Genomic DNA, 68,739 nt, shown 5'->3' on the forward strand with positions numbered 1-68,739 from the left:
GCACTGGATTCCCCCTGGAACTGGAGTTATAGTTGTAAGACTCCGTGTGGGCCCTGGGAACTGAACTCCGGTCCTCTGCAAGAGCAGCAAGTGCGCTTAACCATGGAGACACCTCCCTGTCCCCTCAAATATAACTATATATGTAGTTCTAAATTGAAAAATGGAATCAACAAGATAGCTCAGCGGCTAAGAGTGTTTGCTGTCAAGCCTGAGGAACTGGGTTTGAATCCTGGTGAGGTGGAAGGAGAGAACTAGCTCCTAAAGGTAGTCCTCAGATCTGTATACAGACACACATACAGACAGATACACACACATACATACACACACACATACACACACACACACACTGTGGCATGCATGTGCCCACAGACATATACACAAAATAAGTAATATAAAAGAATTGAGTGGAAAAAATACATATCAAAAGAAAATTAGAGAGCCAGGTATAGTAGCAGATGCCTAGAGTCACTAAATTTGGAAAGTGGAAGTAGACGGATTAGGAGTCCAAGGCCAGCCTTGGCTATGCAGGTTTGAGACTAGGTTTGGCTAAATGACACCCCTTCCCCAACCTCTGAAACATAGAATAAGATTTTGATTTTTTTCTTTAGATTTATTTTATTGTATGAACATGAGTGTTTTGCCTGCATGCATGTCTGAGCACCACATGTGTGCCTGGTGCCTGTGGAGGTCAGGAGTGGGAGTCAGATCCCCTGGAACTGGAGTTATGGATGGCTGTGAGTCATCACTTGTTGCTGGGGACCAAACTCTGGTCCACTCTGCAAGAGCAGCAAGTGCTTTCTTTCAGCCACTAAGCAATCCCTTCATCCCCCTAGAAAAAGATTTTTTTAAAAACTGTGGACTCCAGTAAAATACTTTCTTACAGGGCTGGAGAGATGGCTCAGCAGGAAAAGCACTCATTGCTCTTCCAGAGGTCCTGAGTTCAATTCCCAGCAAACACATGGTGGCTCACAACCATCTGTAATAGGATCTGACACCCTTTTCTGGTGTGTCTGAAGACAGCTATAGTGTACTCATATATATGAAATAAATAAGTAAACCTTAAAAAAATACTTTCTTACTTTAAGAAGGAAATAAAGGCACAGTCACAATCAAAGCAAAGCAAAGCAAATTCCAGCCATGTAATATCTAGGACACACGCACAGTCTTTTGGGCTCCTCCATTGGGTCACTTCTCCGGCTCTGCCCTCCACAGCACACATAGCTTGTCCTCTAGGCTCTGGCTGGCTCCACTCCACAGCTGATACTATTCTTGGTGGCCATCCCATGGTACTGGCATCCCCGAAACTGCTGGGGTCTTCTGCTGCACCTGGGCTGCACTTTCACCAATAGCCTCTCCTAAGCTCTCTTCCTGATGCCAGGCCTCAACATCTTTGCATGTTGAGTTTTGGCATCTTCAGTCCTGGCCATCAACTGCCACGGAGGCTACACCTGTGCCAGTGGACTCTTCTGGCCTCTCCCAGTGCCAAGCCTCAGCCGTTCTTCATGATCCCTTCAGGCCTTCAAAACCAGCACCACCTCGGTGACTCTTAGACATTACCAAGTCCGGCTGACATCACAAGGTACAATTGTGGCTGCCACTGGAACACAGATCCTCTGTGCTCTCAGGAAACACTTCCCAGAAAATTTCACTTCAGTGATTCTGGTCTCTTCTGAATCATCACTAATTTCTTAGCTCCAGCTAACCAGCATCAATTGTCCCAGTAACACAAAGCTTTCACTTCAGTCGTTCTGGTCTCTTGTTAGTCATAGCTGACTCTTCAGCCCCAACTAACCAGAACCTCAGAATCTTAAATCAAAACAGCAAACAACCCTGACAGAGCCTTTAATCTTCCCTCTGAAACGTCACGAGCCAGGCCTCCATCCTCCACATTGCCCTCAACACTCTTATCTTCCAAGCTCCCACAGAACATCTCCCCTGAGTGAGCTCTCAACACTCAAAGCCACCAGCCCAAGGATGACACTACCTACAGGCTAGGCCCTCCAACATTGATCACTAATTAAGAAAATGCCTTACAGCTGGAATTCATGGATGCATTTCCTCTATTAAGGCACCTTCCTCTCTCGTGATTCTAGCTTGTGTCAAGTTGACAAACAAAGCCATCCAGTACAGTGGCTTTTCTAGCCCAAAGCTCCAAAGTCTTTCCACAATCCTCCCCAAAACACTGTCAGGTTATAGCAATCCCCAACTCCCAGTACCAACTTCCTAAGTTAGGGTTTCTACTGAAGTGATGAAAACATCATGCCCAAAAAACAAACTGGGGTGGAAATGGTTTATTCAGCTTACACTTCCACATTGCTCTTCATCATCGAAGCAAGACAGAACAGCAACTCACACAGGGCAGGATCCTGGAGGGAGGAGCTGATGCAGAGGCCATGGAGGGGTGCTGCTTACTGGCTTGCTTCCCCTGGCTTGCTCAGCTTGTTTTCTTATAGAACCCTGGACCCCCAGCCCAGGGATGGCACCATCCACGATGGGCCCTCCAACATTGATCACTAATTGAGAAAATGCCTTACAGTTGGATCTCATGGAAGCATTTCCTGAACTGAGGCACCTTCCTCTCTGATGACTCCAGCTCATGTCAGGTTGACAAACAAACCTAGCCAGTACAGTGGCAAATGACTATGGATCAGGTGTTCAAGGCCAACCTCAACTTTATAATGAGTTTGAGGGTAGCCTGGACTACATCAAACTCTTGCCTCAAAAAACCAAACAAAAAACCAAACCACCAGCTTTCCCCCAACCCTGGCCAACCCCCACAACAAGGATCATCATTTGCTTTGCATTTTTTTGTTTCTTTGAGACAGAGTCTATGTAGCCTAAGGTGTCCTGGGACGTCCTGTCTAGTCCAGGCTGGTGTCTAAATCACAGTAATCCATCTCTGTCGGCCTACTCCATGCTGAAATCCTAGGCACGTGCTGCCATGCTTCCCTTAGGATCAGAGATCTAAATGTAAAATCGAAAATTATGAAATTTGTGAAATAAAAAGAAGAAAATGCATTTTCTAGACTGGCTTCAAAAGGAAAAATGAATATGCCCCTAATAAAAATTTAAATGGCTTTGTTTTATAAGAGTATCTGCTGAACTGGGAGGTGGCTCAGTGGTACCGCATTCCCTGAGTTTGGTTCCTTGCACAGAAATGATAGAAAGGAGGGAGGGAGGGAGGGAGGGAGGGAGGGAGGGAGAAAGGAAGGAAAGGGAAGGGTAGGGAAGGATGAGGCTGAGAGACCTCAGTGGTTAAGAGCTCTTGCTGCTGCTCCTCCAGAGGACCTGAATTTGGTTCCCATGCTCAATGAGTGACTCACTACCACCTATAACTCCAACTCCAAGGGATCCAACACCTTCTTCTGGCCTCCTTAGGCATCTACCCACATGTGCCATTCACGTACAATCACACACACACACACACACACACACACACACACACACACACACACACGAAAAACCGAAATCCTTTAAAAAACCAAAACCAAAACAGAGGGCTGTAGAGATGGCTCAGCAGTTAAGGGCACTGACTGCTCTTCCAGAGGCCATGAGTTCAATCCCCAAACAATCACCTGATGGCTCACAACCATCTGTATGGGATCTGATGCCCCCTTTGGGTGCGTGTGAAGATAGGTCACTCATATACATAAACACACACACACATACACAGAAAAAAGTAGGGAAGAGAATACATTAAATATATGGTAAGAGGTAAAGAACAGAGAAAATATTTGCAGACCACAGATTCAGATGAGGCGCAGTGCTTCCAACATGTTAAGAACTCTCAAAAGGCAACAACAAACCGCGATGAGATATAACTTTTCATGGTCACAAAGCCCCCCAAACTGAAAAGGCAGTGATGAAATCAAATGCTGGAGAGCATGGGATAAATTACTCCTTTGTTGCAGGCTAGGAAGGTTAAAGGATAATAACTATTATATTGACAATTAAAAAGTAGTCTAAAAGAGAGAGTTCCAGGACAGCCAGGATTCCCAATGAAACCCTGCCTCAGAAAGCCAAACAAACAAACAAACAAACAAATAAATAAATAGTGACAACCTGTAATTACACAGCTCAGAATTATGTCTGTAGCATTTACCCAAGAAGGATGACGTGAGTTTACACAGAAACCTATTCACAACCTCCATAGCAGAAAACCTGGAGACAACCCAGATGTCCTTGGATGGTGCATAAATAAACAGATGGTGGTCCGCCCATACAGCAGAATGCTGGAATACAATACAATACAACCACCAAAGCAGCTATGGATTCCTGCTGTGGCTTGACTAAACTGAGCAAGATGGTCTCTCTGGACACATAACTGATAAATCCAGCTATTCCAGAGGCTGAGGCAGGATTACACATTTAAGGCTGGCCTGGGCCACACAGTAAGTTCAAGGCCAGTCTGGGTAACTTATTGAGAGCCTATCTTGAAATAGAAAGTAAAAAACTAAGGCTGGGATGTAGCTCAGTGGTAGAACACTTGCCTACCATCTGAGAGCCCCTGGGTTCAGTCACCACTAACAAAAGTTACCAAGTGAAAAACCACCAGGGATTACACTTTTTATGATTCCAGCTGTGAAACCTTCTACCAGCTGTAGAAATGGGGAACACCAAGATGTCCCCTAGGGTCACTGAGGAGGGAAGGGAAGGGGGCAGAGGGACACCTTTGCGGATATAGAAACTCCCTATGGTGACTTCAAGTTGCTAACGTCCTGTGCTGTAGCTTTTCAGGGTAGGAAAACATCAGGGACTCAGACTGACTCTGTGTTAGACCATCCACCTGCATGTTGATCTATAAACAGCCTTATAAGTGTAAAGCCAAAAATTAGATACAAATTTGGGTATGGTGGCACTTGGGAGGTAGAAGAAGGCAGGTCAAGGCCAACCTGGTCTATACATCCAGTTCCAGGACTGCTAGAGAAATCCTGTGTCAAAAAAAAGGAGGAAAAAGAAGAAGAGGAGGAGGAGAAGAAAGAAAGAAAGAAAGAAAGAAAGAAAGAAAGAAAGAAAGAAAGAAAGAAAGAAAGAGGAATTAGCACCGTGGGTAGAAGTAGATATTGAGTAAAAATTTTGAAAGAGAATGAAGTTTAGGAATCCCACTTAGAGATGATACTTCTTAATTTCATTATATTATTACAATTAATTTTGCAGCTCAGGGGATTGAACCTAGAGAAGGTTCCTTCCTTCCTTCCTTCCTTCCTTCCTTCCTTCCTTCCTTCCTTCCTCCCTCCCTCCCCCTCCCCCCTCTTTCTCTTTCTGTCTGTCTGTCTGTCTTTCTTTTATTCTTTCTTTCTTTCCTTCCTTCCCTCTCTTTCTCTCTTTCCCTCTTTCTTTCTTTCTTTCTTTCTTTCTTTCTTCCTTCCCCCTCCCCCTTCCTTCCTCCCTCCCTCCCTCCCTCTTTTCTTTCTTTCTTTCTTTCTCCCCCTTTCTTTCTCCCTTTCTTTCTTTCTTTCTTTCTTTCTTTCTTTCTTTCTTTCTCTCTTTCTCTTCCTTCCCCCTCCCCCTTCCTTCCTCCCTCCCTCCCTCCCTCTTTTCTTTCTTTCTTTCTCCCCCTTTCTTTCTCCCTTTCTTTCTTTCTTTCTTTCTTTCTTTCTTTCTTTCTTTCTTTCTTTCTTTCTCTCTTTCTCTTCCTTCCTTCCTTCCCCCTCACTCTTCCTTCCTCCCTCCCTCCCTCTTTCTTTTCTTTTCTTTCTTTCTTTCTTTCTTTCTTTCTTTCTTTCTTTCTTTCTCCCCCCCTCTCTCTCTCTCTTTCTTTCTTTCTTTCTTTCTTTCTTTCTTTCTTTCTTTCTTTCTTTCTTTCTTTCTTTCTTTCTTAAGTAGGATCTCACTAAGGCTGGCCTTGAACTCATCAGCTTCCTGCCTCAGCGTGGGATTATAGACAAGTACTACTGGGCCAGGCTAAGAAGTCTCTTTTTGTTGAAACTCACTTTTTTTCTCTGTGGTCATACAGCTTCTCTAGCAGTGTCCCAGGATGAAAGCAGTTCACTCCGAGGGCTTGAGAGCTAAGGACTTTATGAGCTGCTGTTTGAAGTAAAGCAGAGGGTCAAGTTTGGAAGCTGCATGGGAAGGTCAGGAGGTCATGGGAAGGTCAGGAGGTTCAGTTTAGCATCCAGGAAGGAGAAAGCCATTTCCTGTCCTGTAGCCCCGTGGCTTCCACTTAACACACACTTTAGTGACAATCCTGGGACATTTTTTTTCTTCCCCCCCCCATCCTGGGACATTTTAAGGGGACAGAAAATGGCTCCTTTACTTTGCTGGACAAGGCTGAGTCTCTAGTGTTCCGGCAGAGGGGGTGGGGAGGTAGTGTTGGGAGGATAAGGGGCAGGGGATATACATGCGTGGGTACTGGGTTCTTGATTCCTTCATGCACTAGGCTAATCTCTCACAGAGTGCAGATGAGCGTGCGATTGGGGAAGTGGGGCAGGTACTGAGCAGGACTGGATGGTAGCAAAGTGTATGTCTAACAGGGTACTGACTCTTGATGTTGGGAGGTAAGGTTCAAAGACTGGGAGTTGATATAGGGTTCAGCCTCCAGCAGATGCGAGACAACGTGGGTTTGAGTTTTAGAGCTCAGGGAGGAGCTGGTGCGACTGAGGTGGGTACTAGAAGTGAGCAGAGGGCTAGACTGCCAGGCGGAAATTTCTGTCCTAGTAATAAGACATTGGCAGGACTCCTGGACGAGGCGTGGCTCCGAGAAGGGGCGTGGCACGATGCCAGGGATGGGCGGGGGCGTGGCGGTGGGGCGTGGCGCGGCGCCAGGGCGGCGCGGGGCGTGGCCTCAAGGGGCGTGGCGTCGCGGATCAGCAGAACCGGCTACCTCCCGAGTCTCCGCTGGATCCGGAGCTGGCGGCTGCGCTTCACTCTAGCTTACAACCAGAGCCGCGCGCCGCCACCCTACCTTCCCCTCCGGGCCGCGCCGAGACGCGGGCATGAGCCCGCCCCGCGTCCCGCGGAGCCAGCGCCCCGGCCCGGGCCTCGGCGCCTAGGTAAATAGGGGAATACGAAGCGGGGAAAGGGGGGGGGGATCCCTAGGCCTCACCGAGGCGTGAGACTCCCGCAACTCTCATCCTGGGGCGCCTTTGGTCACCTCCGGAGCCTGCGGGCTCTCCCAGCTATGGGAGCGTCCTACTTTAAGGAAGGAGGACTCAGACGCGCCTCTCGAAGCCAGCGAGACCCTGAAACTCCCTGAGCAGTCCTCAACCAGCTCCCATCTCTAGGAAGTGCAGGTCTGAGTCTTACCTCACCTGTATTCCCCACGTAACCCATCAGAGAAACCCAGATCCCCGGCTTCCTGAGCCTCTTCCCGGAAGCAGCCTTCCTCGCCTTCCTGCTCCCCAAATTCCAAGAGACACTTTCCTTTTACTGTCTATCCGACCTGCAAGTGGCTTTCCTATTCATTGCAGTCCTCCGGGCTAGCAGCCTCCTGCCCTAAAACCTTTCTCCTCTGGCTCTGGGAGTCTGTACATATTCTTTTGGAGACAGCTATCTGTCACAGCATAAGGACCGGAGCAGAGCCTTGGGCAGTCAGGAGTTCTGTGCAGTCTGCCTGCGTGGAGCGGTGGGAGCAAAACAATTGCCAGACACTTGGATGGAGGGCTTTGATAAGACAGGGCAGCCAGGGGCCAGGTGTCAGCTCCAGCACATTCCAGCAGCCGCCAGGGGCTGCACTTCCTGCACATTCTTTGAGGGCCCTTTTTAGAGAAATGCAGGCTGCTGTGTAGGCATCCCAGGTGAGGTCCCAGGAGTAGTGTCCCTCTCGCTCTGCTGCTAGTCTCTGTGCCTGGGTGCTGGGTATTCCTGGGCAGGGCACCAGGCTGGATGTGACCTAATCCAACAACCCCAGCCAAGGTGGGGCCCCTAGCCAGGCTCAGACAGTGTCAGCAGCAGCACAAGTCCCCTGAGGCAGCTTTGAACAAACTGTGGATCATGGACCCGACTGGTTCTCCTGGACTTTGCTGGTCTTGCCAGTTGGCACCGAGATGTGGAGAAGTGGGAGCCCGCTGCCGCTCACACTCTCTGGAAGCAGAGCTGATAATGGTGTCGAAAGGATGGGGACAATGCTAGATATAATTAGTGTCCCTCCCTAGATTGGGCATCCACTCTGTCCTTTATCAGTGTCCTGGTCACTGTGATGGAGCTATAGCTAGATAGAAGGGGCTTGGGAACTGTCATTGTAGGTGTCCCTACATGGCCAAGTGACAGATGAAGGAACTGGGAACATCAAATCTCATAGTGACATGTGACAGACTGAAACACATGTGAGAGACAGATAATTAGCAAGGCCAGGGTGTCAGGAGGGCCTGAAGGAGAAGGCAGATTTTCAGCGGAGCTCCAAATGAGGCAGTTGGAATATACTTGGGACCATGGGAGGGAGTTTAGTTAGAGGCAGGAAAAAGCAAGCGCAGTGAACTTTCCTGAGAAGGCTTTTATGTACTGAGAGGTGGCAGGGTACCAGGGGAGAACAGACAGCAGTGGTATGAGGCATTGGACCACATTCCTGGGGACCATGAGTGTTCAGATGTCCTGACCCCTCATGTTCGCTCTGCCTGGTTCAGTACTTGTGGCTGGCTCTCCTTGGACCAAACCTTCTGGGGCTTAGGGATCTATGGAAGCGCCCCCTGCTGGTCTCAGACAGCAACCACACAGGGATGGGGCAGCTGATAGTTAAGGAGGAGAGTCCTCCAGGCAGGAGACAACTCACCTGCAATCAAATCTCTGCTGTGAAGTGAAAACAGACCCAGGACGGTGAGATAGTGTCCAGGTAGGACTGATTTGCAGCCCTGATAAGATCAGATCTGTCAAGGGTAGGGCAGCCTGGCCAGGCAGGCAGGCAGGCAGGACTCAGGCTCTATGGTGTTTGTTCTCCAGCCAAGGCCTCCAGGCAGGGTTCTGGGAGGGAGCTTTTAGTGCAGCCTATGGGGCAGGTGGGTAGGGAGGGCACTAGAACGCCTCCTGTGTCCTCCCTACAGGATGCTGCCCTTGCTGGGAAGGGCAGCAGTGTGAGTTGTCCAGTTTGGCTGTTTGTGGTAGCTTGGGCTAAGGCAGCTACTATCCCTCCAGGAATAGCCATCCACATTGATACTAGGGTAGAGGAGAGGTGGGTGGGAGGCTTAACCCTAAAACCATGAGAATGGCTACTGGAAACCCATCTCGCCCATTTAGTATACAGTACTCAAAGACTTCATGTCCAAAGCTGAGGGTGCCACACATTTGGAGGGATCTGTCCCTCTGTGAGAGGCTAGTAGTGGCCATGGATAGGTAGGATTTTTTTGTTTTTTGTTTTTTGTTTTTTTGTTTTTGTTTTTTTGTTTTTTTTTGTTTTTTTACTGCCCTTACTTATTGGCTATTGAGCCTTCGAGGGAGGCCTTGGGTCAGATTGGGGATTGCTGTTTAAAATCTTGAACTAAGTCTTGGTAGGGGGCGAGGGTAGGCATGTTGCCCATTAAATCCATGGATCCTTCTCTCTCTCTCTTTCTCTCTTTTATTTATTTATTTTATTATTTTATTTTATTAAGATTTATTTATTTATTTTATGTAAGTGAGTACACTGTAACTGACAGATAGTTGTGAGCCTTCATGTGGCTGTTGGGAATTGAAGTTAGGACCTCTGCTCACTCCTGTTGGCCCCACTCACGCTCACTCTGGTCAATTCCACTCGCTCAGTCCCTGTTTGCTCCGACCCAAACATTTATTTATTATTATACGTAAGTACATGGTAGCGGACTTCAGACACACCAGAAGAGGGCTTCAGATCTCATTACGGGTGGTTGTGAGCCACCATGTGGTTGCTGGGACTTGAACTCAGGACCTTCGGAAGAACAGTCAGTGCTCTTACCCACTGAGCCATCTTACCAGCCCTGGATCCCTCTCTTGATGCTCCCTCTTTCCAACCCTCTTTGCACTCCATTTTGGGACTGGGTCAGTATTTGCATCTACAACCTAACTGGGGACTGAATGAGACCAGAGACCAGAGAAGGCAGGTCTCGGGCTCTCCCATAAACGTTACTTTTCAGTGATTCTAGTGTTGGGTGTTCTTGGGAACACCATGGGTTGTACAGAGGAGATGGCTGATGGAGCCAGTAAGAAGTAGCCTCATCGGGTTTATGGGGACTGGTTTGTAATGGGGGCCTGGGCTGGGCAGGAGGCTCTGGAGAATGGAGCTACCTCCTGGCTTCACTCTTCATTTAAAGGAGAAAGACTGGCCTTGAACTTCTACCCCTACTGCCAGTGTTGGGATTACATGTATGTATCATCAGGATTCTACCTGGATCCTTTAGAGAAAAAAAACAAAAAACATCCCCACCCCAACCTCCCCCACTCCCCCCCAAAATTAATGTCCCCCAAAAAACTGAAAGACTGCACAGCCTGCGAGAGCTGTATTCCTTGTTGTCTGGGCTATCTTAGAAGATCCCAGGGCCTGACGACTTCTTGGGGACAGGTTGGGAAACTGGTCTTCAGTGCTGGCGACCAGCCGCCAGTGGCCAGTTTGCTAGTCATCTTAGGAGGGAGCTTGTCCTGGGGTCAAGACAACTCCAGAGGCAGGTGGTGGAGACAGAGCTGGGAAAAACTGACCCCTCTCTGACTGCCAGAGCCCAGGTGTGACAGGGCTGGTGACAATTAGACCTGGGAGAGGCAGAACACTTGCTGTGGGAACATCCTGGATGTGGGAGCTGGGATAGAGGACGTGAAGGGCTGAGGGGACTGTCACTACATAGAAGAGAGAGGTAACCCCTCTGCCCCACCTCTTGTTTGCCTGTGCCCAATGGAGTCCCATCTGTTCCTTGTTAGGGACTCAATAGACAGGCCCTCTAGGAGATTAATTAATACCAAGCTGCTGGCAGACTGAGATGCGTGCCTGCCCTAGGGCCCCATTCTGGCAGCACAGATGTCCAGCTGACCCCAGAAATGCTACTGCATTGCCACCCAAGGATCCTGGAGATGTGGGGAGTCTTGTGGGGAGCACAACCCTGACTATTGCGCCTTCATGGCAGAGAAAGCTTAGGTGGTGGCAGGAAGCCAAAGGGGGCTACAAGATAAGTGTTCCACACGGGGAACTTCTCATTCATCTTTGGTTGTGTCCTGGGCTTGCTGTGTGACCTAAGCCTGGTGGCTTACTCTCTCTGGGGTATTTTCTTTACCAGTGTATAGAATGAAGGTGTTAGATTGAGCCATGGCTGAGATTGCCTGGGTCAGTGTTAACTGAGCCCAGTTCTCCCCTGCTATTCCCAAGTTTCCTGAATTGTTTAGGCTACATCCCATTCCCTGGGTCATCCTTTATATAATTAATGCCTGCCCGTGCTCAGAACATACCTCTTCTTGGCTCGGCCAGATCAAGTGTCCTGTTGGAACCCTGTCCCCACCCTCAGACTGGCCTGCTCCTTCCAGCTCCAAGGCCAGGGTAAATGTCTACTTCCTCAGAGGCCACAGCCCACAGTCCCACACACTCCTCAGATTTATCCAGGGCCCCACCCCTTGGACTCTGCCCTCCTGCCCAGGAAACACCAGTCCCCAGAAGAGCTGCCCAAGAGTCCAGGGGCCAGGAGCAGGGTCTGAATGACTTGAGCTGGTGACTCACAGCCTCATCAGGCTGGAGAGAACCAGGTATAGTGTGGTGGGATGGAAGTGTAGGCTTTTGTAGGTACAGAACCCTGGGCCATCTCTTGACCCCCTCACCATTTCTTGGAAGTCCTCAGGAGGGCGTGTGTGCTCTGGCAAGTTGCTCTAAGTCTGCCCTGAAGTTGTAAGAGGCTGGCCAGTTGCCACCAAGCTGAGGGGCCAGGCTCCTCCAAAGCCCCACCGCCTCCTTCCTTCCCCTTTTGCCTTCACCTCCACAGCAAGCAAAACGGGAGGCAGCCATCCCAGGAAGGGGTTAACTGCCAGCCCCGGCCTTGAGGGAGGGGACTGGGCTGGACCATTTTTCTGCTCTGCCTCCACCTCGCTTTTTCCTGAATGGTTCTGCCGTCCTGGGGTGGGGAGGAAGAGAAGGAGGAAGGGCGGGCAGGCAGAGGGAGGGAGGAGTGTGGGAAGAGGAAGGAAAAAAAGAACGAGACAGCTAGGGGGAGAGAAAGATGTCACTGGCTCTAATCTCCCTGTCATTTGGGTTTCTGGCAGGAGCTGGGCGAAGGATCTGCTAGAACAATGCTGAGGCGGGGGAGGTGAGGATTGTCTTAAACAGGTGATCGGGGACACCAAGCCACCTGGGCACCCCTCCCGGACTCAGCCCAGCCGGCACCCCAAAGACAGTGGGGCAACCATGGCGACCAATTTCAACGACATCGTCAAGCAAGGCTATGTGAAGATGAAGAGCAGGAAGCTCGGGGTGAGCCACCCTGGCGGGGGCCCTTGTCAATAAACAGTCCTGAGGACGGACAGGTCTGGAGGCATGGTGTGTGGGGGCATGCTGCCCGCCCGCCAGCACTGGGTACTGTGTGACTGTGGTTTGAGGCTTCTCAACACTGGCTGGCTGGCATGTGGCTAGCCAGCCTCCGTCTACTGCATCTCTCGCCCCAGCTGGGCTGGCTGGCATCCCGGCCACTGGACCAGTAGTGGTAGCTGACAGGCTGGCAGAGGCATCCCCGCTATTGTTGAAGTTGTGGCCACAGCAGCAGAGGCACTGGCAGCAGTGGAGGTGGCAGCCACCACCGGGTAGCAGGAGTGACTGAAGAGTGAGGCTGTCAAGAGAGGAGAGCAGCTTTGGCTCAGGGGCTGCCTCCCCTTGCTCCCCACTCCCTTTCCCTCCCTCCCTTGCCTTGCTCCCCACCTCTTCTGTCCTCTTTTCTTTAAAGTGACCCTCCCCCCCTCTGCCAGCCCGCCCGCCCGCCCGCCCTGCCACACACCCGTGTCTCAATGTGTTTAGAGCCTGCCCTCATCATATTTTAGGCGGTTGGTTGCTTTGGGTGCTAAAGAATTGTTTGGGAAGGAGAGTGGCTCATTGCAAGGTAGGGGTAGGGACATCAGGGGCTGAGGCCAGAGAGGCTGAGGGGCTGTCACTTCCCCCATGTGTGGGTGGCACCACGGCCCTTGCTCTGGGACAGGCTGCTTTCCTTGGAGTTGTTGTTGGTGGCCCTGAGTTGGGGCTTGGAGGGGCACTTACCCCTTCTCCCTACCCAATCCTGGTTTCCAGCGGAGGAAACATCCCCAGGGGCATGAGTAGGGCTCCAGGCTCTCTTTGAAGCCTCTGATCCCCTGCTGTCCCCTACCTCCACTGAGGGGCTCTTCTCAGCAGGAAAGCAAGCCTTGGTGACAGGTGACTCAAGTCTCTGATCCCTCCCTGTTACCTTGATGGGTTGGGTTTAAAGCTCTAAGGGTGACGAGATGCCCACGGGTCACTTGTCTTACTCAGGGCCACCTTAGAGTGGGGGTGATTCTTGTTCCTCCTGGGGTTCTGGGGCTCTTCTTGAGCCATCTTGTGTCCAGGCAAGGGCCAGCAGTCCACTGCCCTCAGCTGGGCCATCAGTGGATGGAGACAGGCAGGGCTGCTGGGTATGTTCAGAGTCTCACTGGCCCAAGCCTATAGAGACTCTGTTCTTTCCAAGACAGAACAAAGAGCAAGGCTAAGGGCAGGCAAAGAGGCCCTGGGAGTGGAGTCCTCATTCCTGCTGCCATCCCTTGTGCTTAGATCCAGTAAGTCCCCAGGGGCCAGCAGAGCTCTGGCCAGGGCAGGGCTTACCAGGAAAGCGCTGGCAACAGGACAGTCCTGTGGGGTCCGTGTCAGACCTGTTACAGGAGGGTTCCCAGACCCCAAGTAGAGAAGTGGACAGACCAGGGGAAGAACTGGCAGGTGGGGTGGGGTGTGGCCTGGCCCAGATTGGTATCCACTGTGTCCAGGGAATTCTACTCTCCACAGACCTGAGCTTACTGTGCAGTCTTGTGAGGGGCTAGGCTTGGCAGTTGCCCCAGGCAGTGTCTTATCTCAGTCTCCAGGGATCAGGGGTTGGGGTGTGCTGAATGGAAACGGGATGGCGCTCCCTCCCTTCCTACCTGCCAGGGCCTCCCCGCCTCCCTCAGCAGAGCCTGGCAGAGTACTTAGAGCTGATCAAAGACCTGTGAGAACTGAGGAGAGCTCTTGAGTGCATGGCTCCCTGGGGTTGTGTGAGTGTGTCTCCTGTAACCAGGCAACCAGGGTGCTCAGGCCCCCAGGCCTCCTGTGTTGCTGCCGGGTGGGGTGGGGTGGGGTGGGGTGGGGTGCTTGGGCAGCTCTCACCCAGTGATCTACCCATTCATCCATCTGTCTGCCCACCCTGTCCTTCATGCACTCATATGCATAGCTGTCAGTAATTGCTAGCTGGTATTGGCAAAGGGTATGAAAACATGGTACACACGGTCTCTGCTTTAAAAAGGCTCATGTGGACAGATCAGAGCTGTGCTAGGGGCAGAGGTGCAGGGGCAGACATGCCTCCCAGGGTCCCAGACAGGAGCTACAAGTGACCCAACTCTAGGGAGTTCCAGGGACAAGGATTGTCTAGGTCCATCTTGTTCTGTGATCTGCTTGCTAGGGGCCTGGTGCACCTTTGGCACAGGTAGAGAAGTAACTGAGATGACTGCCAACCCTTTGGGACTGTGGCCTAGTGCACCTTTGCCATACACAGAGAAGGTAGCTGGGCTGGCCAGTGACTATGGCCCAGTGGCCCTCTTCCTTCCTCTGTTCAGCCCAGGCCCTCTTTAGGACTCACTCTCCTGTTTGCATTTGACAATGGTACAGGGATGTCTGGGAAACAGGTCTGCCAGGCTTGAAGCCTGTTGGCAGGAGCTGGTAAATCCAAGAGAGCCTTGAGGTAGGAATGAGAGACGCTGCAAGAGGTCAGATGGGCAGTTTATGGAGGTGCTGGGACAGCTTTTCATGGTGTCCAGTAGGCCAGTTTGTCTCTGGAGAAGAGTCACCTCTATAGGAGTTTATGAAGCTCTGGAGAATCTCAGCGGGCATAGAGCACAGGGTACTTAGCGGTTGGGACAGGCAAGATACCACATAAGGAAGGTACCGTGCTGTGGAGGCACAGCTGGCTCATAGCTCTGCCCCCTTAGCTTCTGTGGGCCTCTGGTCCCCATGGGAACTCCTGTGGCACACTGTTAATTGCTGAGGGAAATCCTTGGGGGGCAAAAGTGATTCCCCTCACACCAGAGCCTTGCCCAGGCCCAAGAACAGGGCAAGGATGAGGCAGAGACTGGCTGAGTGCAAGGGGCTACCTCTTGTCTCTGGGAGACGTCATGTATGGCCACAGTGGTCTGTCCTATGGTAATGGGTGTGTCTCTAGAAATCCTGTCTTCACACCAGACCTAGCGCTTGTTGGGTCCTCCTTACTTGCCTTCTTCATACTCCACTAGTCTCTGAAATGGAGGCGGCAATGTGACTGCCTTCAGGAGTGACCCTGACACTAAATAGTGCCAGCGCCCCACACATGGATAGGAAGCATTCCACAAATGCTCCTTCCATTACACAGAGCATCATAGAACAGCCCGATAGAGATGAACATCAACACTCACCTTGGCCATTTGGGTAGGGCTGCCCCTCTGTTGGCTGCTATCCTGTAGCTACCCTACCATCCTAAGGTTTTCTCTAAGCTAGGATCCAGGGAAGGGTGTAGTATTGTTCCCTCAGGAGGCTGGGGTAACTTCAGGGCAGCATTGTTGGGGATCATGGTCCAGCAACAATCTGATCATCAGCTTCTTGACCCATAGATTTACCGGAGGTGCTGGCTGGTGTTCCGGAAATCTTCCAGCAAGGGGCCCCAGCGGCTGGAGAAGTATCCTGATGAGAAGTCCGTGTGCCTCCGAGGCTGCCCCAAGGTTAGGGGCCTGGGCCCTAGATCCCCCAACCTGTGGGCAAAGATGACTTGCTGAGTCCTGAGGTCTGAGAGTACCTTCCTGGGGAACCCAGCTATGGGAGGTAGGGTGAAGTGCCCCGGCCTGGCTAAATCTCTTGGGATGTCCTTCCAGGTGACTGAGATCAGCAACGTCAAGTGTGTCACACGGCTCCCCAAGGAGACCAAGAGGCAGGCGGTGGCCATCATATTCACGGATGACTCTGCTCGCACCTTCACTTGTGACTCAGGTAAGGCTCGAGGACTGCAGGCTCCATCTGCTCTCCTCGGGCTGGTCAGTCGGTGGTCTAGGCAGTGAGTACCAGAGCAAGGCCAACCCTTGCAGAAAGAGTGGGAGAGCTGTGCTCTTAGTGGAGTAGGTCCCAGACAGAGGTGGGCAAGGCAGGCAGCAAGGCCTTCCTGCAAGGTGCAATGAGTCAACCCAGGGCAGACTGGGTGGGCTGCTGGGGACTCTGAGCTGGCAGAACTATGAAGTACTATTTTTCTCTAGAGCTGGAGGCAGAAGAGTGGTACAAGACACTGTCCGTGGAATGTCTGGGATCACGGCTCAATGACATCAGCCTGGGAGAGCCTGACCTCCTGGCTCCAGGAGTACAGTGTGAGCAGACAGGTGAGGCTGGGGCTGGGTCTCAAAGTGGGGAGGGGGAAGGTGGACCCCCCAACTCCCTCCACCACATTAGCTCAGCTGTTATCTACTGCTGCCACAGATCGCTTCAACGTCTTCCTGTTACCCTGCCCCAACCTGGATGTGTATGGGGAGTGCAAGCTGCAGATCACTCACGAGAACATCTACCTCTGGGACATACACAACCCCCGCGTGAAGCTTGTCTCGTGGCCCCTCTGCTCTTTGCGCCGTTATGGCCGAGATGCTACGCGTTTTACCTTTGAGGCGGGCAGGTAGTACCCTCTTTCTTACCATCCTGGCTCGCTATGGCCATTATGGAGACTGCTCTCTCTGCATGGTATCAGGCACATTCATTCATCAGATTGCCACCCCGGGGGTGGTAGTGGTGGTGGTGGTATATAATGCTTCAGTTTTACATTTGAGGAACTCAAAGCCAGAAGTAATTAGCTTGTAACAAGCAGGTCAAGCGAAGGAGCCCAGCTCCCTGGCTCAGTCCCTGCCAGCAGTGACACTTTCTTTGTGGCCTTAGTACCAGTTTCCTATAGGAGGGTAAAAAAGCACCTAGCCTGACAGGATGATGGTGTAGCTAGGGAAGGCCCTTGCTGGGATTCCACCAGCCTGCTTAGGCTTCAGCTCCACACTACCCTCTGTGTAACCTTGGCTGAGTGACTATTTTCCTGGATGCTTTAGGTTCCTCTAAATGAATAATTGCAGAGCAGCTTTCCAACCTCCACGGGTTATGTGGTAACTACTGCTCAGCCTGTGTACTGTGGCCAATTCCCCAGACCATGGCCACCCTCTCCCTGAAGACCTTGGTACACCCACAGCTGGCATTTAGAACTTGCATGCGCTCATGCGGGAGCACACACACACACACACACACACACACACACACACACACACACACGTGGAATTCCTGACACGTTGCCTTCCTTGCTTCCTGTGTCCTTAGGATGTGTGACGCTGGGGAAGGACTCTATACCTTTCAGACACAGGAGGGGGAGCAGATTTACCAGCGGGTTCACAGTGCCACCCTGGCCATCGCCGAGCAGCACAAGCGGGTCCTGCTGGAGATGGAGAAGAATGTGAGGGTGAGGCAGTGGCTGTTGCCCCAGGGCACTGGGAGGTGGAGCAGATGTGCTAGCTAAGTCTCCACCAGCATGTTCGCTGTGAGTCAGGCAGGGCCTTGGGCTGGCAGCAGTGTCCCCAGAACTCACAGACGGGACCTCTCCTTTGTGTCACAGCTGCTGAACAAGGGCACCGAGCACTACTCCTATCCCTGCACACCCACGGCCATGCTGCCCCGCAGCGCGTACTGGCACCATATCACGGGTTCTCAGAACATTGCTGAAGCCTCCAGCTATGGTGAGTCGTCATTGGAGCCTGTCTCCATGGAGGCTTCCTGGGCAATGGCCTTTGGTCTTGGATTCAGATTCTGAGCCTGCATCTCTGTCCACAGGGGAAAGTTATGGGGCAGCCCAGGCCAGCTCGGAAACAGACCTCCTGAACAGATTCATCTTGCTTAAGCCAAAGCCCAGTCAGGAGGATAGCAGTGAGGCCAAGACCCCTGCCCAGTGACAGCCAGACTGGAGAGAACTCATGATTTGCTGGGCCACCTGTTGGAAGGCTCACTGCCACAGCCCATGGACAGCTTCGAGGAGCTGGTGGCCAAGAGCCAGAGGAGAGCAAGCTATCCCTCCTTGCCCTCAAGGGTGAGGCTGGACCTCAGCACATGGCTGGCCACACCACCTGAGCATGAGGGGCTAAGAGCCACCGTGGGACTAAACACTGTTAATGGTTTTAATATATATGGCTTATAACATATACTGTATAAATGAGGCTTCCCTCTATCCCTCCCCACCAACACATACCCATTTTTAATTCCACGACCAGGCATGGTCAAGGCTGTTTTTGAGTATGAGGGTGGCAGTGCCTGTCCTCAGTGATACAACTCTCCTGCTGCCAAGATGGCTTGAGCTGCCAGGGTCAGAGGAGGGGGACAATCAGACTGGTGCTGTCTGCTGGCTCTTCCTCAGAAGCCCAAGGGCCAGGACAGCAGGTAGCTTCTGTCCTCTGGGCCTACAGTGACACAGGAAGAGTCCTAAACTTCCCTGCACCACGTGGCAGCCTTGCACTTGGGAGTGTTAAGCAGAGGTGGCATCTGGCTTTTAAATGCACTTTCTGCACTGCTCAGTAGGCTGAAGATGTCTTTGGGCAGGGCTCCCGTGACCTCAGCAGCAGAGGACAATTGGGGCCAGCCCGGAGGGAGGACTGCAGCAGGACTGCTGTGGGGAGCACCTTGCTGCTCTCCTTCACTGACCAGGGGTATAGTGCTCCAGCAGGGGGAGTCCCTTGCCCAGGCCAGTCACCCCAGGCCAGATTCCAAAACTAAGACTTTCCTATCTCCCCACACGGTGCTGAGGCTCCCTGCTGAAATGCAATTAAAGCAATTGATTTTCTAGTGCTGGTATTTATTGACTACCGTGCAGAAGGGCTATCTTTCTATTCACATCAAACCTTTTGTTGCGTGTTTCTGTTTTTTAATACTTTAGGGTTCTGATTTGTGGGAACAGACCTTGTAAATAACCACTGTTCACATGTGTGGCAGAATGATAAGGGGGCCCCTCCCAGGGGGTGCCCTAGAGCCAGGGAGATGGCACAGCCAGCCCAACTCTGTGACCCAGGAAATGACCACCCAGAGGTCAGCTAGTTTGTACAAGAAATGGGCCCAACCCTTTGGGAGGGAGGCAGAACTGGCTCAGTTAGTGGCACGATGACGCATGAAGGAGATTATGTTGTGCTCTTTATTGCCAAAAATAAAAACTTTTAAAAAGACAACTACTGTTGATCAATAAATATTCCTCCTTTTCCGTGCTGGTGTGTGCTTCCCCTCATGCTGCCTGAAAACCACTACAGTAGGGCCCGGGATGCTCAATGCCTAATAAAACCTGCCGTGTCTAACACCAGTGGGACCCTGGCCATCTCCCCCATGGCCTTCCAGGGGCAGACTGTGCAGTACATAGCCCGGAAACCACAAGGGCTCCCAAAGCCTGAAGTCCAGCCACCGTGAACCTAGTCTTCGGCGGCAGGCGAGCTGTGGCTAGTTTATGGTGAGCACGTCACTCTGGATCTCATGGCTTAACTGAGTCTGTAAATCACTCAGCTTCTTCTTCAGCCCCGACAGGGCTGAGAGGACAATGGTTTCAGGGCGCAGCGAGCCACACGACTCCACATTGTAGTAAAACCTGAGAGACAAGAGTGGGGTGAGAGCTCTCATGAGGCAAAGCTCCAGCTTCGGGCAGACTTCCCTTCTGTTCTCTGAGACTTGATTCCATTCCTATGAGGCCCTTGACCTCAGGACAGGGTCTTCCCTTTTCCTAAGACTCCTTATTCGGAATGGTCCAGATCCACTTCACAGTTCCCCGAGGAAGCTACAGCTACTTCTAAAGAGCACTGCTGTACAAACCCTAAGATGACTCTACGTGCATTTCTACACCAGAGACGGCAGGAAAACCCAAACGCGATGCTGGCTACGGCCCTTCAGCACTTCAGGGAGGGCTGTGGTCACTCTCACTCTGGCTGGAGCCCAAACAGGAAGGCCAGAAACAGCATGGGGTAATAAGGCCCCTTTCCTCACAGTGACCGGAGAGGAATGAAGACCAACTCAAGATGTGTATGTGAGTTTGGCAGTTAGCTCTTCTATCACAGGGTGGGGGATGGGGTGTGGTGTGGTGAGCTTGGGTGTGTGACTGCCTAACAGCCTCCCACACCTCTATTTACAATTACAGTCACAAGCAGGCCTGGGGTCTTACCTCTCTGGCTTGCCGTTGGGGTCGTAGGGAGCCTGCGACTCATCCTCATCCAGCTCGGAATACTCACTCTTGGGCCTGAGGGCAAGCACAGGTGAGGCACTGAGGCTACTTCTGCTTGTAGCAAGGCTCTCAGAGCACCCACCTACCTCTCGCTCACTACAGCCATTGCTGCTTCCCCTTCCCCCCAGGAACATACCATTCCTCAGGCTTGGGATACACTGTATGCCTAAGTGCGTTGTCTGGATCGTATTCAAAAGCTACTCCCGCAGTAGGGTTCCACTTGGCATGTTCCTTGCCAAAGCCCTTCTTGGCATAGGCTCGAAGTCTCAGCTCCTGCCCCTTCCTCAGCTTGACAATAAGGATGTCTGCAGGGAGAGGTGAGAGTGAGCCAGGAAAAAAAACAGGCAAGTTCTCCAACTTGTGACCTGTGGTACTGCATGAAGACAATCCACATCTTGGCAAAGGGTCCAAAGATGAATGAAAGAGACCAGGCTACTCAAAGGGGTACATCTGACCTCTGCATCTTCTGGCCACCAGCTTGACTGCTCCACCTCTTATCATCCTACCCCACCCCCTCACTCCCTGCCCCACCCCCTTACCATCCTGCTCCACATAGTCATTAGGGTCGTTATCCCGGTTCCGAGATGTCACCTGTAGGAAGCCCAAACAAGTATGCATTAGCCTCTCACCTCTCAGTCACCTTGGCAACTGTCTCTCAGCAAATGCAGCCTATAATCTGTCAATCCAGGGAAAGGAGGCTGAGAAGGAGAAGGAGATGGCAGAGTTGTCCAAAGAGCCCAGAGGCCTTTAAAGGGGTCTTTGAACAACATAGGGCACATGGCACCAATACTGCTCTGTTCAGGAACTCGGGACCAGCACGTCTAGGTGGCAGTTAACATGGATGGTCGCAGGGTAGGTTCGCATCTGTCCCACTTGGAGGCAGGCAGAGAAGGGCAAAGGCACTAACCGGAATAACCCGGGGGCTGTTGGAGATGAGATCTCGGGAGGTGACGTGGCGCGTCTGGTCTTCATTGCACCTCACATCGAGAGTGAACTCCACAGAACACTCAGGGCAGAACTCTTCACATGTGCAGTCCTGAGGCAGGAGGACAGCTGGAATGAGGAGACTGGACTCTGCTTCTCCTAACCAGCTCTTTCCAGATTCTTCTTGGTGAAAAGGGGTGACCACAGTCCCAGCCTTTTCTGGGCTGTGACATCTGGTTCACCTCAGGATAACTAACTACACTTCCTTTCCACGGTCACCGCTACAGGTGACCACTAGGGGGCACACTCCTAATATAGCAGTGCCTTAGAGAGGTCATCTTAAGGGACCAAGGTTGTATGGGACTATAGAGTCCTGTCTATGCAGACCAGCTTAGGAATTAACTGAAAATACAAAGAAGGGAAAAACAGGAAAAACAAACAAACCACCCCAAAAAACCAAAACACCTTTCAAGTTTTAGATTATTTGGGGAGGGAGGCTGGCACTCATGTAGCCCAGGCTGGTCTGAAATTTAGTATGTATAAGAAATTTAAACTATATATGGTCCTTCTGTTGCTACTACTCCCCATGCGATAGGATTATTGGCATGTATCACAACATCTGGCTAATATTTACTTCAAAATCGCTTATGGAAAATTTTACCCATATAGAACACAGAGAGGACAGATTGCCACCTGTCATATGCTCACCTTCCAGCTTTGTTAATTATCAACATTTGCCAATCTTTACAGCGTTTTGTGCACTTTGAGCCATGGTATATCTCACTAGGTAACCCTGTATATGGTGGGATACAGGCATCTAGCCATAGGGGATTACAGCACGCTGACATGTGCTCAAGTATGTAGAAGAGAAGGGTAGGGCACGTACAACTCATTTTCTAAAAGGTTAGAGGAAAATCAGGCAAATGTAGTAAAACATTAACATCTACAGAGGAAAAAAATAAACGGTGTTTTATTAACATTTCTCAGACAGGCATGGGAACACACGCCTTTAATAACCACAGCATGCAGGAGGCAGAGCAGGCAGATTTCACTGCAAGGCCAGCCAGAACAACATAGTGAGACTCTCTTAAAAACTAAAACAAAACCGAAAAGAATAAATGGAGGCTGGAGAGATGGCTCAGCCGTTGGAAGTACCTGCTGCTCAGTCCCCAGAACCTGAGTCCAGCAGCTCACAACTGCCTGTAACTACTTCCGGGGCTCTGATGCCCTCTTTTCACCTTAGCCCACCTGCTCAGACACAGAGGCAGACCTGTACATCCGTAAAAGTGGGTATGTTCCCCGGACTCTTTTTGTTGTTTTGAGATAGGGTTTCTCTGTACAGCACTGGCTGTCCTGGAACTCACACAGATCCGCCTGCCTCTGCTTTCCAAGCTCTGGGATCAAAGGCGTGCGCCACCACACCCACCCTTGTGTTCCCTTTTGAGGCTCACTGATGACGCCTGGATGTGCTGAGAGCAATCTGATGCTCCATCAGAACCAAGGACCACACTATTAAGACATCATCTCCACCGTAAGCCACAACAACTGGAATGGAGACACCCCGGAAGACTCCAGGGAGAACAATCCCCTGCCCCCTCCCCGTGCCTCCAGTCTTCCCACCAGCACGCATACCCGGGAGTACTGCAGCTTGTCCACGATGTCATCACTGGTGAGGGGGATTAAACCTGCAAGACACAGAAGAGTGCTTTGCAGAACAGCCAACAGCCAAACCATCACGAGAGCCTCAAGGAGGTCACACAGGCTGGGGACAGGAGCGTCCCACTTTGATCCCTTCTACCTCAACACCAGCACTCACCAAGCCTGTGCGCGATGAATTCATCATGAAGGACCGAGGAGTTGGCGTCAATCTGAACCCAGTCGATGGCTGGAAAAGGCAGCAACAAAACAGGGTGAGTGAGGACTAGCCACCAGACTCATCTACAGACCTGCAGCAGCACTGTCTCCACTCTGGTTTACAAAGTGAGTTCCAGGACAGCCAGGGTTACACAGAGAAACATTGCCTCAAAAAACAAAACCCAACCAAACAAAAACAAAAATTAAAAAAAAAAAAAAAAAAAAAAGAAAGCATCAACTCAGCTTACAAAGTTGAAGGTGTCCTGACCTGGCTACAAGAGGCTCAAAGTGACTTCAAAGTGATGGCTCCAGGTTCAGGCATCCCACACGCCATACATAACACCTTCCTGCCCCAGTGAACTGGGCATAGGCCTTGCTAGTGATACACACACACACACACACACACACATGCATGCACATACTCTCTCTTAGAGTTTTTTGGGATATTTAGGGAGTTGAATACTTATCTAAGGATTACTTTAAATCTGCTACCTGTGCCAATCCCAAACCCAAGAACAAAAGCTATCTGGACACCATGGGCTGGAGGGATGGCTCCGCAGTTATGAGGTTCCTGGCACCCATGTCAGGCAGCTCATAACCCCTGTAACTCCAACTCCAGGGACATCTGAGACCCCTGGCCACCCCCAGCACCTGCATTCACTGCTAAACACCCCCACACAGAGACACAGTTTTAAAAACTTAAAGTCAGGGAAAACACCACGAGAGCAAAACATCCCAAGTTTCACGGCCCACACCTCGTTTGTGATATAACCAGATAGCCCACTTGGAATTTCAGTGTTCCTCCCATCAGTACATGTTCACTGGACAGCTTCACCAGGGAAAGCCCACTAACAATAAAACCCAACCCCCCCCCGCCCCCAGGCACTGCTGGGCATATGGGGCTGTAGCATACAGATGCTTCACTTAAGCTTGTGTCTAGTCACCCATCAGCAAACACCTGCATGTAAACAATAATGTTCAGAAATCAATGGTATTGGAAATCCAGTTCTCAAGGAGCTGGCGTAGGCCAAGAAGAGGCCAGAAGACCAGCTGAGGATAGGCCCAAACTGCCCTTCCCCACAGTGCTTCCTCAACCCAAGCAAGGACCAAGCTTCCTGATGATTTACTTCTGGGGCCCATTGAATACCCATTCCCATTCCCCCACCCCTAGTGGGAATTCCCAGTCTCAAAAAACCTCGGGTGTCCATGTTTACAAATGCTCCACTCCTTTTTGGCCTCCTTCCTCTCTCAAAACAAACAAACAAACAAACAAACAAACAACAAAACTCGTCAGACTCTCCTGAAGACAGGTGTCATATTTTGCCTTGTGTTATGCTTGCCCATGTCTTGTCTCTAACTGAAAACGTACATGATTTACATATGCAGCAGAAATAAATTCATTTTTAAAAAAACACCAGGATGGATTAAAAAAAAAAAAACAACTTAAGTCTGTCTGTCTGCCTCTCTCTCTCTCTCTCTCTCTCTCTCTCTCTCTCTCTCTCTCTCTCACACACACACACACACACACACACACTTCAACAATAAAGAACAAGTCGGGCATGGTGGCGCACGCCTTTAGTCCCAGCACTTGGGAGGCAGAGGCAGGCGGATTTCTGAGTTCGAGGCCAGCCTGGTCTACAGAGTGAGTTCCAGGACAGCCAGGGCTACACAGAGAAACCCTGTCTTGAAAAACAAACAAACAAACAAACAAACAAAAACCCCAAAATTAGAAAATCTTTATAACACATGCTCTCTCTCTCTCTAATAAAGAGAAAGTTCGGAGCCTGCAAGATGTGCAAGATACTTCTCTGTTGTCAAGCCTTAAGGAGTTCAATCCTGGGCCCCATATGGTGGGAAAAGAGAACCCCTCCCACAAGCTGTACTCTGACCTCTACACATGAACTCTGGTACTCTCGAGCCCAGAGATAGACACATATATGTAAATAAAGGTTTTCAAAAAGATAGGGGGAGACGACAAGAAAGTATAGCAGGGTACTATTTGGAAGGATGGGAGAGACCAGGTACACTCTGTATGTGTAGATTTCAAACTACATAACGAAGCCCATGATTTTGTAAAATCAGCATATATGTTCAAAAGACACCAGCCAGCAGCGAACACTGACGTCAAAGCAAAAGCGCATCATCTACACTACTTCGTCAATCGCTGCATCACCTGCTAACGACGCCTAGCATCTACACCGTCCGGATGAGGAGGCTGCAGCCCTCCGCTGTTTAACAGTGCTTGGTTTTGATTTCTGTTGCTTTGGGGTAGACGAACAGTACAGGGAACCCCGCAGCTGAGCAAGGCACGCACCAAGGTCGGCCTAGGCTGCCCCAGCCCAGCGTGCAGCACCGCAGTGTTCTCAGCCCCCACCCCGGGCGGAGGGCCGGCGGCACGGGCTCCGAGGGACGGTCGCTTACCTATTATAGGCACCTCTGCGATGAAGACCCTCCGAATGGAATTGGCCACCCTACAGGAGGAAAGACAGGCGGTGTGTGAGCGGCCCCGAAGCCACAGCCCCGAGGTCAGGAGCTCGAGGACTCGGCCGCCCGCCCGCCCGCCTCTCCCCTCGCCGCCTTACGCCAGGTCCGTGTTCTCGATAATGAACTTGACGTTCTCTTCGGTGAGTTCCGTGATCCGCACCGTTGGCTGGTTGGCGTACGGCATCGCGACCCTCCGCCAGGCTCCCGCGCCAGCCGCACAGCGCGCCTGCGCGGCCACCAGCAGTTTGTCGGCGGGGCAATCGGCGCTTCCGGTTAGACGCGGGCGCAGCGCCACCTGCTGACCGGAGGCCGGAACTCTCCTGGCCTGTGTTTTCTAACCACACCGGCGCCAAAATGCACTGGTCCTATAAAAATTACATGTACAGGGTCATTCATGCCAACGTTATTTATAACTGCTAAAAATAACTCATTAGACAATGATCGATAGAAACTTGGTTAAACTTACATACGGGGCTGGAGATACGGCATTGGAGATAAGAGCACTGGCTGCTATTTGTAAGACTTGGATTGTATTCCCAGCACCCATATGATGCCTAACATCTTTAGCTTCAGTTTCTGAGGAAACTCTCTCCTGGTATCTGAGGGCACCAGGTATTCACATGGTGCACAAATATACATGCAAGCAAAACATCCTTATACATAAAAATAACTTTTAAAATACATAGGAATACAATGAAACCTTTAAAAAACCATTAAAAAGTTGTACATCTATACATGAACAAAATGGCTAGGGAGGTGACTCAAGTGTGCAAGACGACTGATAGGTTATTTCTCTGCCGGTAAAATGAGCCATTTCAAGACAGATTAGAATATATTAAAAGGCAGGTTTATTGGGAAGGTGCTCTCAGGTGAGTTCACTGGCCTTTAAGAACAGAGACCAGGGGAGTCGCCATGGGAAGGGCAGAGAGGGAGAAGAGAAAGGGCCTGGGGCAGGGGGAGGGGGAACAGATCGATCCAAGAGCAAGAGCAAAATGTCTGGATTCTATAGAGAAGAACCTCTGGGGGAAGGGCAGCCCAGCCTCTGGGCCGGAAAGTTCAGGGTGGAGGCAGAGCCTGCCAGGTAGGGACTGAAGGATGCTGGGAGAACCTGGAGGCCAGGTCTGCTTTGACGGGTAAAATATGCACCTCAGTCCCTTGTTCCAGGGTGCGAAACCAAACCCTGATGTGCAAGGACACAAGGTCAAATTCTCAGAACACCTGTAAAGAGGCATGGTAATGCAAGAGTCTAATCTTAGTGCTCCAGTGAGTAGGAAGATGGAGAGAAGAATCCCCAGGATGCTCTCAGGACAGTGAGATAACACACAAAGAAGCAAACAAGAGACCCACACCCGAGCTAATGTCAGAGAGAGAGAGTACTGTAATGCATACACAAGAAAAACAAAACCCATGTATTTTTGGTTTTTTTGTTTTTTGAGACAGGGTTTCTCTGTGTAGCTCTGGCTGTCCTGGAACTCACTTTGTAGACCAGGCTGGCCTCGCCTGCCTCTGCCTCTGCCTCCTGAGTGCTGGGATTAAAGGCGTGTGCCACCACGCCCGGCTTTATTTTTTTAATGTATTTCTATTTTATGTGTGTATGTATGTAATGGTACCAATACACCACGTGTGTGGAAGGATGCCAGGCCTGACTGCAAGTGCTCTTACCCACTGAGCCACCTCAAAGGTCCCCCAACGTATACTCAACAATGCCCATATATGTTAGATGATACACACTTTTCCTTCTACTCTTGATCGTGTGATCTTCTTCTGAAGTAGATACAATGCTCTCCACTTCTACAGATCTATGTAGTTGCAGCTGAGGAGTTTAAATGGGCCTCTAAAAAATGGCAGCTGTTCACACAGAGAAAAGAGGCCCTTAAACAGAACCCTGAGGGAACTACATTTAGAGGGCAGAGTTACCAAAGAATAAAGAGTTGCTGTAACAAGGAGTCACATTTCTTCCTGAGATCGAGAAAAGCATTGACAGAAGGGGGCCTGGTCTACAGCACACACCATCCCTGTGAATCATGAATCACACTTGTCTGCTGAGAGGGATGCTATTATAAAGGATAGAGAAAAGATGAAGTGTAATTATGTGGCAGTAATTCTATGGAATGAAAAAAAAAATCAGAGGTACAGAAAGAGCCTGACAGAAAGCCCTGTGGACAAGATCTGAAACTCAACTCTCCCCATCAGCTGATTTAAACAGAAAGACAGTGATTTGTACAGAAGACAGTGCTAACCATGGGCACAAAGGAAACGGCGCCAGTGTAGAGGCTGGAAGACTAATGAAAGCTAAGGACTGCCCACAAGTAGTCAGAGACTAGGAGCAGACAAGAAGTGCATGGCCTGGGGTTACTCTCATTTGACTGGGCCCAAAGATGCAATGCTGTCATGGCGGCCCCGTAGGTGTGAGGAAGTGCCACGGCCAGAACTCAGATCTCTTCCATATACTACTGTCTATTGCTGGGGTCTTAGATACTCCACATTGTCTAGATGGACATAGACAAAACAACAAGAAATTGTTTCAAACATATTTATTATTTTTACAGATTCTAAATACACTAATGATCCTGCAGTGCATGCTGGTGTCTGTGATGCCAGGCTCAGCACGACTGTCCAAAAGGCACCTGCCTAGGGGAGGCAGCTTTCTGAGGGGATACAGAGGCAATGGCCAGTGGCAAATATGTTTGTGAGCACTGTCTGCCCTGTGCTGGGGAAGAGCTCCCACTATGTGTTGCCTCTGGACCTTGGTTGTGAGCCCCTAAGAATATTTCTTTTTTTTTCTTTCTTTTTTTTTTTTTTTTTTTTTGGTTTTTCGAGACAGGGTTTCTCTGTGTAGCCCTGGCTGTCCTGGAACTCACTTTGTAGACCAGGCTGGCCTCGAACTCAGAAATCCGCCTGCCTCTGCCTCCCGAGTGCTGGGATTAAAGGCGTGCGCCACCACGCCCGGCTGCTAAGAATATTTCTCAGGGGATTTTGTTTGACAGGATCACACTCAAGCAGGCTTGTAATTCTCTACAAAGACAAGCCTGCCTCTGATCTCTCAATCCTGCTGTAGCAGTCTCCTGAGTGCTGAGAATACAGACGTATGTCACCATGCCCAGCTCCTAGAGAGCAATTCTATGGTCAAGACATGATCAAGATGCCCGTGACACCATGGCAGAGTCATGCCAAGGTTCTGTGGTTTGAAACCTTGGATGTGAGTCTCATTTTTCAAACACACAGCTGCAATGCAAAAGGCATCAGGAGGCCAGGCCTGGTATTAGGAACTGAAGAAGTGGCCCAGTTCCAGGTCAGAACAGTAGCAAGTGCATTGTGATTTCCAGCCTTGTGGCTGTCATACGACTCCAACTTCTTCAGTGTGTTCTCATTCATTAACATCCCGTTCAATGGGTGGCACATCTTGTCAAAGCCCTTCATATCTACTGCTGCTCCTCCCAGGCACATGGGTTCCCTTCTCTCACCGGCGCTGGTTTAGACCTGTCAGGTTCTTGAGCTAACACAGGAATAGAATCAAAGAGAGTGGTAAGGCTTGCCTTATCTCCAAGACTACAATGGGAAACCCTGGGGTGTTCAAGGTGTTCAGCAGGCATAGCTAGGACACAGACTGAAGCATACTGGGGGCCCAGAGACAGAGGTGGTCTCCTTTAGGGGTTGGGGAGAGCTTGCCATTTGGCCAAGCTGGCCTGGAACTTTTTACCTTTCTGCCTTAGCATAATGAGTGATGGAATGCAGGTGTGCCCTGCCCCGCCTCATCCCACTCTAGCAATTGCTTCTTGATGACAACAGGGAAGAGCTGGGGCATTCAAGAAGATACTGAGGATAAACCAAGGTCAGTTTTATTCAGCTTCAGTTTAAGGCTCCAAAGCTATATTGGTTGGTGTCACCTTACAAATAGCATGGGACCAGAGTGGAATGGGAGGCAAGCAGTGTGAACTGGGCAGTACTCACCGTGACCGCTGCACCCATCAGTCCTTGCACCAGTGCCTCTCCCGTGGACTTCACCTAAGAGGAGCCTGGGTCAGATTCTCTTAAGCCCCCAGAATGAGCTCAAAGGTGAGACAGATAGGACAATTCAGGAAGCCTATGAGCCTCACAGTGGAGTCAAGGTAGCTTAATGAACTGGAAAAGAGCCTACGGACAACACAACCACAGACAGACAGAGCAGACTGTTAAGGAAGGGCTAGCATGAGGAAGAAATGGCTAGCTTTCTTAGGAAGGCGTTTGGGACAGTCAGTTAAGGACAACAGGAAGCAAGAGAACAGCCAGGAGATCACATGCTTGAGACAGACGGGTGTGCCTACTGAAAAGGGGTTCCAAATGGCCAGTCCCCAGCTACCTGCTTAGCCGTGTGGCCCATGTTCATTGCATCATTAATCCGGTTTTCCAGGAAACGCCAAGTATCTTCAAAGTCTGGGGAGGAGTCCTGCATCATCACCAGCTCTGTTGTGTTGTAGATGCCGGCCAGCACTGCACGGCGGGTGTACCAGTTAAACTGCAGAGAGACCCACCCGGCAGATGGGGAATCACTGCTCTGTGGGTTACAGGAGTCTTGGGTTCTTCCCACTCAAGACCTCAGGGACGCCCAGGCTCTTTCCTCATTTCTTCTTTCCCTCACTGACAAATATAGCCCTCTGGACACCAGTACTACCCTGAACTTGGCTGGTTATCAAAACTGCCTGTGAGATTAAAACTATAAGCTCCTAGGTTAAGAGTCAGAGGGTCTGAATTAAGCACCAGGAACCAGGAGGTTTAACCAGCAGCCAACATGATTTGATTGGTAAAATGCCTAACCCTCTGAGTCCTGGGAAGGCTCTATGATCTGACAGCCATGACTAAACCTAAGCATGTATACCACATGGGGAGGGCTGAGGCAGGATCAGGGGCAGGTTATAACACCTGGGCGAAGCTGAGCGTTCCAGTCCCTGGAGACTTCTGCCAGCCCTAGTAATTGCTCTTTGGAGGACCAGCTCAGCTACTTGGTGTTTTATTCCTTTAATTTCTTTGCTTTCTAATTTTGTTCTCCCACCATCTCTGTTGGTGGTATATTCCCACACAGATAAAAGTTTATTAAAGCACTTTGTTATAAGTATGGTGGGAGTATGTAGCTGCTGTGTACCTTTCCATCCTAGAGGCCACAAAGTACCAGCACATTTTAATTTCCTTTATGAAGGCATATTTTGTTTTTTTTTAATATCCCACCAGAAATATGATAGCATTAACAAGTCATGTTCTTCCTCGTGCCTGCTGAAAAGGGGCTTATTGATCTCTCAACAAAACAGGTCACGATGGGGAGGAGTTTCTCTTTAAAGCAATGGGTGTCTCCAGGTGGTTTCCTCTGTCTCTGCAAAGGCACACATGGAGGAAATCTGCTGCAGAAGCCATGTCTTCAAAGACTGAGGGGAGATGGCTAAAGCAGCACCAGCCTAAGGCCCCAAGGCCCGTGCCACCTCTACAGGTGGGAAGGACAGTCACCAGCTCATGCTCAAAAGCGGTCCCTGAGGGACAGCGACCCAGATGCTCCTCTGGCTCATCAGGACCTTTCCTCCCAATGGGACTGACACTGCTGCCCTTCCAGACTTTTCTGATCAAAGAAATTTCACAAACTTTAAGAAAACCCGAGCCTTTGCTAGCAATGTATGGGCCTACTGAAAACACTCACGTCAGTGGACTGGTCCCCAGCGTAATGCCACATGTCATCCACCATGCTGGTGAGCAAGCTCAGGCTGGGTGGGATGTTGTGAGGGAGCAGGAGGATGCTGAGGGCCTGAAGGACAAATGACAGAGGAGGTATCATATACACCTAAGAGCAGCACACAGGGCTCACACAGGGAGGTCATGGAGGTCGACCTAGGTCTTGCTCTTTGAAAGTCATCATGGGTGGAGGTAGCACTAAGAAACCTTGACTAGAGGTGATGGGGCCAGAGACATGGTTTTGTCCTAAGATGACATAATCAGACTCTCCAGGCCAACATTTGAAATTGGGAATACTGACAGCTGAAGGGGTCACTCCTGTCTAAGAGACCTGGAGCAAGGATGAGAAGGGCGCCCTGTTCTGTCACAATCAATTCCTGTTGCCTTGCTAAACTCAAGTTGATTCCTATTCCCAACAGGCAAAAGTCCCCCAGATGATAACAGTGCCAGCACCGATCTGAGAGCTTCCTTTAGCAAATACCAGCTTCTCTGGGCCTTAGCAAACCAGCTCTTGACACTTTATCTACTCAATAATCCCCTTGGCTGTGAGGCTGGCAGAGAGGTCCTTCAGTAGAGGAAAGCAGCACCTTACAAAATAGCTCCAAGGCAGGACCTTGTTGAACCAGGCAGCTGAAACCCAGTACTGCTCTGCCCCGGTCAAGGTCAAGTCTTGTAGCTGGACAGAGGATACCGTGTGCTTTCTTAACTCAGAAAAGGCCCACACTATGACATGCTTCAGAAAGGAGAAAGGGAAGCTTTAGAAAACGGAGGCAAAGTCCTTGCAGTGAATACTCTCCTTCAAACAATTATCTAGCGAGAAGCTGAGCAAAGATGGCTGATACCACGTTCAGCCTGCTGGGGCCTTCCTCAAGGAAGACTGTTCCCCCCTGAAGACCTGGGGGCACACTTGGGCTCCTGCGTCCGCCTAGGATATGAACTAGGATGCAGGGCCACTCGCAGGTCCATGGATTTATACTCCCTATGGCCACTCCCTAGCAAGAATCTAGCTCTGCCAAGTGCACTAAGCCTTCCTGGTCCCATGGGTGCTCGTGAGCTAATGTCTCAGTGGTGTGCTGAGCCCCCGAGTGCACGGTGCTGAGGATGGACCGTTGTTACTGCTGCTCTGGAGCTTAGCTGGACTCTGTACCCGGGGCCAGTGCTCAATGTAGGGGATCAGCATTCTCAGTCTGGTTTCCACTGCATCCCTCAGGAACTGGTCTGTCTTCCTCTTCCTGGAAGAGGGAAAAGAAAACAGTGTGTTCCTAGTTCAAAAGTTGGGGCCACATTCCTTTGCAGCCCCAGGAGGAATGTGCCACCAGTTGCGGAGGAAAACGGTCAGCATGGGCTGCTGGATTTCAGACCTGTCCAGGCTGTTAGCACTACTCTGGGCACTTCTTTTATCGGCGTCTTGGGGACAGCTAATGGGGCAAAGTGGCCAATCCCTTGCTGCCACTTTGAGCTATAATGCCATGAAACTTACTCTGCCTGGCCCAGTTGCACCAGCTTCTGCTCCTCTTCTAGCACCTGGTTGAGGCGAGCGTTGCACTGGGTCACAAAATGCAGAATCAGCTCACTGCCATCGCTCCCAAACATGCTGGCTGCTGCGCTGGAGAGACCCAAGGACTACAGAAAAGAAAGCAGCAAAGTGGTGGGTAAGCATACTACCCTCTTCCCCAAACACCTCATCCTTAACAGGGGCTGGGTTTTCAATGGCCATCCCTGACTGTGAGCTCCTGTGACTTCAGTGACCACCACTAGTGCACCAAGCCCCTTAATGTGTGCAAAGCATGACCCCAGGTGTGCATGTTGGAGTTTCAGTGGCTGGCTCAAGGATGGGTGTACGATCAGGCATAAAAGTCAGGAGTCTACTTAGTCTTGCTTAGTATGGAGAGGTTCTAATTTTATTTCTGTTATTGTGATGATACCCCTATAAAAAAACAACACAAGGCTGTGGTGGTGGCATGTCTTTAATCCTAGCACTCGGAAGGCAGAGGCAGGCAGACCTCTGAATTCGAGGCCAGCCTGGTCTACAGATTGACTTTCAGGACAGCCAGGGCTACACAGTGAGATCCTATCTCCAAAAGAAAACCTAAAGCAACATAGGAAGAAACAATTTATTTGGCTTCCAATCCTAGCTTTTTTGTTTTTCGAGACTGGGTTTCTCTGTGTAGCCCTGGCCATTCAATCTTGTAGTGTGGGGATCAAACCTAGGGTCTGAGGCTCGCTAAGCAAGCATTTTTACTCATGAGTTATATCCCAAGCTCTGTCAGTTGTTTAAAACACATTTTTTCCATTGAATGCATTGAGGAGTTAAATAAGTCAGAGATGCCCCTTGCTTCCCTGCTCCATACTGTTTGCTGAGCATCCAATGCAGGCAGAGCCTTGATGGCAGCAGGCACAGACAGCAGGAAAGGAACAAAACCTTAGTTCGACTTCCTCCTGCTGGGCATGGGAACTGCTTCTTTTCTGTAGGAGAGCACGACTATTACATAAACAGCAGCTGCCTGACCACTGCAGGCGACCGTGCACACTGCACTCACCATCTCACCGAACTGCACACTGCTCTATTCAGTGGGCATGTCATGGCTATACTTTTACAAAGCAAGAAACTGAGGCTTCCAGCTCTCTCCCACAAACTGGGTTGGCAGGGTCTGTAGGTATCATGCACCCTGCACAAAGGAAGATGAGCAGGTGTGGAAAGCCCCTTAACAGAGAATTCCCTTTCACCCAATTTCCCCAAACAATCCTATTACTTTCTCTCACATTTGTTCCATCAATATCTTCCCTCTCCCACAAATTTCTGCTGCCCTCTACTCCTTCCTGACCTTAGGTTCTCCAGGCTATCACATGCACACAAAGAAAACAAAAGTCATCCCATGGCAACTCCCTTAATGTTTAGAAACTAAGCCTGGTGAGTTTGAGGCTAGCTTAGTCTAGTGAGACCTAGGATAGCCAGGGCTGCATAGGAAGACCCTCTCAAAAACAAAAACCCAACAACCCCAAGGCTGCCTTCCCCAACTCTGTTCCTAACATGTCTGAGGCCGGTCCTTCCACCTGTTCTCTGGATCTTGCAACTCCTGCCTTAGGAGTCACATGGGTTTGGTTTTGCCTGCCACCTTCTATTATCTCCACCCTTACTTACGATTCCCTCCTCTTCCCTCAAGTGTTCAGTCAAGCTCTCCTTCCAGTCTGCTTTCCCTGCTTGACAGCCTTGTCAGCCTAACGGTTCTCTACTTCTTCCATGCCACAGCTCCTCCCTCTGAATCTGACCCAGGGCACAATAGTTATTGCTGTAGTAACCAACAGAAGATGGCGTTTTTCTTTCTCCAACACGAAGATGCTATAACCCAGACCTACCCCTATACCCTTCTTCCCAGCCCTTCTCTTGATAGGCTCTCAATATGTAGCCCAGGCTGCCCTCAAATGTACAGCAGCCATCTTGTCTCAGACTCCTAGTGTGGGGAACAGGTATGAGTCACCACAGAACACTGGGATTCTTTCTCCACTTTATGCTCTTGCCATTTACCCATATGCTCACATCCTGACACATGCTAGAATACTCTAACAGCCATCTGAGGTCTGCTAGCTCCTCAAGTTCAAGTTCAGATCCCTATGTTTGCTTGACACCTCCAGCTTGAAGGAGGGCCGGATGTTAACAAATCAGAAGTACACAAGCACAGTGCTAGACCCAGAGAATGAAGCCTGTGAGGAAACATAGCCCCATCCCTAGTTTCAGTTCAGCTCCCAGCACCCACACTGGGTAGCTTAGAACCTCCTAACTCTAACTCTGGCTCCAGGGGAACCAATGCCCTACAAGTGGTGGGTTTTTTTGTTTGTTTGTTTGTTTTGGTTTTTTTGTGTGTTTGTTTTTTGGTTTTTCGAGACAGGGTTTCTCTGGGTAACCCTGGCTGTCCTGGAATTTACTTTGTAGATCAGGCTGGCCTTGAACTCAGAAATCCACCTGCCTCTGCCTCCCAAGTGCTGGGATTAAAGGTGTGCGCCATCAAGCTCAGCTACAAGTGGTGTTGATATATTTTCTCTCTCTCTCTCTCTCTCTCTCTCTCTCTCTCTCTCTCTCTCCTCTCTCTCTCATGCTTGAGAGCGTGTGCGTGTGTGTGCGCGCGCGCACACACACACACACTCACCCACATTCAATACTACTAACAAAATAACAACAGCAATAAATTTCATTTAAAACAAAATTGCTTTGAGGGCTGGGCAGGGCACGGTGGCACAAACTTGTAATCCCAATCCTTGGGAGGCAGAAGTAGGGAGAGCCGTAGTTTGGAGTTCAGATATACAGCAAACCTGAGCCCAGTCTAGCCAACAAGTGACTCTCTTAAAACAAACAAGAAATTGCTTTGAGACTCCAGTCCACCCTGGTCAGAATGGCTAGCTTCAAGAAAACAAGTGACAAGAAATGATGCCAAGGGTAAGAGAAAAGAGGCGTCTGGGGAGTACTTCACTTTCCCAGGCTGGCCTGGACTGTGGCGTTCACTGGCCTCTAACTTGTAGTGATATTCCTCTCTCAAGTACTGGGATTTCAGGCATGAGCCACTGTGCCTGTTGATAAAGACGGTGGGGACTTTAGACACCAATGGTGGCAAGTAAACTGGTACAGGCACTGTGGACATCAGTATTGAGGTTCACAACAAACTGAAAAAGAACTACTGTCAGGTCTAGCTATAGCACACCTTGGTGTGCGCTTTAAGGAGGCTAAGTCATCATTTACAAAGATGCTTGTACATTCGTGTTTATTGCTATACTACTCTCAACAGTCAAGGCATAGATCCTGCCTCCTCTGCCCATTAGCAGGTGAACAGATAAGGAAAACATTGCAAGTATACATAAAAGAAGTGTATTCAGATGTAAAGAACAAAAGGAAGGCATTCACAGGAAAGCTGACGGAACTGGGTGTCAATCTGATAAGTGAAATACGCTAGGTTAGAAGAACACATACTTGAAAGTGTTCTCTCATGGGCACCCACTGCTCCTCCAGAGGTCCTGAGTTCAATTCCTAGCCACCTCATGGTGGCTCACAACCATGTGTTGTGAGGGATCCAGTGCCCTCCTCTGATGTGTCTGAAGACAGCTACAGTGTACTCATATACATAAAATAAATAAATAAATCTTAAGAAAAAAAAATAATACTCGCTGATCTTAACACCTGCTTGGCAGCTTACAACCACCTTGGCCATCTGTCCCATGAGAATCAACACCCCTTCTGGCCTCCTTAGGCACAGGTACATATATGGTGCATATACATACATGTGGGCAAAAACACACACACAAAATAAAAACAAATCCTTAAGTTTAAAGAAAAATATTACTGGACTGAGCTCACCAAGAGGAGGAACTCTCATGTGTTCACTGTCACCATCTCCAGCTACACACCATTGCTTAGTAAGTATTTAAAGAATAGACTGTTCTTAATTTTTTTTTTCACATCAAAGGAACAGGCACTGAAAGCTGTGGGCATGGTGGCACATGCCTGCAATTCTAGTATTTGGAAGGTAGAGTCAGCAGGACAAGTTTCAGGGCAGTCTTGTCTGGCCCTGGCTCTATAACGTCTCTAAATTAAAGAAAACCAAAACAAAACAAAAGGGGACATGTGCACACACTAGATACATACACACAAGAAGAAATAGAATTTAAAACAAAACCAGTGTGCTTCACAGAACTGGTGACATATCACAGCTTAGTGGCAATGTCTTTCTTTTCTTGCTTTCCTATGGGAGGGCGGGAGGGCGGGAGGATCTCATGTAGTGCAGGCTGGCCTTGCGTTCACTCTGTACCTCAGAGTACAATTCCCTTTCAACCTCTCAGCTTCATGACTCCACCTTCTGAGTCTTCCGAGTCATGAAGGAATTACAGATGTGCAACACACTTGGGTTTTTGTTGTTGTTGTTTCGGTTTTCTTTTTCTTCTTGTTTTTTTTCCAAGACAGGGTTTCTCTGTGTAGCCCTGGCTATCTCAGAACTCACTCTGTAGACCAGACTGGCCTCAAACTCAGAGATCCACACCAGCACTGACTGGCTCACACTTGGTTTTATGTGTTGCTACAGATTAAACCCAGGGCTTCATGCATGCTAGGAAAGCACTGTAGCACAGCCAGCATTTCTTTATTTTAAATCAATGCATTATAAACAGTGCTTCTTAAGCCAGGCACAGTGGTGTAATACCTTTAGTCCCAGCACTTAGGAGACAGAGGCAGAGAGGCAATGAGAGACAGAGAGAGACAGAGAGGCAGAGGAAGAGGCAGAGGAAGAGGCAGTGGTGGAGGCAGAGGCAAGAGTATCTTTCTGAGTTCCAGGCCAGCCTGGTCTAGATAGGAAGCTCTAGTGCAGCTAGGACTACACAGAGAGACCCTGTCACAAACAAACAACAAACACTGCTGCTACAAAACAAGCTGCTTGAGGACATAATTCCCAAGAGCCAACTCTATGGTACATTCTTTTTTTTTTTTTTAAGATTTATTTATTTATTATATGTAAGTACATTGTAGCTGTCTTCAGACACCCCAGAAGAGGACATCAGATCTCATTACAGATGGTTGTGAGCCACCATGTGGTTGCTGGGATTTGAACTCAGGACCTTTGGAAGAGCAGTCAGTGCTCTTAACCACTGAGCCATCTTTCCAGCCCAACATTCTTTTAAAAATTAAAAAAATAGCTTGGTGTGGTAGCATACAGGCAGAGGCAGGAGATCTCTGTGAGTCTGAGGCCACCCTGGTTAACATAGTAAGTTCTAGGACAGCCAGGGCTAGAGAGACTCTGTCTATAGACAGACAGACAGACAGACAGACAGAGACAGTCCTATGGGGAAGAAAGAAAGGAAAAGAAAACCCAGATAATCCTGTAGCTGTGTAGCTCTGACCCAGGCTGGAAGCATGAGGCCCTTTGTGGTTCTCACTCTGGGTTCATTTGGGTCTGCGGCCCCACCCTCATCTCTGCCTACCTGGGCTCCTTCGGCAATGGCCTCTGCAGTCCAGCCATGGGCAGGCACAAACTCTAGGGCTGCTGTCAAGATGCGGTGCTGTAGCTGCTCCTCACTCTCATAGTCCTCTTCCTCCTCTCCACTCTGGTCTGTGTACCTGAGATACAGAACAAACCACACATCACACCTCACTGTCTACACCCCAGCCGGAAATGCAGAATGAGCCAACCAGAAGCGGAGGTTCAGAGTCTCCTCTGAACATGCTGAGAGGGGCTTCACTTCTGCATTAGTATGGATGTTTCAATACCAACAAGGTTTGAATCCTACTATCTTTTCCTCCTCCCACAGTAAGAAAGTGTCCAGGGATTTAAGTTCTTATGCTATGAAGACAATGGCCCTGCAGGAGTCTGGTTTCTGCTAATCATCCTTAGACAACCCGGGAGAGCTATGGCTATGGCTCAGTACGTTTGTAGGCTGGACACTCCTGCCAGCACATGGTTATGTAAAGGCTTTTCTTATGTCTGCTCCAGGTTGGAAGTCCAAGACAGCATGAAAGATGGCTATTCTATTCACAGGTATAAATCCTCAAAAATACTTGTTGAATTGTGTAGTATTTTAGCTGGGTATATGCTGGCGATCCCAGTCCATGGGAGGTTGAGACAGGGGGAAGTTTAGAGTTAAAGGCCAGTCTTAGCTACCTGAGAACATCTCAAATAAATCAATAAACAAACAATAGGGGCTAGAGAATATCTCAGCAATTAAGAGCATTTACTACTCTTGTAGAAGATCTGAGCTCAGTTCCCAGCGCCCACATCGGGCAGCTCATAGCTGTTGATAAGCTAAGCTCTAGGAGATCTAGGAGATCTGATGCTTTGTTCTTGGCCGTCTGGTACCAGCACCCATGTGCACAAACCACAACAGACACACACACACACATACACACACACACACACACTCTTTTTTAAGTACTTTTTTTGTTTGTTTGTTTGTTTGTTTTTGAGACAGGCTGGCCTCGAACTCAGAAATCCGCCTGCCTTTGCCTCCTGAGTGCAGGGATTAAAGGCGTGCGCCACCACGGCCGGCCCTTTTTTAAGTGCTTTAAAAAACTAGAAAAACTGGGCTGGGCATGGAAGCACATACCTTTAACCTGACACTTGGGAGAAAGAGGTAGGCGGATCTCTGAATTCTAGGTCAGCATAGTCTACCTAGAGTTCCAGCCCAGCCAGGGCTACACAGTGAGACTTTTCTCAAAACAAACGAAACATTAGAAATGAACTGATGAGCCGGGCGTGGTGGCGCACACCTTTAATCCCAGCACTCGGGAGGCAGAGGCAGGAGGATTTCTGAGTTCGAGGCCAGCCTGGTCTACAAAGTGAGTTCCAGGACAGCCAGAGCTACACAGAGAAACCCTGTCTCGAAAAACCACAAAAAAAAAAAAAAAAAAAAAAAAAAGAAATGAACTGATGAACACTGAGAAAGTTCAGTTTCCAATGGCAGGATTAAAAAGAAAAGCAGATGTAACGATACAAAGTGCCCAAGGACACTGAGAATCTACTGCTGAGCAGCCTATGGTGCCCATCTACAATCTGAGCACTTGGGAGGCTGAGTCAGGAAGAGTTTTGAGTTCAAAGCCTGCCTATGCTACAGAGTGAGCTCTCAGCTTTAAAAAAAAGAAAAACTTATTAAAAATAGAAACATCTAAAAGACATTTTTATGTCAACTGAGTTATCTCTGGGTATGATTGCAAGTGTTTTCCACGATGCTTAGATTTCCTAAAATGAAAAGGTACCGTTTTTAGCCTTAGAAATGGCAAAGTAGCCAAGCACAGTAGCTCACAACTGCAATCCCAGTACTTAGGAGACTGAGGCTAGAAGATTCCCACATATCAAGGCAAGTTTAGGGTATCAGCCTGGGGATACATAGCAAGTACCACCCGGTCAACAAGAACAATACACACACACACACACACACACACACACACACACACACACACACACACAGAGAGAGAGAGAGAGAGAGAGAGAGAGAGAGAGAGAGAGCGAGCACTGGGTAGTAGTGATGCATGCCTTTTATCCCAGTACTTGGGAGGCAGAGGCAGGTGGATTTCTGAGTTCAAGGCCAGCCTGGTCTACAGAATGAGTTCCAGGACAGCCAGGGCTACACAGAGAAACCCTGTCTCACTCAAAAAACAACACCCCCCCCCAAAAAAAAACAAAAAAAACCCACAAGTGCTAAATAACAAGACCCTATCAGAAAAGAAAAAGGGGAAGAGGAGAAGAGGGGAGAGGAGGAAAAGGGGAGGGAATAAGGAAGGGAAGGGAAGGGAAGGGAAGGGAAGGGAAGGGAAGGGAAGGGAAGGGAAGGGAAGGGAAGGGAAGGAAGGAAGGAAGGAAGGAGAAGAAGACATCTGTGTGAAGGCAGGAGAGGACGGTGAGGAAAGAGGTACACTCTGAAGCATGCGAGGTGGCCAGCAACAGGCAGATGTGGACACTAGTGCTGACCTGGGGGGTGGACGGGAAAACTCGGGCCCCTGTGTCTCAGAATTCTGCTGAGAAGAAGAGTGGGGAGGCTGCTGCTTCTGCTCTTCTGAAGACCGGAACCCCACGGCAGTGTGGAAGGCGCGTGGCACCAGAGCTGGTCGGCAGCGGGCCACTGAAACAGAAACAAGACTGTTGGTTACGGAGGTTCACCATGGAAGACCCTCTGAGCCTCAGAGTGGCGATGCTGAGTTAATGCGCAGCAGGGGATGCCCCTGCAGCCACTCACTCCAGTGCTGAGTGCCCCATAGACATCTTGAGTAAAACAGGAGCCTTGAGGCATGTAATACAGTTAGCACAAGACCTGGCTGTCCTCCTGATCTGTTCCGACCACTGGTCATCTATATGGCCTGTATAAAGCATTTCCCTCAATATGCAGATTAAAATATTTATCTTAATTATTACCGTGTGCATGGAGATTTATTCCATATGTTTGGAGCTCAGAGGACACCTTTGTGGAGTTGGTTCTCTCTTTCTACCCTTACACACTTTCTGGCAATGGAGCTCAGGTACCTAAGTTTGTGTCAAGCACCTTCACCTACTGACCCATATTGCTGGCCCCTTAATATGCTGCTTAAACACCCCACAAATTGAGAGTATTAATCTCTACTTGTTCAATAACAATGTTGTTATGGTACCAAAATGTGAACATAACAGTGCCTGCCTTCAAAGTGTTTACATGGCCTTTCCTTCCTTCCCTTCCCATGTTTGTGTGTATTGTGTACATATGCATATTTGCATGTATGTGAGTGGGTGAGCATGCACAAGTAAGTGAAAGCTTGAAGTCAACTTTGGGAATCACCCCCAAAGCATCTGTTCTCCACTTTATTCACTAAGGTAGGCTCTCTCAATCAAACCCAGAGCGTATGGATAATCTTATACTAGCCAGCCTGCACTAGAGATCCCTAGATTCCACCTTTGGAGACTCCTTCCTTCCTTCCTTCCTTCCTTCCTTCTTTCCTTCTTTCCTTGTTTTCTTAGGTCAAGGTCTCACTATGTAGTCCTGGCTTGCCTCAAACTTCCGGAAATCTGCGTCTCTGCCTCCTGAGTGCTGGGATCAAAGGCATGCACCACCACATGCTGCATCCTATGAGGGTTCTCAGGACCAGAACTCTGGTTCTCACACTCAAGCACTTTACCTTTGAGCCATCTCCCCAGCCCCTGCAGCCTTAGGAAATACCAGTAGTGTTTGAAACTACCTTTTTTCTTTCCCAGCATTTAAAAAAAAACTTATTTATTTATTTATTTATTTATATATGATGACTACACTGTAGCTGTCTTCAGATTTACCAGAAGAGGGCATCGGATCCCATTACAGATGGTTGTGAGCCACCATGTGGTTGCTGGGGATTGAACTCAGGACCTCTGGAAGAGCACTCAGTGCTCTTTATCTTGGAACCATCTCTCCATTCCCCTTTCCCAGCATCTTATCATCAACATCTGCAAACATGTAACCAAGTTGAAGGAGCTGTGAACATCTGCATATCCTTCTAGCTGCTGCATACTTATCATGCGCTCACTAACCCACTTTACTCTCATACTTACTGCAGATCTCAGGGATCCTCACCGCCAACATTTCAGCCCAGGTAACAGTTTACTGTTCCTTTAGGGACTGTTTATATAAGATCAAATATACACATCTTAAACACAGTCCTGTTCGCAATGCAGACATATACACGTGTAGAACTCGAATCCTATGTAAGCAGACATGACCATCACCCAGAAAATCCCCCGCCCCCCCCCCCCCGGCTTTCAGTCAGTCCCCATTCTTCTGATCTGAAACGTACACTCTAGGTTAGTTTTTGCTTGTCTTCAGATTTCTCTAAAGTTTCTTTTGTTTCATATATTACTTATTTATTTGGTTATTTGGTTTTTCAAGACAGGTTTTCTCTGTGTAGCTCTGGCTGTTCCGAAACTCACGCTGTAGATCTGGTTGGCCTCGAACTCAAGAGTTCTGCCTGCCTCTGCCTCCTGAATGCTGGGGTTAAAGGCTTTTTAAAGGCATGTCCCACCACTGTCTGGCTAAGTTTTAAAGATTTGTTCATCTGTATGAGTGTTTCACCTGCATGTATGTATGTGTACATGTCTGCCTGATGCCCACAAAGATGAGAAGAGGAGGCTAGGAACTGAATCCAGGGCAGCTGCAAAAACAGTGAGTGCTCTTAATGAGCCATTTCTCAAGCCCTGCTAGGTATACATTTTAGATTTATGTGTATGGGTGTTTTGCCTGAATTATGTCTGTGCTACACATGCATACTTTGTGTTCATGGAGGCTAGAAGGGGCTGCTGGACCCATGTGACTGGCAGGAACTAAACTTGGGTCCTCTGGAAGAATAGCCAGTGCTCTTAACCACTGAGCCCTCTCTCCAGACCATTATTTAGCTTTTAATTATGTATATTGTGTCAATCTGTGTGGGGGTATGAAGAAGGCATCAGATTCCCTGGTGCTGGAGTTAAGGTAGTTGTGAGCAGCCCATCGTGTGTGCCGGGAAGCCAACTTAGCATCCTCTGCAAGAGCAGGGTGCACTCTTAACTGCAGAGCCTCTCCCTCTCCTCCTAATTAGTGCATTTTTACAAGAACAGTATAGGTAACTCATAGAGTAGTCTGTGACAACAGTTAGAAATGTTTTGTTGTCTATGACTCTCTGAAAAGCCATTTTCCTGGATCTGTCTCACTTTCTTTTGAGTGCCTGTCTTTTTTCCTCAACCACTGTGTTCAAGCCTACATTAACATCTTTGTTAAACTTCATCTGTTTTAAACACAAACACACACACACAAATCAAAAGACCAGCCCATATTATTTTGAGACATAGACTTCCTATATAACTCAGGCTGAGGCAGGACTAACAAGTTTTTAAAAAAGAAAAAAAAAAAAAGGAATAAAAAAGAAAAGCATGATGACACACTCTTTTAAGAGCACTCAGGAGGCAGGAGCAGGCCAATCTCTCTAAGTTCCAGGTCAGTCTGGTCTATATTACAGCGAGTTCCAGGTCAGCCAGAAATATAGAGTGAGACTTTATCTCAAATACTTCAGAAAGGGGGGTACTTCGGAGATACCTGTTGTAAACTGCTTGCATAACATTGAAAAAAAGATGAATGTTTGGGTTTTAAGGGCCCACTTAATAAAAAGTTGTCAGGAATATAGTTGAACTTTTTGTGGACACAATTTCATGGGTAAATACCCTACGACTGGCTTTGTTGGCTAACATTGCATTATTTTTGTTAAACATTATTTCGTCTGAAACTCTAGCTAAAAATGCCAAAAAGGAAGTCATTGAAAATAATAAGGAAAGAAACACAGAACAGCATGCTTAAAAACATCAGCATTTGCTATAGGCCCAGATAGTTTGAAGTGAGGAGCCCCCAAAGTATGGCTGCGAGATCTCTGCGGCTCACAGAGATTTTAGTTGCATATTTTTTTTGTCACTGTGTCAGTGCAGAAAGATTCTATATACGGACAAGCGATTTTTGCTTTTCCACTTAATGACAGTGTACAAAGTTTCTAAAAGTAAATGTCTACTATTACTGTGGAGATAAAAATACGGGGCATATGGCAGCAAATGACGAATGTCACCAGCTTAGTGACGTGGTGTGGCAATAACTGACTCTGTGGCTGTTCGGTCTGTTTCTCCAGCGAGGCTGGCACAGCGCCTACGGCGACGGAGTTGAAAACGCTTTGCAACGGACGAGCTCTGTGACCTTGGGCACACCGAGGCCTCTCTGAAGCTCCATTACCTCTGGGGAACCGGGGTGACAGGACTGTCCCGCGGCTTTTGCCCCCGCACAGCTCAAGTCCGGCGACTGAAACCCTTAAGTGGCTCTTTCCAGCTCGCGACTCCAGCGGCTCCACGCCGATGCCCTTTACCTTGCTAGCCCCGACCAGAGCCTGTCATCCCACGCCAAGCCCAGATCCGCCCTGCGCCTCCTTCCCGCTTTTGCCCCTTGCGCCCCGGCTCGGCTGGCTGTCACCTCACCCGGCAGGCACCGCAGCTGCAGGAGCCTCCAGCCCAAGCGGCCGAGGACACCAGACGCGGCTGCTGTCGCCGCCATCTTGGAAGTGGGCACGCACGCACGCTGAGGGCGGCGACGCGCCGGGTAGCGTCACGCGTCAGTGGGGCCGCGTCCGCTCACTAGGACTCAGGTGCTGTGCGGTGTCTTCTCGCGAGAGACCAGGACGAGAAGCCGGCGTCCGCGGAGCGGGTTTTCAGGCTAGGAGGAAGGTGAGGACGCTCCGGGTCGCTCGAGCATCTGACCGGGCCTAACGGCCCTCCTAGGGGCCACTCTGGTCTCCCGTGCTCTCGCTTCGGCTTCTGGCGCCGTCATTGTCACCCCTTGGGGAAGCCGGGGTGAGGGGCCGCGGCGGCCGGGGCTCTGCACGCGGCGTGCTGGACGCCGGGGCTCGTCCGCCGCCTCTTTCCGCGTGAAACCCGGAGCTGGCATCGGGACCGCCAGTTTACTCCTAGCCATCGGTGGTGACCTTGAGTCTCCTCCAGGGCACTTGGCGGAAAGCACCAAAGGTGGGGAGAACCTGGAGCCACAGGTTGTCCGTTCGAGCCCGGCATTTATGTCCTAGGATGCTTGTTTATAGAAGGAGCCACCCAGGCTTTTGTCCTGGAGAGTTGCCCCTGTGCCGGGGTGTGATCTCTAGCGATCACGAGCCATTTGCAAGGTCGGGAGAAGTTCGCTTCTCGGCCTGAGTCCAAGCTGCGGGTCTTCAGAGTAGAGCGGACTGCCTCGCTTGCTCCACCAGGGCAGGCTTGATGTTCGCTAGAAGTAAACGGTGTATGTTTAGTGTCATGGTCATGGGAGGAACATGTATGTATAGGTGCATACGCATGTGTGTGGAGGCCAGAGGACAACTTGGTGTTTCATCAAACTGTGGCCACCTTCTTTGTGACAGGGCCTCTAGTTGGCCTGAAGCTTACCAGTTAAGGCTGAATAACAAACTTGGTCACACGAGCTTTTGAAATATATATACACACACATACATATATACATATATGTATGTACATATATACATATATGTATGTACACATATGTACACATATGTATACATATATACATATATGTATGTACATATATGTATGTACACATATATGTGTATATATTATATGTATGTATGTATATACACACACACATATATATATATAAAGATTCTGTGTGTGTTGGGGAGGAATCGATTCTCTGCTTCCACTTTGAGTTCTGAGGGTTAAACTCAGGTTGTCAGGCTTGTGTAAGCAAGCACCCCTAACCCACTGAATCAAATCGTCTTGGTAGCCCACACACCAAGGTTTTCTATGTGGGTTCTGGGGCTCAAACTCCTTATGCTTGCAAAGCACAGCCTCGACCTTCCCAGAGCCCTGATAATGGCTTTTGAGAGAAGAGTTTCACCGAGGTTCGAGGAGCGTAAACTGTCCTCAGAACTCCTACACCAGCCTCCCGAGAGAGCTAGGATTACCTGCAGGCTCCGACATTCTTGGCTATTGGTTGGTGTTTGTTTGGCTTTGTGGTATTGAAGAGAACCCAGGTCATGCTAGGTTAAGCACATACCACTGAACTGTGCCCCTATCCCTAATCAGCTGGACCTGCTACCACTGAGTCACCCTCAGCCTCCCTGCCACCTTAAATGGGACCCCAAGCCTAAGATTATGCTTCTTTTTTTTTTTTTTTTCGAGACAGGGTTTCTCTGTGTAGCCCTGGCTGTGCTTCTTAGGTGCCTTAAAGATAAATAAACCCACCTCCAGAAGTTACTCCCAGAGGAGAGGCACTGCTCTTACTGCCTGCTGGTAACTTAGCAGAGCGGCCTCAAACTCCCAGAGATCTGCCCAGCTTTGTCTGGAGAGTACTAGTATTAAAAGCAAATGCGGGCCGGGCGTGGTGGCGCACGCCTTTAATCCCAGCACTTGGGAGGCAGAGGCAGGCGGATTTCTGAGTTCGAGGCCAGCCTGGTCTACAAAGTGAGTTCCAGGACAGCCAGGGCTACACAGAGAGACCCTGTCTCAAAAAACAAAACAAAAAAAAAAAAAGCAAATGCGTATTCACCCGGTAGTAACATTTTTTAAAAAGCCATGGGTTGATGGTGTCAGTTGGAGGAGCGTCTAACAAACAAGGTCAGTTATGTGACAGTTATGTGACATTGACTTCTACTTCACCTCTTTAGTTGTGAAACAGCCCTGAGTCACAGCTCCTGAGTATGCTGGCTTAGGCACTGGAATTTTTTTCTTTTTAAATAATTTTGGGTTTGTTTTGGTTTGTTGTTGTTTGTTCGCTTGTTTAAATATTTATTTATTATATGTAAGTACACTGTAGCTGTCTTCAGACACACCAGAAGAGGGCATCTGATCTTATTACAGATGGCTGTGAGCCACTGTGGGTTGTTTTGTTGTTGTTGTTGTTGTTGTTTTAAATAGATTAACAAAAGCAAACAAAACAGATGAACATGGTTACACTTCTAGAGCTTAAAAGAACATTGTCTACTAAGGAAGTGCTGACTAGAAACTGTAGGTGTGTGTGTTTTGATGGAGGGGGAGGTTTAAGGTTTAATCTACTCATGAGGTCCCTCTCATTATGGGAAGCCGAATGTGTTGTTTTCTCTGATAATTTCCTGACAATCCCACTGGTACAGGGATGTCAAAGGCAAGGCTCTCCTGTGAGGTCCGAAGGATGGAAGGGAGCTTTGCATATTTTCCTTAGGAGCATCTTAAAGGAGGAAGAGGAAGGTGTTACCAAGACTGTTGGAAACAAAGAAGAGGTGGACCTGAGGCCTTTGATGAACATGATTCATTAACCAGCCTCTGTAGAATGTGTTACAGGACTTACTGTCCCAGGGTTTCTTAGTCAGTCTTAAGAATAGGAGGCTAGTTGCTATTCCTGTTTATTGACAGGAAAAGAGAAGAGACTAAAGCTGACTTGCAGTAGTCCTATGCCTAAGGAAACAGTATTTTTACTCTCTTCCCACCCAGCCAGTCTTAAATGTGAGATTGATTCCAAGTTGCCCAACTTAAAGATTTACAAAGATTCTTTCCCAACACCATGTGACAATTAGAAGCTTAAAAGTGTTCATTCATCATCCTTAGGGATTTAAAATCCAAAACTAAACAACCAAAAAATCCTGCCTGTCGGATAACCACGTGGCATACTTTTACTTCAGCTTTTTGCTGAGTCAGGGTAGCACACTGCTGATGTTCACAAGAAGAAACTGAACAGAAGGTGTGGTTGGAAATACAGTAAGGAAAGAGTCACCTTGCATTGGAAGCCAGATTTTGAAACTAGCCAGATAAGGAGTTAAGTTTTGCTGAAGAAATTAAAACCACTAGTAAATTATCTCTTACATGACAAAGCACTGTGCAGTGTAGTCAAGGGTGACTGGTGAAAGGTCATGGGTTTTAGACACAGGGGAATTACTTGAACTTTTTTTTTTCCAAGCCAAACGTGATGTTGCATACCTGTAACCCTAGTACTTGTGAATTAGGGGAGGCATGATCAGAAGTTCAAGACCAGCTTGAGCTATCTGAGTCTTGGACTCCTCCCAAAAACAGTTACTTAAAAATGAAATGCATTTTTTTAATTACATTTTATTTGTGTGTGTGTGTGCCCTCCTGTGCTGTACCTGCAGGTGTGGCTGTCATAGAAGTTAGTTCTCTTGCTCCATATGTGCTCATGAAGACTGAACTCAGATCATCAAGTTTGGCAACAAGTGTCTTTTACTTGCTGATCCATCCTTCTCCCCCCTCCCCCCAGCACCCCTCCCCTGTCCCTGCCCCCCACTCCCACATGAATGTTTTTACAGAACTGTAATGCCTGTTACTTAAATTCCGTCTGGGAGTGTGGTGGTATCCCTGTCCCAGAGTTGGCTATCTCTGCAAAGTCAGAAGTGTTCAGTGGGAACCTCCTACCACTGCTTCTTTGTTTCACTTACTTGAAGCTAGAAACTTGGTAGCATTAATGTTTAAGGAGAGAGGAGCTAAACAGAGGTATCTCTTGACCTCCTCGGTAAGCATTGTGTACACAGACCTGCATATCAGGTGGAAGAGAAAGTTGACCCGGGGCAGGGAGTTTTCATAATTAAAACATAGGTTTGGATTCTAATCCCAGTTTTTGTTTTACATCACATAATGTGTGTACAGTGTCGGCTGACACAGTTCTTTACCTATACATTGGGAGTGACCTAATATCAGACTCTTCTGAGGGTCATTTGAGGTGATGTATGTATAAGGTGCTTTAAAGAAGTTGGCTAAGGTTAAATGTTGAAGGCAGCAGTGGTTACTACAGAATCAGTCGAGTTGAATTTTTATAAGTAATGAAAAAGAAGTGTTTGGTTTGCAAATTAAAGCAAATTTTAAAAAGATGTAGCTGTGTTTAGGTTGTCTGCCAACTTACTGCCTTCCTTGCTGAGTCCTGTGCTGATGAATGCCCACTTGTTTCATAGCCAGCTCAAACCGAGCTATCTCAAAGATGAAATAATCTTCCTGTCTCCACCCTTCTTACTCGATGCTAATCCCCTTGTCTTGACTCTGCCTTATCGGTCCTGTCTACCTGTTATGTCAGGGACTGTTGGGATTCTGACGCCTGAGGCTCTAGTTCAGTCAGTCAGGCTCTTAGGGTTACCAGCTTTGGAGGACGCACGGGTTACACTGCTCTTTTGTCTTGTCTTGTTTCTTTTGCTAGTACCATTTAGGTCCAGCAGCACGGCCGGAATGGAGGAGTTTGGGATCTCCCCTGGCCAGCTTGTGGCAGTGTTCTGGGACAAGTCATCTCCTGAGGAAGCCCTAAAAAAGCTGGTGGCTAGACTGCAAGAGTTAACTGGCAGCGAGGGCCAGGTATTCATGGAAAACGTCACCCAGCTGTTGCAGTGTGAGTTCCTACCTGTCCTTGGCTCACAGGGCGAGAAGGGCTTGGATGGGAGCTGCTTGTCCATGGTTCCTGACACTTGGGTTTTGTTTGGGGCCACCCCATTTCTTTTTAGATGAAGTAGAGTGGACCCGGGCATGCAGTGGGTAATTTCTGCATGCTCTTGTGCTTTGGAGTCTACTACCATTCTAAAGAGCTTCTCTTTCACTTCTTCCCCCTCGTCTTTTTTGTTTTTGTTTTTGTTTTTCGAGACAGGGTTTCTCTGTATAGTCCTGGCTGTTCTGGAACTCACTCTGTAGACCAGGCTGGCCTCGAACTCAGAAATCCGCCTGCCTCTGCCTCCCAAGTGCTGGGACTAAAGGCGTGCGCCACCATGCCCAGCTTTTTTTTTTTTTTTTTTTTTTTAAGATTTATTTGTTATATGTAAATACACTGTACCTGTTTTCAGACACACCAGAAGAGGGCATCAGATCCCATTACAGATGGTTATGAGCCACCATGTGGTTGCTGGGAATTGAACTCAGGACCTTTAGGAACAGTAGTCAGTGCTCTTAACCACTGAGCCATTTCTCCAGCCCCTTCCCCTTGTCTTATTAAGGTTAAGAATCTGTAAGCTACAGAGCAGAAGAGTCTTAACGCTCTCTGCTAGTATCAGTGGCTTGCTATTTGCTATGGAGGTTCATTCTGGGTGATGCCTGTGTCCTGTGGGAGCTTGAGAGGCGGGTTGGGAGATTGCTTCCCAGCTTAGGCAACTGTTGATTCTTCTTTTCAGCTGCGCATAAGGAATCCAGCTTCGATGTCATTCTGTCGGGTGTAGTCCCAGGAAGCACCTCTCTGCACAGTGCTGAGGTTCTGGCTGAGATGGCCTGGATCCTCCGGCCAGGGGGCTGTCTTTTTCTGAAAGAACCAGTGGAGACAGCTGAAGGTACGGGTCTTGGTGCTCAGAAGGTGAAAGTTTAGCACAGCCGTGTCTGTGCGCGCGCGCGCGCCGTCTCCCTGAGACTGAGACTGAGGTACTCCTGTAGTATTAGTCCCTCAGGGGTAGATGTTAGAGTCTGAGGCAACAGAGCTGAGAAGATGTGCTCTTTGGTTGACCTACAAGATCATAAGTAGAAGGAGATTGCCACCTAAAATGGCTGAATCTGTCACCAGATGAACGGTTCATCTTTGTCATGTTTCTGACAGAGAGAACATTCCAGCACTGAGGAGGAGCACACATAGCAACTTCCTGTGAGTCTGTGGTTATTCCAGAATACAGAGTTTTAAAGCAATGGCTGGAATCCTGGGAGTAAAAAATAATATGCGAGAAGCTTAAAGTATTCCGAAAATTGCAAGCTAAAACTAATCCAAGAACTAAAGCCTTGAGGCGCAGTAGTGTAGCTGTCAGAATTGTTAATCCTGGGTTTCTAGCTTTTTTTTTTCTTCACTGAATTCAATCAAGATGTAGAAGTATTCCACCAGAAACAGTAAAATAATAGAAATGGAAGTATTTCAGAGAAAATAAAAATGTATTGTGTATCTATAGCTGTGACCTTGTTATGTCTATGGCAGACACAAGCTTTCTTGCTGGAAACTTTTATGATTTTTTAAGAGAGAAGAAATGTATGCACATTTGTGTATTGGTGTGTGTGTGTGTGTCTGCCGTCTGTATGTGAGTATACATGAACATGAGTGTAGTAGGAGGCCAAAGGTATTAGACCCCCTGTATGGTTAGTGGGGTCCGCTCTGCAGGACTGGAGAGGCAGGACATGGGAGTTTGACTGTGCTTACCCCACGCCATTGCTGGGTGGGTACCAGGCTATGGGGAAGCTGCAGGACACCGGTTGGGGTGGGGTGTGTGTGTGTGTGTGTGTGTGTGTGTGTAGCGCAGTCTGAGGTCCTGGGAACCGCTGGCTGCTCTTTAGGCAAAAGCTTTCTCCAGTACTCCCCCGTGGTAGAAAGTAGATGGGTAAAACAGTACCCTACTTCTTAGGGTGGGCCTGAGGTTAAATATCTTTTGTAGGGAGGAGTGTCTGGGAAGGAGAGTTTATTAGCTAAGTCCTCAAGGCCTTTACATACCTCATTAAAATGAAGATCTGTCTTGAGCCTACGTGACCACAGGGACTACTACATGTGGAGGGGGTTGGGACGTTTTTCTTACATGACTGAGGCCACAAATCTATGGAGGGCTGAGGCCTCATGCCAAGAGCCTGGTTCTCTGGGGGGGGGGGGGGGGGGGCGCGGGGGGGCGGCGATACGCCTTCCATCCCTTTAGAGTCACCAGGGTTTCTAACCTTAGCTCAACCAGGAACCAGGCTGCCTTTCATGGTCCTACAACCCCCGTCCTGGAGCTAGAGTTAAGGTTGTTGTGAGCCTTCTGAAGTGGGTGCTGGGAGCTAAATTCCCATCCTCTGCAAGGGCTGTGTGTGCTTATAACCACTGGGCTATCTTGCCAGCCTGTTCTTGCTGGAAATTTAAACCTTGAGTCATAAATGGTGAGAGACAGTACTTAGGTTTCTGTGTACTTCACAGTTTATAACTTTATTCATTATCTAACATTCTTTGGGAGGGGTTTCCAGGAAGCAGAACATGGACTTATGACCTGTACTAGCCTAAATAAGAATACTTGGGGCACTGGAGAGATAGCTCAGCAGACCTTCCAGAGGTCTTGAATTCAATTCTCAGCAACCACATGTTGGCTCACAACCATCTGTAATGACAACCATCTGTAATGAGATCCAATGCTCTCTTCTGGAATGCCTGAAGACAGCAACAGTGTACTCATAAAAATTTAATTAAAAAAAAAAGAATACTTTGAACCACCAAAAGATTTTTCAAGATAAATGTTATCACTAAACTAGTTTTCCCAACTTTGATATATGGAGCCATTGATGGAGGTTTTCCTTGACAGTTAACAATGACAAAATGAAGACGGCCTCTAAGCTGTGTTCAGCCCTGACTCTTTCTGGCCTCGTGGAAATAAAAGAGGTAAGTGTGTCGATATCCATCTTTGTTAGGTAAACCTTGGGTGACCCAAACCTACAGAGTGTTTGTCAGTAATCCTGGGCAAGTGAGGTGATAGGCACTGTGCAGAACTAGGAAGTAACGTGATACTTGCTGCCTGAGAGAGAGAGAGAGAGAGAGAGAGAGAGAGAGAGAGAGAGAGAGAGAGAGAGAGGATGCTTTGAAAAAGAAAGCCTTGGGAACAGGTCCCTTCTGAAGACTCGGTGGTTCGCACTGGCCTTCCTAGAGCTGTTAAACAGTGATGTGCTGCAGGGAGGACGGCGACTGACTGCTTATGTCCCACTCAGTGTATACAGCTCTTAGGCTTCTATGGAGTATTGTCCCTTAGACCTTTGGTAGAGACAAGACTGTGGAAGGGGGTGTGCACTTATGACAGTTGAGTAGAGAGATATGTTCAAGTTAAGAGAGGCCTTTGTCGTTCCATATTTTCTAGAAATTAAATTTTAAAATATTAGCATTTTCTTGGTTTGAAAGACGTGTTAGTCAGTTACAGCTGTATTGTTATATTCCTGCTTTTTTTTTTTTTAAATGTGATTCAGGCCTTTAAATTCTCTTTTTGAGACAGAGACTCACTGTTGGATGTAGCCCAGGCTAGCCATGTGGCTGGCTTGGTGAAACAGTGAATGGAGGAGCGTGCACTGATTCGTGGGATGTCTTCAATTGTAGTTACAGAGGGAGGCCTTAAGCCCTGAGGAGGTGCAGTCCGTGCAGGAACACCTGGGCTACCACAGTGACAGCCTGCGCTTAATCCATGTCACTGGCAAGAAGCCAAACTTTGAAGTGGGTTCTTCTAGCCAGCTAAAGCTTCCCAACAAGAAGTCTTCTTCAGGTAAGACTAGCTGGGGATACTCTTGTGCGTGTGGTGGGGAGGGTGGCGGGGAGGCCTGCCTGAGTCCTTTCTTCAGTTGATGAAGTCTCTCAGGCCCTGGGAGGATGGATGGGTTTGCCCTCAGGAGACCTCACAATGGTGATAGCATTTTCATACATGACACTCATACAGAAAAAAGGGTTTTTGTTATGACCTTTTCATGTACATCACTGTACCCTGCTCCTCCTCACTCCCTTGCTGCATCCCCTGTAGATATTACTGTAATGTCCTGTCAGAGCTGTAACCACAGTACCTGTTGGTCCTGTGGAACACCCTCCAGGATACGTCCTGTTTAAATGCTTAAACACAAAACCTGTGTTTCTTCTGCCTAAAAACTTGTGTGCATGTCTGTGTGCAAACACTGCTTATTTCTCATTCTGCCTGTTACTGTTTTCCCATGTTTCATTCGTCATGTTTCGGTTGTGCTTGGCTGTGAGGAATGCAGAAATCTGACAAGTTTGCTGGCATAGCCACACTGCACTCTTTTGCTGTCCAGCTTTAATCTTTCTGGAGTCCTGTGACCTCAGTTTACAGTGCTTACTTCCTGCCCTCTGAGTGGCAGGAATAGAGTTCTCGAGCCTGGCCTCAGGAAATACATGGACCTTTGATTTTGTAGGCCCAGGAGGATTAGGGTAGCTTAGATGAGTAATGCTCTTGTGGATGTTGTGAGTATCCAGCTGTGACACTGACAGTCTCTGGTGGTGGGTGTGCTTACCCAAAAGGCCTTGCCTAGGATTTGCCCCTCTAATGCCCAGCACTGAGGCTCACAGATTCTTTCTAGTGTCCTGACCTAGATGGAAAATGTCCTATCATTGTGTTACCTGGCCACCAGCCTCACTAGAGTCTGTTTTCTTCTTTAACAGGCTTAAGTGAAGCTAAATCTTAGCCACTTAGGAAGTTGTTGATACTTTTCTCATTTGACTCTCCAAATACTTAGAGTAGGCAGAGGGAGTACTATTACCATGTTGTAGGGTGTTAAATTCCGGTAGCAAGGAACAGGCAGGCAGCATAGAATGGATGTTGTAGCCCCACATAACAACCACAGCTATAAAACTAGGTGGGGTACCTCACCAGGTTCTCAGCATGCACGGTTAGGTGAGATGATGGGAGTGCTGGTGGAAAGCCTAGCTGAAAGCAAACAAGTAAGGAACACAGACTTCCTTTACTGTGTGAAGGCTGTACCTTCGGATCGTAGAGGAGCTGAGTGCCAGCTTCCCCTCCTGTCTTCTCAGTCTGTTCAGTCAGTCACTCTGCTGGTCCCCACAGGTGCTGGGGCTTGCTTGTAGTTGGCTTCTGACAGTTTAAAGAGTTCTTTTCCTTTACTGTTTGACTCAGTGAAGCCTGTTGTGGATCCTGCTGCTGCCAAGCTCTGGACCCTCTCAGCCAATGACATGGAGGATGACAGCGTGGTGAGTTGGCCCTGTGGTCACCTGACTGGTCCTCCCACCCACACACCCCATGCCTTGCAGTAAAAAGTGACCTTAGATTTTATTTGTTTAATTTCATGTGTATGAGTGTCTGTCTATCTCTCTGTGTATATGGGCACTATATGCATGCCTGGCGTTCTCAGAGGCCAGAGAGAGTGTCAGATCCCCTGGAACCGGAGTTGAGTTGCAGGTAGTCATTAGCTGGTAGAATACACATTTAATCCTAGCATTTGGAAAGCAGAGGCAGACAGATCTGAGTTCAAGGTCAGCCTGGTCTACAAATGGAGTTCTAAGATAGCCAGGGCTACACAGAGAATCCCTGTGTTGGAAAAAAAAAAACAAAGAAAAATAAGCAAACAAAAAGAAAAAAGTTGTTTCTGCACCTTTACTATTGAGGCAAGAGTGATGAGCAAAATAAGTCATGGTTTATGTTCTCAGAGTGTGCAGATGTAACTGTCTTCACGTTTCACAGATATATTTATAACTGTCTGCTTTTTTCCTCTCAAATTTTATGGAAAATGTTTCACTTCCATTGACTGTATTTTATTATCTACAAGTAGTCATATATTGAAATAAATACAATATTTTTCTTCATTTTACCTGTGCCCACCCTCCCCATGAAAACACACACACACACACACACACACACACTCTTTCTCCCTCCACCCGATTGCTCCTCTCTCTCTCCCTCCCTCCCTCCCTCCCCCCCCCCCCCCCCCCCCCCGCTCTCACCATTAGCCTCCTCAGCCTGTGGCCTAGCTCACAGTGGTGTTGCTTTTACGTTGCACTGTGTGTGCGTTGTGTGCTTTTCATCAGAGGGACCATGGCTGTGTTGCTAAGTGTTTGCATCACTCTCCAGGATCTCATTGACTCAGACGAGCTGCTTGATCCAGAGGATTTGAAGAGGCCTGACCCAGCCTCCCTGAAGGCTCCTTCATGTGGGGAAGGGAAAAAGAGGAAGGCCTGTAAGAACTGGTACGTGCTGGGGAGCAGGTCTGCTCTGCTGAGCTCTTCTCCAGGTGTCACAGCATCTCTCTGTCCTCATTCTCTTGAAAATGGTTTTCCTCTAAGATGTATAGAGGAATGAACTAAACAGGTAAACCTTAAAGAATGACACAGACCCACACACCATGGTGTAGATTAAGAAATGGAAGCATCCTGTCTGGGCATCCCAGCCCTTGAGAGGCAGAAGCAAGCGGATCTCTCTGAGCTCCGGGTTAGCATGGTCTATATAGAGTTCCAGGCCAGCATGCAAGAGGCTGAGGCAGGGTCGCCTATATAGCAAGACTGTTTTGAAAACTTTTTAAAATAAATAAAAACAAGCTGATCATATAGCTGAGCATCTAGGTGGATTTGTTTATTCACTTTTATTAAAGGGAGCCTAGTTAGATGTTGAGGGTGGGAAAGCTCTTAAGTTTCAGAGCCGGTGTCTTCTACAGGGATAAGGTTGCTCAGGGCAAGTCTTCCTATGTAAGCTACCAGTTTTTTGGCACCTTAAGGCTCAGGAGGAGGTGGGAGTGATGGTTTGTCTGTCAAGCTGAGTCTGTTGCTGTTTCCCTACAGTTTCCAATTGTGTACTGCTGTTGTTTTTGTAGTGCTGGGGGGAGTTTGAAAAACGTGAAATAGTAGGTCCCTGTGTCACTCTGTCCTAACACGGAAGCTTTGCATTGGTATTTCTACTAGTGCCAGCCAGGCTTGGCTTGTTTATTCATCCACTGGTGGTGGTTATGGCTCTTTGCTTGTGTGTTTGTTTGTTTATACTTTTTTAAAAAAGATTTATCATTATATCGAAGTACACTGTAGCTGTCTCCAGACACACCAGAAGAGAGCATCAGATCTCATTACAGATGGTTGTGAGCCACCATGTGGTTGCTGAGATTTGAACTCAGGACCTTTGGAAGAACAGTCAGTGCTCTTAACTGCTGAGCCATCTCTCCAGCCCTATTTTTGGTTTTGGTTTTGTTGTTGTTGTTGTTGTTTTGTTTGTTTGTTTTCTGAGATAGTCTCACACTACAGTTCAGGCTCACGGGGAGCTTGGTGTTATAACTTTGCTGACCTCCCCAGTGCTGGGGTCTCAGCCCTGCACCACCACCTTTGGCTTTATTCCAGTTTGCCAACATCTACAAATGAGAGGATTTCAAGTGAAAATCCAGATTTTCTTGTGTTTAATTTATTTTTGGTATGTTTGTGGTGCTGGGCATACAGCCCAGGGTCCTACACATGCTAGGGAAGTGCTCTACCACTGGGCTCAGCTCCTTCTGTTCATGAATTTGGGTCTGCTTCCCGCAGAAGTCAGCAGGACAGCTCCCCTATCCTTCTCCACTCTGCTGTCTTCCCAGCGACCTCACCCCTAGCCTGCTGCTTCTGTAACACTTTACTTGACATTGTGTAAAAAGAGAAAAGTCTTAGGTGTATGTTAGCACTGTGAGAGATTTGACGTTTCTGTTGGGTCCCCAGCACCTGTGGCCTCGCAGAGGAACTGGAGAGGGAGCAGTCCAAGGCGCAGAGCTCTCAGCCCAAGTCAGCCTGTGGAAATGTACGTACTGCACCTCCTGACACCCACCAACCCCTGACCCTAACTGCACACAGAGTAGCTGATCTTAAGGGATTTGTCACTGAGTGTTGTCATAGTGGGCCACAAGTGCAGCTGTAATGAGAAGAGGTTACCCTGAGAGGGAGTCGGCATTCTCATGCCAGGCTGGCAGTGGCTATCAGTTTTTATTTTGGCTGACCTTGCTGTGATCTCCTGTAGCAGAGGCTGCCTGAGCTACCTCTCCTCCGTCCCATGGGCTTCCACATAACTCAGGCAGGCCATAAACCTGCCTCAGCCTCCCAAGTATGTCAGTACAGCTGTGTTACCAGCTCTCGTGGCTGGAGCCCGTACTGACTGACTTTTCATAGAACAAGAGACCCGTGGGTGTACAAAGATGCCCTTTCCCTTTGGCCCTTTGCCTCTCTATGTGACTGTTGTTTCTCCACAGTGCTACCTGGGTGACGCTTTCCGCTGTGCCAACTGCCCCTACCTCGGGATGCCAGCCTTCAAGCCTGGCGAGCAGGTGCTCCTGAGCAATAGCAATCTCCAGGATGCCTAGGAGGGACCTCAAGCCCACACACCTCCTCCAGCAACTCCTGTCCTCAGCTCCTCCCACGGCCTCCTCCCACCTCTGGATTCAGTCACTCTGAAAACATTCACAGGGAGAGGCTTGCAGCCGAGAGAAGCTGCTGTGGGCAGTGGGGTGTGGTGCTGCTATGTCTTGAAAGACCAAGGTTTGAGGGGACCTGTCTCTTAGTGTTAGGAGAAGAGGGTGGATGCACCCTAAGGAACTCTGCTCCTGGTGTTACAGTGCTGACCCTCTCCACCCTTGAATATTTATGCTGAATAAGCTCCAGGCTCCACTCAGTGATGCTGCCACCTGCTGGACTTCCTCAGGATGTATTTCTTGGAGCCATGGGTCAGCTGTCAAAGGGCCTCAGGGGCACCAAAGAAGTCACTACCCCAGTTGTGATCCATCTTGTGTCCCTCTGCCTTTCTCACCTCACCCTGTTTTACTGTAGTGTTGTATCTGTGTCCTGTTGTCATTTCTGTTAAATGGTATTAAACTTCTGTGTTTCTGTGTCTCCCTTTTACTGTGAGTGTGTCTGTGTGTCTGTGTGTGGTAGTGAAGGGTTGTCTGTCACCCATCCACATTCAGCTTGGACTATGAAAATTGTTTTTGAAGAAGTTGACATCACACAGGAATGTGGCCAGAGCTGCCCACTAGCTAGGACTAGGATCTGTCTTCAGCTCCTATAGGAGCCAGGTGGAGAATGCAGGTTAGGGCAGGCTGGACCAGCAGCAGGAGGCCCTCTTCGTCTCCCTCCTGCCTCTGCCCACATCCCTGTTATCCATCATGCCTGCTGTTACCTGTCCTTGTTACTTGATCTTTGCTTCTGCTGCTATGGGTATGGTGAAAAGCCCTTTAAGAAGCAGAATTTCTGTTGACCCCAGTGACCCTTGCCTTGTGTTACCTCCCCTCCAATTACAGCAAACCCTGAAAACGTCTGGTGTTTCTCTTCTGAGTGGAGAGGCTTTGCTAAGTGAAAGGGTTTTACAGATGGACCCACAGTCCCTGCTGATTAAAGTTAATTAGACGGGAGATTATCCTTGGCCCATTCTGTTGATCCTTTAAAAGAACTAGAAAACAAAGGCTTTGTTTTGCTGCCTGTGCACAAGCTAGTGGTGAAGTTTTAGGAGGTGTGTACCTCTTAGCACTACTGAGAAAGTGGGAGCCAGGCAGTGGTGGTGTATGCCTTTAACCCCAGCACTTGGCAGCCAGAGGCAGGTGGATTTCTGAGTTCAAGGCTAGCCTGGTCTACAGAGTGAGTTCCAGGACAGCCAGGGCTACACAGAGAAACCCTGTCTCAAAAAACCGAAAAAGCCGGGCGTGGTGGTGCACGCCTTTAATCCCAGCATTTGGGAGGCAGAGGCAGGCAGATTTCTGAGTTCGAGGCCAGCCTGGTCTACAAAGTGAGTTCCAGGACAGCCAGGGCTACACAGAGAAAGCCTGTCTTGAAAAACAAAACAAAACAAAACAACAACAAAAAAGGGGGTGGTGGGGTGGTAGTGGTTACAGCCCCACAGCAAGGAGCTTGGTTCTGTTAGCACTGTGCCAGCTTGAAAGAGAACTCGCCTTCAAATGAGAACACAGCCTGTGACTGAATTAATGGCTGGGATCCATGGATGGAACACTTGCGTATGCACAAAGCCTTGTTTTTGATTCCTAGTACCAAAACCAAAAAAGGTTTTCTCAGGCCAGAGCAATTGACAGAAAAGCCAAGATAATAAGTGGGTGTGTGGCTCACTGATTTGTCACACAGCAACAAAAACTCAGCCCCAGATGGGTTTAGGTTTAGCTGACCAACTGGCCCAGCCACAGACCTGTTGTCGGCCTCTACTGCAGTTACCTAGGTGAGGGACAAACACTTGGGTCTCTAGGAGGAGGAGATGCGCCTGGACCAGAGCTTCCTTGTGGGCTTAGTAAACACTACAAACCCTTTAGACCTGCTTGTTGATTGCTAGCTATGACTGGCACGAAGGATAATGGTTTGGTTGGCTTGGTTAATAGGGCCCTGGCGGCAGTCTTTGTATCCTTCCACAAGGGGCATATCCAGTTCAGTCAGTCCTAGACTGCTGGAGAGAACCCTTGCCCAGAGCACATGTAAGCCTCTGCCTGGCTGCTGCTGCACACCAAGGAATTTGGAGTGGTAGGGGCACAGCTATTTGTCTGGCCAGACTCTTGAGTCTGTGACCATAGCCTAAGGAGGAGTTTCAGCCACTGGTAAGCTTACAGTATAGAACCCAAAAACAAATTCAACCTAAACTCCCATAAATACATGTGTGGGCCTGGAAGCCTTGGTTTTGTAGTAAGTGTAATGGTTTCTTTGTGTTTATGTGTATACAGGCACACGTGCCATGGTGCACATGGAGGTCACAGAATAACTTGCCAGAGCTGGTTCTCCTTCCACCACGTGGGTCCCAGGGATCAAAGTCAGGATCTCAGGCTTGGCAGCCCTTACCTTCCTGCAGTGAGCCATCTCATTGGTTCTTGTTTTTTGTTTTTGTGAGACTGGGTTACATGGAAGCTGGGCTCTCCTCCATCTCCCTCCCTCCCCCTCTCTTCCCCTGTCTGAAACAAGCTCTGCCTACCATAGCCTGAATCTCACTGTGTAGCCCAAACTAGCCTGCACCTCATGGCGATCCTCAGGCTCCCGAATACTGGCATTGCAAGCATGTCCCATCATGCTAAACCTGGCTTTTAAAAAAAATGTGTTTTTTTCATTTTATGTGTATGTATGCATATATGTCTGTGTACCAGGTTTGTGCAGTGCCCAGGGAGCCCAGAAGAGGGTGTCAGACCCCCTGGGATTGGACTTAGAGTTGTGAGCCACTATATGGGTGCTGGGAATCAAACAGGTTCTCTGTAAAAGCAGCTAAGTTCTCTTAACCATTGAGGAATCTTCCAGCTCCCTGGCTTCTTAGCTCTATGGAGTCTTTGGCTTAGAATCTGGTAGTGTGGCATCTTGTTTCCCCTTGTTCTGAAATCACTTGGTTAGTATAGGCAGCAGAGGCAGGCCACATCTTTCCTGGGCTTTGGTGACAGCTGGGCCTTAAGAGGTCTTGGAGCTGAAGCATGAGGGGGTGTAAGTGAGACAGGTTATAGAGGTGAAGGCCCTCAGGCTTTGCAGATACTCCTGGTTGAGCTGAGTCTGCAGGGAAGCCTGCCATTGCTTGAAGCTGATAGTTCTCTGATGTTACAAAATACTGCTTCACCCAGTATGTGGTGATGGAGATTCGGAAGGCTAAGCAGAAGCCCTACCAGATAAGAGTGGAGGCGTGGCCAGATGGGGACACCGCAGGATTTGTTTGGACAGTTCAACACTGGCTGACCATTGGAATCACTGGGCAGCTTCCAAAAATAAAAACAACCTCCTGTGCCTGGGTGTTATTTACAAAGACAAAATCAGAATCTTCTGGAGTGGTCTAGGGTAGCAGTGTTTCTTGAGGCTTTCCCAGATGATTCTAAAGTGCATTCTGTATTAGAGAAGAGTTTTATCACACAGAAAACAAGGTAAAAAACCATCCCAGCACCTGTAACTCCAGCACTCTAGAGGCCGAGGCAGGAAGATTGAAAGTTTAAAGCTAGCCTGGGCCAAAGGTCTAGGTCAGGCTAGACTACATAATGAGACTACGTTGAAAACCAAAAATCCCAAGCAGATATATTTGAAGAGCAAGAACCTAGGGTGTGGCGGGACAGTGGTGGCGCATGTCTTTAATCCCAGATCTTGGGAGGCGGAGGCATGCGGATATCTGAGTTCGAGGACAGCCTGGTCTTCAGCGTGAATTCCAGGACAGCCAGGGCTGTACAGAGAAACCCTGTCTTGAAAAAGAACCTACGGTGCAATCAGGTAGCCCTTAAGAGAATGGAGCAAGTTATAGGGCCACATCATCTGGCTTAGAGCAGTAGAGGTGAGCTATAGTTGTGGATGTGGAAGAGCTAAAGTGTCAGAAGGATGTGTGTGTGTGTGTGTGCCCCCATGCATGCATGTGCACAGGAGAGAGAGATGGGGGTGGTGGTGAAAGGAATATTATAAATATCTAAAGGATACATGCATATATATAAAACTTGAGTACATGTGACAAAGATGTTCCAGAAAACTGGTGAACACTCCGGGACAGAATATGTTCTGGAATAGAGATGAGATGGGGAAGCAGGCTTTCAGGGTAGAGGGATAGTTGGTTGGTTAGTTTGAGACTGGGTCTCATACAGTAGCCTAGGCTAGCCTAGAACTCACCTTGTAGCTTAGAAGGTCGTCTTCCTGCTTCAGCCTCCTGAGTGCTGACACGAAGGTAAGGCACCACATCCACCAGCAAGACTGTTGATTTCCAACCCAAGGCCTCCTCACACATGCTCAGCACACTTAGCCACTGAGCTACAGTCCCAGCCCCTGGTAAGTCATTCTTTAATGTATTTTATCATTGATTTATATGCCTTACGCATACATGTATTTTGTATCTTAGGATACTTTATTTGTAAAACAAGGGAACATAAACCCCAAGCCTTAGGAAAACAAAATCCCGAACCTCCTGACAAGGATCTTCAGAGACAGATTCCATATGTGGAACAGCGCAGCAGCTACATAAAGAGTCTCCATAGCATGTAAACACTAGCAGGCAGGAGGCAAAGGCAGGACGGAGGGTCCAAAGCCATGCTGGGCTATAGCAAGATGCTACCTTCAAGAAGAAAGTTAAAAAAGCAAGCACACTGACATAGCAGTACTGCGGAGAATGTAGCACGGAGCGGGTGAATACCGACCACACAGAACCTTACCTTTTCACTTATTTTCTGTGAGCGCTTGTGGTTGTCACAATTTGTATGAGGTCGTCAGAGGACAACTTGGAGTTGTTTTCCTCCTTTCGTGTGTGTGGGTTCCAAGATCAAACTTAGGGAGTTAGGCTTAGTAGCAAGGACCTTTCCCCGCTGTGCTTGCCATCTCCCTGGCCTGATGCAAAATTTTTGCTAAAAAATGCACAAATGTATAAAATACAATGACACGGACGGGAGCACGACAGGAAGTGGTCACGGCATGGAGACGTGATGAGGACGCTTACCAGCAGGCTCACCAAAGAACAAAGAACAGTTTGGGTTGTTGAGAATGTCACAAGGAAGAAGGAAGAACAGGGTCCCGAAATGGACTTGGAACAGAATGGAATCATCCCAAACTGAATGTATTAGATCATCATATGAAGTGATTCTCACTACATACATACATACATACATACATACATACATACGTACATGCGTACATACATATAAGCATGTACCACTTTATGAGTCACCTACAAAAATTTTTTGAGATTTATGTGTTTGGGTGTTTTATCACATCTATATATGTGTACCATATGTGCACAGGGCGCCCAGACCGAAGAGGGTATTGAGTTCTCTGGAACTGGAGTTAGAGATGATTGTTAGTGGCCAGGTGGGTGCTGGGAATCAAAACTAGATCTCTGGAAGGGCAACACGAGTTCTTAACTGCTGAGCTAACTCTCCAACTGAAAATTTTAAAAATAAGACAAAAGAGCTACTACATAGAAACAATAAGAGCCCAAAATGAAGTGGAAATGAATGGGGGGGGGACCCCAGAAAATACCAAAATAATCACTTAGATGCAATTTAGGAATTATCCAGAAATTAAGAGTTGATTTATAGGTCGAGAAAGATGGATCAGAATTTAAGAACTTACTGCTTTTCCTGAGGACCTGAGTTCAGTTCCTAGCACCCATGTCAGGTGGCTCACAGCTGCCTGTGTGTCCCCTCCAGGGAGTCTGACTCCTGGCGCCTTGCCACCCACATATACTGACACGTACACAAAAATCTTCAAAGGAAAGGGCCATCTACAAGAGAGAAGTCGAGCATGGTGGCACATGGCTTTAATAACAGCACGCAGGAGGCTGAGGCAGGTGGATCTCTGAGTTACAGGCCAGTGTGGTCTACAGAGCGACTTCTAGAACAGCCAGAGATATATAAAGAAACTGTCTCAAAATAAAGGGGGGGGGGAGACAAAAGATCAAAATAAAAGGTGGTGATGTTTCACATTGAAAATAGTTAGATTCAGGACGATTTATAGCTCCTGGAGCCCTGAACACAGAGTACTGTGCATTGTCTAGGAGGCCTTGTCAATTCTCAACCCTTAAAGGAGTAGTGTTCATGTATGTAATCCTAGTAATTAGTAGACATGTGTAGGACTGACTTCAGAGTGACCCTGGACTTCACAGGAGACTCTACTACCTCAAAAACAACCCCCACCAAGCCTCCCATGGGACACTGAAAATGGGTAAAGTAAAACAGAGGCCCCAGAAAAGCACTGCTTACAGGCTCATACCTAATGGCTCGCTCAGTCTTATACAACTTAAGACCTCCTGCCTAAGGGTGGCACTGCCCACAGTGGGCTGGGCCCTCCCACATCAATCACTAACCAAAATACCCATAGACCTGCCTGCAGGCTAATCTGATGGAGGCATTTACTCAATCGAGTAACCGATCAATACAGGTAGGATGCCCACGTCACGTCAACGGGACCACAAGGCTACACAGGGTTTCTGTAAGGGTGGTGTGTGAGGCAGAAAGTAGCTACTTAACCGGGTCCACCCTCAATGGGTCCGTGGAGGGCCAAGTTCATTGTTGCTGGGGAGATGTGAGGGAAGGGAAGGTAATGTGTGAGAGCCCACAGCCAAGCTGTGGCAGAGACTGGAGGCAGGAGAGAGAAGGGCATGTTGAGGGAATATGACAAGGAAAAAGGAGCCCCTTACCTGAGTCTGGCTGAAGGCTGCCCAGCTGAGAGTCCAGAATTTCAGCAGGGCTAACAAACCTTGCCCAAGATTGCCTACATAGAGACATGCTTCCTCTCAATAGAGATAATGCAAATAAAGATGTTAAAATAGCAGGGAGAGATGGCTCAGTGGTTAAGAGCACTGACTGCTCTTCCAGAGGTCCTGAGTTCAATTCCCAGCAACCACATGGTGGCTCACAACCATCTGTAATGGGATCCGATGCCCTTTTCTAGTGTGTCTGAAGACAGCAACACTGTACTTAGATATATAAAATAAATCTTTAAAAAAAAAATAGCAGGGAGTCAAGCTGAAGGCCTGAGTGTATGTGACCTTTAAACTCAAAGGTCCTTACGGATTCACAACTGGGAAAGGGCTAGCTTCTTTGAGAATCTCAAAAACATGTTGAGATTTTTGTTGTTGTTGTAGTCAAAACATGTCTTAACTCCCTTGGGACCTAGGATAATAAGGATTGAATTTAATCCTTGGGGCCTGTGGCTTTATCCATACTCCTTTCCAAGGCACCCTAGAAACCACCTTATGATCTCATTTAAAAATGTTCCTAGTTGAACATGGTCATGCATGTCTTTAATCCAGTATGCTGTGTGGGTGTTCCGTCTGCATAGATGTCTGTGTACCATGTGTATGCCTGGTACCTTTGGAGGCCCAAAGAAGACAGCTGTGAGTGGCCACGTGGGTGCTGGGAATCAAACTGGGGTCCTGTGGAAGAGCAGCAAGTGCTCCCAGCCACCAAGCCACTTCTTAGTAAATACCAAATCCGCTTCATACTGACTTGTCCTGAAGGTTTTTGGTTGAAAAGTTAAGGTCTTTGGAAAAGTCTCAGAGACTGAGGGTGGCACATACCTTTAGTCTCAGCTCTTAAGGCAGAAGCAGAGGCAGAGGCAGAGGCAGAGGCAGAAGCAGAGGCAGAGAGGCAGAGAGGCAGAGAGGCAGAGAGGCAGAGAGGCAGAGAGGCAGAGAGGCAGAGAGAGAGGCAGAGAGGCAGAGAGAGAGAGAGAGAGGCAGAGGGGCAGAGGGGCAGAGGGGCAGAGGGGCAGAGGGGCAGAGGGGCAGAGGGGCAGAGGGGCAGAGGGGCAGAGGCAGAGGCAGTCACATCTCAAGTGTTCCGGGCCAGCCTGGTCTACAGAGTAAGTTCCAGGACAGCCAGAGCTACACAGAAAAATCCTGTCTTGAAAAACAAAGAAAAAGAAATGAGCTCTTATAAATGTCATTGCTTATTGTGTTTTTATCGAAGCAATAGACACATGACCATGACAAAGGGTTTCTCAGTATGTTTCCCAGCCTGCTCTTGGGTGCAAGCAATCCTCCTGCCTCTGTCTGCTGAGTGGCTGGAACTACAGGTATGTACCACTGCCCCTGACTTTACACTGTCATTTTTGTTCTGTTTTGGAGTTAGGCTCTCCCACACTCCAGGCTAGCCTCAGACGGACCTTGTTACAGATAATGGCTCTTGCCTCCACCTCCCCGGTGTGCTGAGGTTTGCTCTGTTGCTGTATTGTAATGCTAAGTTCTATATCCCAAGGTCTAGTTGCCTCAAAATAAGTGAATTTTCATGTATGCCAGCTTTTGTTTGCAAACCTTGCTTCTTAATTTAAAACTGTTGGTTGAATAAAGATGCCTACAGCTTGTAGCTGGGCAGAAGAGTGGTAGGCAGGGCTTTGGTTCCCGGTCTTGGGGTCTGAGGAGAGACCACAAGGGTAAGGAGAATGGGGAAGAAGGCACCATGGAGTCGGTAAATCATGAGGGCGTGGCCATGAGGGCTGGTCAGTTGGAGTAGGAGTGGTCCAAGCAGAACACAGCAAATGATCTCTTGGGATTTTGACAGGGAAGTAGACAAAATAGTATAGAGGGTTAATATTTGCCCTGCTCTAGTGTTTTAAGGGGTATCATAAATATTTCATTTGGGCACTGAATGATCGCAGGTGGGGTAGAAACACCCAGTTAATGCTTACTGTAACCCAGGCCCACGGATTAACAGCATGAGCTTGTAATGATTTTTAAAAACTCACAAAAGTTGGATCACAGAGATACAAACACCATTTGGTATTTATGGCCTTGTGATAAGTGGATGAGAAACAGTTACCAGTGAAGGAAATAGAAGCCTGTGGGCTTCTCGCCCAGTGCTCTTAGCGTTTGCCCAAGCTCCTGGTGTTCGTGGCCCTTGGAGTTCCTGTAATCCACTCACCCCCACCCCTATCTTGCTAACTCTGGTAGTGTATTGGGTTATTTCCTGACCTCTGCTCCCCCAGGGGACCATCTGACCAACTACAGACATCCCTGTTTAAGGTCTTCCACAGCTTCAATCAGTTAGGACTAGTGCAGCTATCATCAATTTTGGACCTCTATTACTGTGCCATCGCGCCCCCTGGTGGGGTATTGAAGAACTGCCCAATTTCAATTTCCACTTTTTTTAATTGGATATTTTCTTTATTTACATTTCAAATGTTATCCCCTTTTCCAGTCTCCCCTCCCCCTGCGAAACTCCCTATTCCATCCTCCCTTCCCCTGCTTCTATAAGGGTATTCCTCCACCTACCCAACCACTCCCACCTCCCCTGCTCTCAGTTCCCCTACACTGGGGGCATCTATTGAGCCTTCATAGGCCCAAGGGCCTCTCCTCCCATGACAAGGCCATCCTCTGCTACATATGCAGCTGGAACCATGTGTACTCCTTGGTTGATGGCTTAGTCCCCGAGAGCTCTTGGGGGACTGGGTGGTTGATATTGTTGTTCTTCCTGTGGGGTTGCAATCCCCTTTATCTCCTTCAGTTCTTTCTCTAACTCCTCTCTTGGGGACCCCGTACTCAATCCAATGGTTAGCTGTGAGCATCTGTCTCTGTATTTGTAAGGCTCTGGCAGGGCTTCTCAGTAGACAGTCATATCAGGCTCCTTCAATTTCCACATCTTAAAGGGTGTTTCAGTGTTAGGGATTCTCTGAAAATTTATTTCCCTGTAGGTGGTGTCCATTTAGGAATTCATCCAGTCATGTTGACAAAATATATTATCAAATGTTCACTATATAAATTTACTGAGTTAGCTGACCCAAGTTATCAGAGACTGTAAACTTATTGGGGGAATCTAAGCCTCCCTAAGTGACAGGTGACATTTGGCTAAGATTAGGCATGTGTATGTCGGGCTTGGAGTGTTTTACAGAAATAGGAAGACCATGGAAGTTCTTGTGGGCGTGGTGGTGTTTTGCATGGAGCAACGAAGGGAAACTGTATTTCAGAAGTGGACAGGGGAGGCGCTTTCAAGACAGAAGGACCAACGGATGCCTTGCATCCCTTCCCACTGTCCACCCCCTTCCCCATCCCCATTTCTACCCCTCTCTTATTAAGCATGAGAGTCTTCAAGCCACAGTTCTTTAACGTGCCTCCAGGAATGTGGGGGCTGTCACCACACACACCTTGCACCCTCTTCTTCCTTCTCCTGGCATTTTGTTGCCAGTTGTGGCCCCACACTTTCTCTGCCCAGTGGCCTTGAAACAACCCCTTTTCTCTCTCCAGGGCCCACAGGACACCTCTCATGGGTCTCTGCGAGCGGCCCTGCTTATCTGAGTTTGCCCAACAGATGTCTCTGGAAGGCTTGCTCTGGTAGAGCAAAAAGTGGTGGCGCATACCTTTAATCCCAGCACTTGAGAGGCAGAGGCTGGCGGATTTCTGAGTTTGAAGCCAGCCTGGTCTACAGAGTGAGTTCCAGGACAGCCAGGGCTACACAGAGAAACCTTGTCTCAAAAAAAAAAACAAAAAAAACAAAAAACAAAAAAAACAACAACAAAAAAAAAACCCAACATACTCTGAGGGCACCTTTCTTCTGGAACACAGGATGCAAGCCTCCAGTAGGGGCTCCCCTTTGCCTCCCCCCTCCCACCAACCATCCTTTCTCTCTCTAGTCACTGGATTCAGACGCTTTTTTTTTCCCCACAAAGACTCGGTAGGAACCTTAGGACTCAGAAT

The 68,739-nt window shown here is 48.6% G+C and overlaps 4 protein-coding genes across 5 annotated transcripts; 2 read left to right on the plus strand and 2 right to left on the minus strand.

The window, feature by feature from the left end:
- The first annotated feature begins 12,017 nt into the window (after positions 1 to 12,017).
- Positions 12,018 to 19,287, plus strand: Dok4 (docking protein 4). The gene is made up of 8 exons (XM_021169481.2): positions 12,018 to 12,325; positions 15,682 to 15,789; positions 15,940 to 16,054; positions 16,315 to 16,434; positions 16,532 to 16,721; positions 17,402 to 17,540; positions 17,694 to 17,814; positions 17,909 to 19,287. Exons 1-8 carry the CDS (start codon positions 12,260 to 12,262, stop codon positions 18,025 to 18,027), a joined length of 978 nt encoding a protein of 325 aa, XP_021025140.1. The 5' UTR covers positions 12,018 to 12,259; the 3' UTR covers positions 18,028 to 19,287.
- On the minus strand, positions 19,236 to 25,841 carry Polr2c (RNA polymerase II subunit C). Its single transcript, XM_021169483.2, has 9 exons — positions 25,682 to 25,841; positions 25,521 to 25,570; positions 23,062 to 23,130; positions 22,878 to 22,930; positions 21,229 to 21,357; positions 20,861 to 20,912; positions 20,458 to 20,626; positions 20,262 to 20,336; positions 19,236 to 19,694 (listed from the first exon to the last, which is right to left on the minus strand). Exons 1-9 carry the CDS (start codon positions 25,765 to 25,767, stop codon positions 19,550 to 19,552), a joined length of 828 nt encoding a protein of 275 aa, XP_021025142.1. The 5' UTR covers positions 25,768 to 25,841; the 3' UTR covers positions 19,236 to 19,549.
- A 2,261-nt stretch (positions 25,842 to 28,102) lies between these two features.
- Coq9 (coenzyme Q9) lies at positions 28,103 to 44,844 on the minus strand. Its single transcript, XM_021169471.3, has 9 exons — positions 44,726 to 44,844; positions 40,715 to 40,865; positions 38,235 to 38,370; positions 32,758 to 32,900; positions 32,425 to 32,509; positions 31,246 to 31,350; positions 29,923 to 30,078; positions 29,535 to 29,588; positions 28,103 to 29,079 (listed from the first exon to the last, which is right to left on the minus strand). The coding sequence occupies exons 1-9, from the start codon at positions 44,799 to 44,801 to the stop codon at positions 29,044 to 29,046; spliced, it is 942 nt and encodes a 313-aa protein (XP_021025130.1). The 5' UTR covers positions 44,802 to 44,844; the 3' UTR covers positions 28,103 to 29,043.
- Positions 44,845 to 44,850: 6 nt separating this feature from the next.
- Ciapin1 (cytokine induced apoptosis inhibitor 1) lies at positions 44,851 to 58,517 on the plus strand. 2 transcript variants are annotated; one of them, XM_021169472.3, is made up of 9 exons: positions 44,851 to 44,971; positions 49,419 to 49,604; positions 50,374 to 50,526; positions 52,492 to 52,568; positions 53,271 to 53,433; positions 54,808 to 54,881; positions 55,759 to 55,874; positions 57,357 to 57,435; positions 57,881 to 58,517. In XM_021169472.3, the coding sequence occupies exons 2-9, from the start codon at positions 49,448 to 49,450 to the stop codon at positions 57,989 to 57,991; spliced, it is 930 nt and encodes a 309-aa protein (XP_021025131.1). In that variant the 5' UTR covers positions 44,851 to 44,971; positions 49,419 to 49,447; the 3' UTR covers positions 57,992 to 58,517. The 2 variants fall into 2 exon arrangements, with proteins under 2 accessions (XP_021025131.1, XP_021025132.1); XM_021169473.3 differs by lacking the exon at positions 44,851 to 44,971 and adding an exon at positions 44,978 to 45,268.
- Positions 58,518 to 68,739: the final 10,222 nt, after the last annotated feature.

This window comes from Mus caroli, unplaced genomic scaffold (genome assembly GCF_978045245.1).
Source record: "Mus caroli unplaced genomic scaffold, Mus_caroli_1 scaffold_10, whole genome shotgun sequence".
NCBI classification, from domain to species: domain Eukaryota; kingdom Metazoa; phylum Chordata; class Mammalia; order Rodentia; family Muridae; genus Mus; species Mus caroli.

Bases quoted from the DNA above. Each gene is read 5' to 3' on its own strand.
- Dok4 (XM_021169481.2), top strand. From the start codon at position 12,260: ATGGCGACCAATTTCAACGACATCGTCAAGCAAGGCTATGTGAAGATG. The intron at 16,722-17,401 runs GTAGTACCCTCT...CTGTGTCCTTAG, and splicing joins TTTACCTTTGAGGCGGGCAG to GATGTGTGACGCTGGGGAAG. The intron at 17,815-17,908 runs GTGAGTCGTCAT...CTCTGTCCACAG, and splicing joins TGCTGAAGCCTCCAGCTATG to GGGAAAGTTATGGGGCAGCC.
- Polr2c (XM_021169483.2), bottom strand. From the start codon at position 25,767: ATGCCGTACGCCAACCAGCCAACGGTGCGGATCACGGAACTCACCGAA. The intron at 25,571-25,681 runs GTAAGGCGGCGA...TTCCTCCTGTAG, and splicing joins ATCGAGAACACGGACCTGGC to GGTGGCCAATTCCATTCGGA. The intron at 20,913-21,228 runs GTTAGTGCCTTT...GGCTTCCTACAG, and splicing joins ACAGCCCCCGGGTTATTCCG to GTGACATCTCGGAACCGGGA.
- Coq9 (XM_021169471.3), bottom strand. From the start codon at position 44,801: ATGGCGGCGACAGCAGCCGCGTCTGGTGTCCTCGGCCGCTTGGGCTGG. The intron at 40,866-44,725 runs GTGAGGTGACAG...TTTCTGTTTCAG, and splicing joins GCAGCTGCGGTGCCTGCCGG to TGGCCCGCTGCCGACCAGCT. The intron at 38,371-40,714 runs GTCAGCACTAGT...TCTGTATCTCAG, and splicing joins TTTTCCCGTCCACCCCCCAG to GTACACAGACCAGAGTGGAG.
- Ciapin1 (XM_021169472.3), top strand. From the start codon at position 49,448: ATGGAGGAGTTTGGGATCTCCCCTGGCCAGCTTGTGGCAGTGTTCTGG. The intron at 49,605-50,373 runs GTGAGTTCCTAC...TCTTCTTTTCAG, and splicing joins CGTCACCCAGCTGTTGCAGT to CTGCGCATAAGGAATCCAGC. The intron at 53,434-54,807 runs GTAAGACTAGCT...TGTTTGACTCAG, and splicing joins CAACAAGAAGTCTTCTTCAG to TGAAGCCTGTTGTGGATCCT.